Source organism: Scyliorhinus torazame, chromosome 3 (genome assembly GCF_047496885.1).
Source record: "Scyliorhinus torazame isolate Kashiwa2021f chromosome 3, sScyTor2.1, whole genome shotgun sequence".
NCBI lineage: Eukaryota > Metazoa > Chordata > Chondrichthyes > Carcharhiniformes > Scyliorhinidae > Scyliorhinus > Scyliorhinus torazame.
Genome location: NC_092709.1, coordinates 17,585,440 through 17,646,387, shown reverse-complemented (window position 1 = coordinate 17,646,387; position 60,948 = coordinate 17,585,440). Strand labels below are relative to the sequence as shown.

The following is a 60,948-nucleotide window of genomic DNA, read 5'->3' as shown; positions in this document are numbered from 1 at the left end:
CAGAGTGTTCACCCTGTAGTCATGTGACTGAAACTAACTTTCAGGGACTGGATTATACAACCTGAACAAAGCAAATCTATGTGTGCGAGGGAAACATTGAAGCCACAGAAAATAACTGAAACAGCTGAATCATCATAACTGAAAGGCATCTAATGCAGTCAAACTACTGCTCTTATTCCAGCTTCCAAGTCTAGTTGAGATTACAAGAGGCATTGCAGTTTCCCGAGAATCCTTTGTTTCCAAATTACCTTCACTCCAATTTAAGTATCAACTCAACCAAAAAGACACCAGGCTTGAATCGATATAAAGACTGAGTTACAGATTCAGTTTTGATCATTGCAGCTTTAACTTCATCTATTTCTAACCTTTGCGTGTGTGAGAGTGTGAGAGAGACAAATGATTGAGATGCTGCGTTCAAACATTCAGGGCAAGAGTGTGAGAATAAATATCCTGCTCCCAGTTCACATACAGTTCACAGTCTTGTGTCATCTGTAAATTTTGAAATTGTGCCCTGTATACCAGAGGTCATGAATATTTGTCATGACGAGCAGGTGTTAGGTCACCATACCCAGGGAATTGCACTGTAAACATTCTTCTCATCCAAGAACCACTGTAGCCATGCAAAATGCCCACCTGCAAAGGACCATGGGAATTGTGGTCAATTTGGGACACAGACAGGTACATAGCCTCTGTGTATTGCGCAAAGAAACCAGACTTGGCTGAAACTTGTATCCATTAAGAGTCAATCACCATTTCCCCCAGGACAATAGAGTTTGAATCAAGGAGTTACAACAGTAGCAGACTAACCGGTGCCACCCCCTTATTTGGAAAGGCCTAAGTGCCTGGGACAATGAGAGCTGGGACCCGCCCAGCTATCGCGGTATCCGCCCCCTAATTGGCTGAGATCGATGAGGGTGATCGAAAACCCTATCGATCCATTGGACCTGGAGTAAGGACCGTCCAAAAGGGTGCAAAAGAGATGAAGGATAAAAAGCCCTGCGCACTAGAGATCTGTCTCTTTTGGGACCGGCCTGTGTGCGACCAATTGCAGCAGGACAACCAAGTTCAAGGGCCTGCGACCATTCCTGAAGGACGACCCAGCTGAGATGAACCCAACAACTTCCAAACCGACCACGTGGACTTGGATAAAGGCCTTATCTCGCACAGTGCCGGTCACTCGAAGTTAAATAAAGGTCATCTTAGTCGTTAGGTGTAGTTTAGTACGGAGCCGCATGTGTTATTGCATAGAGATACAAGTCTTGTGTTATTAATAAACTGTGTTTTTGAGCTAACATATTGGTTGTGTAGTCATTTGGTCGATATGAGAAACAGCTTGTGGTTCACCCCAAAGTAAAGAAGGCAACACCAACCTGTCACTGTTTCTGGTTACTCGGCCCCTGTATCCATGCTGCTCCTGTCCCTCCTATTCCATGACCTCTAACTTTGCTTACAAGTCTGATATGCGGCACTTTGTCAAATGCCTTTTGTAATTCTATGTGCACCTCTTCAACCGCATTACCCTCATCCACCTTATTACCATATTACCACAGAGAGGAGGCAGCATCAGGAACATTTTTCGCACATCTAGCCTGTCCAGTCCTATCAGGATTTTATATGTGTGTATGGGATCCCTTCTCATTCTTCTAAACTCCAGTGAGTTCAAGCCCAGTCAATCCAGTCTTTCTTCGTATGTCAGTCCTGTCATCCCGGGAATTAGTCTGGTGAACCTTCGCTGGCCACCCTCAATAGCAAGAATGTCCTTTCTCAAACTAGGAGACCAAAACTGCACACAGTACTCAAGGTGTGGCCTCACCAAGGCCCTGTATAACTGCAACAAGACATCTTACTCCTATACTCAAATCCTCTCGCTATGAAGGCCAGCGTGCCATTAGCTTTCCTCACCGCCTGCTGTACCTGCACGCCAACCTTCAGCGACTGTTCCACCATCACACCCAGGTCTCTTTGCACTTCCCCTTTTCCGAAACTGCCACCATTCAGATAATAACCTGCCTTCCTCTTTTTGTCACCAAAGTGGATAATCTCACATTTACCCACATTATATTGCATTTGCCAAGTATTTGCCCAATCAGCCAGCCTGTGCAAGTCACCCTGCAGCCTCTTTGCATCCTCCTCACAGCACACACTGCCACCCAGCTTAGTGTCATCTGCAAATTTGGAGATATTGCGTGCAATTCCTTCATCCAAATCATTAATGTATATTGTGAACAGCTGGGGTCCCAGCGCTGAATCCTGTGGTACCCCACTAGTCACTGCCTACCACTCTGAAAATGACCCATTTATTCGCACTCTCTGCTGCCTGTCTGCCATCCAGTCTCTATCCATGTCAATACATTACCCCCAATACCATGAGCTTTAATTTTGCTCACTAATCACTTGTGTGGGACCTTGTCAAAAGCCTTTTGATAGTCCAGGTACACAACATCCACTGATTCACCCTTGTCCACTCTACTGGTCACACCCTCAAAAAATTCCAGAGGATTTGTCAAGCATAATTTCCCTTTTGTGAATCCACGCTGAGTTGGACTGATCCTGTCCTCACTTTCCAAATGCTTAGTTATTTCATCTTTAATAATCGACTCCAGCATTTTCCGCACCATCGATGTCAGACTAACCAGTCTATCATTCCCTGTTTTCTCTCTCCCTCCTTTTTTAAAAAGTGAGGTTATATTAGCTACCCTCCAATCCATTGGAACTCTTCCAGAGTCTATTATTTTTTCTGAGTTACAAAGCCAGGGCTCAGAGTGTGGTCAGGGGCGAACCCCTAATCCAGCTCCTTGCCTGATCCAAAAACCAATTCAAATTCAAATTGAATCCAATTCATGGTCCCCACAAAAGAGACAGACCAGATCTGAGCCAAAAGGCTACTACACTTGATCAAAGTCTATTAAGTGCTGGAAAATTATCATCAATGTGTCCACTATTTCTCGGGCCACTTCCTCAAATACTCTGGGATGCAGAGCACCAGGCTCTGGGGACTTAACGGGTTTTAATCCCCCCCCCCCCAACTTTACTTAAAATTCCGGCCTTATGGCTTACAGGATAAGTTGAGAGCTCAGCTTTTGCTTAGTGGCACTGAAATGTTTTTATCTCATTCTTGTACAAGGTGAGCTATCACTAGATTCAGAATGGAAATACACTGTAATCCACAAAGGACCAACGCAGAGCACAGTCCGATTGATTCCTCCAGTGTCAATGGCCCATGAGGTGCCTCGCTCCGATATTCAGTCCACAGCTTTATAGTCCCCGCGGATATTCTTCCCGAGTCGGAACGCCTGTGACGTGCATGTAGTTTGTTTAGATTTGTGCTGTTTTGCAGATTCAGGGGATTTCTGCATCCTCTGGATTGGATTTCACAAGGAGGATGCTGAGTGACATCGAACAGTGACGGGATTAATACAGCGTTCACCTTGGCCCCTGCTCCGGGTTTCCCAATAGAATTCCCAGCTCGCTAACAGCTATCGTTCAGCAACAAATAATGAACATGGTTCGTCCAGTTTAAAAACAAACAAACCATTAATTCCCTCTTTGTTCAACTAAATGTAAATGGATGAGTTATAGGCAACATGCAGGAAGATCTTCCTTTCCACGATGCTGTACTGCTGGGAGAGGGAAGTCGAACAGCAACGCGTTTCCGATTGCTGTAGGTTTGTGTCTGCAAATGAGATTTGATATTCTTTTTTAAAAATAAATTTAGATCACCCAATAATTTTTTCCAATTAAAGGGCAATTTAGCGTGGCCAATCCACCTACTCTGCACATTTTTGGGTTGTGGGGGCGAAACCCACGCAGACACGGGGAGAATGTGCAAACTCCACACAGACAGTGACCCAGAACCGGGATCGGACCTGGGACCTCAGCATTGTGAGACAGCTGTGCTAACCACTAGGCCACCGTATTGCCCACATGGATTTGATATTCTTGACAGCAGTGAGAATAATGCCCTGCCATCGACTGTCAGACTGCAGGTTGTTTGTAGGTTTACATCTCAGAGGTGGGCGTGGGGTGGGGGGGCAGTGGACGGGGTGGGAGGGGGCAGTTGGAGAAGGTCAAGGCATATATGCCTTCAGATAAGAAAAAAACCAAGAGGTAGTTGATTTATGTATCAGATTTTTACAAATGTTATGTTTGTGCCATCTTTGCTCTATTTTCATCCTCAGGACCCTCAGCCTCCCAGGGCTGTGCACTGTCTACTACTGGACTTCGCTGAAAGGCGTGTAGTGACATAAAAGGCAGACAAACAGCTCTGCATTTTCTTTCTCATTATGTGTTGCCATCTGACCTGTGTCAGTCCGCCCCCCTCCCCCCACACTGTGACCGCATAGTCAGTGCTGGTGATGTTTTGAGTCTGCAGTCCTCACAGATATGGCACTGTGCACTGACGCTGTTTCACACCGTCCCGCCACAAGGCCAAAGCTTTCTCAATTTAATACATCTACATTCAATGGCATACTTAAGGGCATTAATAAAGAAATGCCATAAGATTTGTGACAAATTGCTTGCTGACATTAACCATTTACTTTAATTTAAGTGTTCGAATAGCCTACTCTTGCTCCTGTAATTAATTGTTCCGATCTCAATCTGAGACACATAGTTCATGAGTGAGGCTGAAGTGCACAATCCTGAGAGTTTGGAAAGGGAGAGAAGGGATAGGCCTGGAGTTTGGTCACCGAATTAGTGAGGGGCAAAGTCACCGAGAATTTTCACTGAAGAGGCAAATTTTACCTTTGAGACTTTTGGGTACTGGATGTAAATTTTGGTCTGTGAGGACTGGGGTGATGGGCTGGTGTAACCCTGAGGATAGGGTACAAATGGCCAAGGTTTGGGTCAGTCGAAGATTATGGAGGCTACAGGATGGGAGGCTGGTCAGGGGAGCATTGGCATAATCAAGTCTGGAGGGGAGATTATGTGAGTGAGGGTTTCATTGGCGATGGGCTGAGCTGGGGCGGAGGGAATCTTTGTGGGAGAGAAGATAAGGGGTTGGAAGCACAGCTTGGTTGGTTCTTAGCAAGATACTGAGATTGTGAACAATCTAATTTAGACTGACTCAATGGCCAGGGAAGGGGAATAGATTTACAAAATTATGATTGTTGGGGAAATTCACAAGATAATATGTCTTTAGGGGAGCTAAATATAAAGTAATCTTAATAACTGTCTGACCTATATCAGAAATCTAGTAACAACATAAATTGATATCAATCTTGGGTGATGTTGCTCTTTGCATTGGGAAGAAATGCCACGATTGTTAAACATTCATAAACAGCAATCCCCTGCGTGGAAGATTCAATGTCACACGGTCTGCACACTTTTAAGGATGTGTGAACATAGGTTTCAACTTGTTTTCATTCCCATCAACGTAGGAAAAGAAGAAAGAAAAGCATTAATTTAAATAGCACCTCCCATCTACAAGTTTGCTGACGACACGATCATTGTGGGTTGGATCTCGAGTAACGACGAGTCAGAATACAGAAGGGAGATAGAGAACCTAGTGGAGTGGTGCAGCGACAACAATCTCTCCCTCAATTCCAGCAGCACTATAGAGCTGATCATTGAGTTCAGGAAGCAAAGTACTATACACACCCCTGTCTGCATGAACAGAGCCGAGGTGGAGATGGTTAACAGCTTCAAATTCCTAGGAGTGCACATCACCAATGTCGACGTTACCAGCAAGAAAGCACAACAGCGCCTATACTTGCTCAGGAAACTAAGGAAATACGGCATGTCCACATTAACCTTACCAACTTTTACAGATGCACCATAGAAAGCATCCTTTCTGGCTGCATCACAGCCTCGTATAGCAACTGTATGGCCCAAGACCGCAAGAAACTTCAGAGAGTCGTGAACACAGCCCAGACTATCACACGAACCTGCTCATACAAGACCACAGTGACTCGGACCACCCTCTGCACTCTTTCTTACTGTGCATAGTGTTTATCCGATGGCATCTCCCACTTGAGGAAAATTCTTCCTAAGGTTGCTGGCAGGAGAAATCAACCTGAACATTATCCTTGCATTCCGACTGCGTCATCCATTTGCAGTGCAAACAGCATTAGTGTCAAACAGCGGGCAGTGCCTTTTAAGATAATTTACTGCTCAAAATTGTATTTGCTGTCAGCAAACTGATGGTGATTGAAGTATGCTGTGTGACAGGATGCCGTAGTCGAAGCACTCACCTTTTCAATATTAAGTCCTGCTGCATGATTTCCAGGAAAAGTCTCCTTTCACCTGCTGAAGTTCGTAAGATCAGTTGCGGGGTGGGGGGGGGGATTAGATGCAATGATCAGTATCATTGGTTGAGGCAATCTTGAGTCGGTGTTTGTACAAGATGCAAAGGGAAGAAGCTAATCATAGAATTTACAGTGCAAAAGGGGACCATTCAGCCCATCGAGTCAGCACCGGACCTTGAAAAGAGCACCCTACTTAATACCACACCTCCAGCCTCCACCCTATCCTCATAATCCAATAACCCCACCAACCTTTTGGACACTAAAGGCAATTTAGCATAGCCAATCCACCTTACCTGCACATCTTTGGACTGTGGGAGGAAACCGGGGCACCGGAAGGGAACCCATGCAGACACGGGGAGAACGTGCAGATTCCACACAGACAGTCATACGAGCTTGGAATTAAACCCAGGACCCTGGGGCTGTGAGGCAGCAGTGCTAACCACTGTGCCAAAGTGCCGCCCCGGAATGCTTTCCTTTATATCTCGGGGATTGAACACAAGACGTCATACCTCAAATACCCAGAGCCCGAGTTAGACCACACTTAGAGGAATGTGAGCAGTGCTGGATAAGGAAGGATATACATTGATTCATCAGCAAGCTACGTGGGCACCTCATGTTAAATTACACAAAGTGGGGTTTTATTTTCTGCAATTTAGCAGATTAAGGGGTGATTTGATCAAAGTTTTAAAGATATTAAGGGGAACAATAGGTAGGTCGCGAGCACCTATTTCTGTGACTAGGGGAGTCCAACACCAGGAGCAAAGTCTAAACATTAGAGCTGGACCTTTCAAGTGTGAAAAAGGAATCACTTCTTCACACAACGGATGGAGGTAGAAGTTTGGAACTCTTCTACAAAGAACAATTGACGCTAATAATACTGAGATTGATAGATTTTTGTTATCCTAAGGTGTTACAGGATTAGGGTCGGGGGTCAGTAGCAGAGGTGGCCACATGCAGTTAGGTCACAGATCAGCTATGGTCTCGTTGAATGGTGGGACAGGCTCAAAGGCGGAATGACCTCCTGTGTTCCCATATTCCTATGAACCCAACACTTATGAGGGCTTGCAAAAATGTTTTGTTTCCTTTAATAAAGAAGCTAAAAAAAAAGGGACATTAATTTCCAACAACGACATGGGCAGCACGGTAGCATTGTGGATAGCACAATTGCTTCACAGCTCCAGGGTCCCAGGTTCGATTCCGGCTTGGGTCACTGTCTGTGCGGAGTCTGCACATCATCCCCGTGTGTGCGTGGGTTTCCTCCGGGTGCTCCGGTTTCCTCCCACAGTCCAAAGATGTGCAGGTTAGGTGGACTGGCCATGATAAATTGCCCTTAGTGTCCAAAATTGCCCTTAGTGTTGGATGGGGTTACTGGGTTATGGGGTTATGGGGATAGGGTGGAGGTGTTGACCTTGGATAGGTTGCTCTTTCCAAGAGCCGGTGCAGACTCGTTGGGCCGAATGGCCTCTCTGCACTGTAAATTCTATGATCTATGACAGCAACAACTCGCATTTATATACCATCTTGACAAAGTACCCACAGCAGTGTAATCAGGCAAAAATCAATACCTAGTCAAAGTGGTGGACACTAGGACGGGTGACCAGGAATTAACTCAAAGGAGTCAATATTGAATAGCGTTTTGAAGGAAATGGATGAGGCAGAGAGGTTTAGGGAGGACATTTCAGAGCATTGAGCCTAGGCAGGCGAGGAGCTGAGACCTTGAAAGGCTCTGTTAGAACACAAGGTCTGTTAGTTCACACAATTGAGGGCTGTTGGTATCAGATCCCAAACACCTCTTTCCCATTCACAATGCCCATCAAAGTCAAAACTGACACCGCGGTTCTTGCAATGGATTCTCGTGACCAAGCACGGAATCAATCGAATAACAATTGGGCGTGTTCTCCAAAGAGTGTGTCATCTCCTCCCCCAGATTACCACCCAGGCAGTGAAGATAAAAATCTATCCCACTCGACTTTCATTTTTTTCTCTCTCTGCCTGACAGCTCTGTTTGAAAACATTTTTCTTGGGGGGATGGAGGAGAAAGAAAATACTCACCTGCTCTTCAGTTCTCCCTGCGGGATAGAGTGTCTGTCATACATCTGCCTTGGAAATTACAGTTACAGTGTTGTTTGAAGCTAGAATTACAACGTTACTGTGTGAAGTTTGTAAAGGACTGACCTTGCTTTGAAACCAGATGTTAGCACACCGATCCATCACACGAGAGTTGCTGAAGAACCTCTGGATTTTTGCGGCTGCCCTGATATTAAATCCTTGTCAGATTTCATTATATTGGTGATAACAAATTGTGTCACCTGAAAGTCTCTCAAAGGGAATGACAGCGGTGATATAAATTGCCTCATTTCAACTCACTCAGTATTGATCATATCTGCAGCTAGTACTGATCTGTGTAGCAGAAACACAAAGGGTGGAATCTTCTTCTGCTAGTTTGTTTTCAGGAGCCGGTATCATGTCTGGGTCCCCACCTTGCTTAGGTCTGCAGTGCACACTCCAGCATGGTCTTCCAGGAGGCAGGCTTATAGTCGGCTGTGTCCACGTCCTACTTTCAATTGAGGATGGGAGGTGGATTGTTAAGATTTTGTCTGACCTGTTCTCTCGATGTGCAGTGTCTTCAGAGAAGGAAGCCCGCTTGGGTCATTGTCTGTGCGGAGTCTGTATGTTCTCCCCGTGGGTTTCTTCCGCGTGCTCTGGTTTCCTCCCACAAGTCCTGAAAGATGTGCTTGTTTGGTGAATTGGACATTTTGAATTCTCCCTCTGTGTACCCGTGTCATCTCCGGAATGTGGCACCTGGGAGATTTTCACAGTAACTTCATTGCAATGTTAATGTAAGCCCAATTGTGACAATAATAAAGATGATAATATTATAACATTGCTAGAGAAGATAGCAGCACATTTGTTAATGATAGTACTTTAGATGGGAGCAATAACATGCAAAACAACAATCACACTCTCAAGAAAGTTGCCCTATGTCTCTGTCCCTTTGTCAGCTGTGGAGCACTCTTGCCCCTGAGTCAGAAGTTTGTGGGATCAAATCCCACTTCATGACTTGAGCATTGAATTCATGATTGAAACTTCAGTGCTGCACTGAGGAAGCGCTGCATTCTTGGAGGTGCAATTTTTCAGATAAGACATTAAAGCTGAGGTCCTCATTGCCTTCATAGGTGGACTTAAAGATCCCATGACACTATTTTGAAGAAGAACAGGGGGCTTACCCTGGTCCTCCGCACAATATATGTCACTGAATCAATGAGCAGGATTTACTGACCACGCCACCCTGTGTTTTCCGGCAGGGGAGGCATCGGGCCAGTGGGATCGACCGGTCCCACCGTTGTCAACAGGATTTCCCATTGACAGCACCCCTCACCGCCAGGAAACCCGTGTGCCAGCGTGGGATCGGAAGTTCCCACCGGCATGAACAGCTGGTAAATCCTGCTCAACATCGCAAAAACAGATTATCTGGTGACCATTGCATTGCTTTTAGTGAGAGCTTGCTGTATATAAATTGGCTGCCCCAAATCCCCCATTACAATGGCAACTGCACTTCAAAAGAATGTTGTTGGTCATAAAGCACTTTGGGACACCCTGAGGTCTTGGAAGGTGTTATATAAATGGAGGTCTTTCTTTTATTCTTCTGTGCGAAAGACTCTGATGGAATTCTACATCCTTTATTAACCTTGACATGGAATCTGAGAATTCTGCCGAAAGGACAATAGGTAGGAAACAAATAAAGAGTTATGTGAAGGGAATGACAATGTTTTTTTTAAAATTCACTTATGGGATCTGGGCGTTGTTGGTTAGGCCAGCAATTATTGCCCATCCCTAGTTCTCCTTCAGAAGGTGGTGGTGAGCTGCCTTCTTGAACCGCTGCAGTCCCTGAGGTGTAGGTACACCCCCAGTGCTGTTAGGGAGGGAGTTCCAGGATTTTGACAGTGAAGTAACGGCAATATATTTTCATATATCAGGGAATGTACGGATATGGGTTTAAAAGATTAGAAGAGATGTGAAGAGCTAGGAATATAATAATAATAATGATCTCTATTATTGTCACAAGTAGGCTTACATTAACACTGCAATGATGTTACTGTGACAATTCCCTGGTCGTCGCACTCCGGGGCCTGTTCAGGTACACAGAGGGAGAATTCAGAATGTCCAATTCACCGAACAAGCACGTCTTTCGGGATGTGTGGGAGGAAACCGGAGCACCCGCAGAAAACCTATGCAGAGACGGGGAGAAGTGGCCCAAGCGGGAATCGAACCTGGGACCTGGTGCTGTGAAGCAACACTTCTAACCACTGTGCTACCGTGCTGCCCTATTCTATTATCCAGGATACTAGTTGCTGAAGGCTCAGTCACCAATTGTGCCTGAGGGGTATAGAGCAGGAGAAATTAGGCCATGGAGGAGTTGATAAACCAGAACAAGAATGTCATATTGAATTACACAGAATCCACAGCTCTGCAGCAAGCCATTTGACCCACTGGTCTATATCAGTATTCATATTCTACACATGACTCCTCCGACTTTATTTCTCTCTTGAAACAGGTTTCCACTCCCATCAATCAAGCGATTTATCAAAACTTCAGTGAAGAATAGAAGGTCAAGTAAAAATGGTGGGGTCCTCTTCGAAGTATGTGCGCAGAGTTATTTATAATTTGTTGTTGGAATGTGGACATGGTTTGCAAGGTTGCAATTCATGGTGCATCCTTACCTTAGCTGCCCTGAGAAGGTCTTTTTGAGCCACTCGTGGATCTCACTCCCACAACCCAAAGACGTGCAGGTAGATGGTTTGGCCACGTTAAATTGCCCTTTAATTGGAAAAAAGAATTGGGTACTCTAAGTTTAAAAACAATCGAAACAAATATTCAGACTGGTGGCCTGAAGCTTGATCAAAACGTGGGTTGTAAGCAGTGTCTTAAAGGAGGAGAAAATCCAGGCAAACTGGCGGAGAGATTTAGGAAGGGAATTCGAGAGCTTATGGTCTAGGTGATAAACATTGGAAAAGCAGAAGAGTTGACGGAGCACAGGGATGACATAAAATGTTAGAGCTGAAGGAGGTTACTGGGATAGGGAGGGGGCAGGGTGGCTATGGTGGGATTTGGAAACAAACATGAGGATTTTAAAATGCTCAAACTGCAACGATGAACCTGAAATAACCTTGTTCACAAAACCTGCCAATGGCTGCACCCTGCTATGGTATTGATGACAGCTTCCTACAAGTCACAAAAGTGCATGGTAACAGTAGTTTTGGGGTGATATTTGACAGTCAATTAAGTTGGTGATGGTTGCTTCAGCGGGCAAGGATCACACTGTCAGAAGAGATTGGCTTCAATGAAGGTGGCTAAAAGTACTCACAATTTTTTTGTGCTAATGTAAAGTGTGAGCCGTCAAATTCTGAACAATGTTATAATGAAGTTGCCATTTATATTTTCAGTGGAGACTGTCAGCTGTAGTAGTAGCCCATGCCAGAATGGTGGTACATGCATAAACCAAAGAAAGGGCTTTGTTTGTGCCTGTCGTCCCCCATTTGGTGGTCCCAGCTGTGACATAAAGCTACTGGATGAAAATACCTTGAAGACAGGTAAGGTTCTTTGATTTCCCATTTATACAATACTCACACAGAGCATTGGCAAGGCGTTTTCCAGCTGAATTTTTTTTATTCGTTCATGGAGCATGGGTGTTTCAGACTGGGCATTTATTGCCCATCCTTTATTGTCAAGGGGCAGTCAAGAGTCAATCACATTGTGTGTGGATCGGGAGTCACATGTCGGACCAGGGAAGGATGGCAGATTTCCTCCCCTAAAGGACATTAGTGAATCAGGTGGGTTTTAATGACAATGGTTTCATAGTCATAATTAGACTTTTAATCCCAGATTTTGATTGAAATATTGAAAACCATCTGCAGTGGTGGGATTTGAACCCTTTGCATTACTATGAGTCTCTGGATGACTGGTCCAGTGACAATACCACTACACCACCACCTCTCCTGGACCAAAATGAGCCACTTTCTTTCCTGTAGTGCAATGGGCTGCTGCACCATTAGAATAACTGAACACCCATCTCAACAAAGGTGTGGTTTCAAATAAGCCAACTATTCCTGTTCAAAGGCAGTGTGGCACAGTCAAAGATTTTAGCCTTTCAAACTGATTACATCACATTGTGAGGGGCCCAGCCAGGGTCTGATTCTGTTTGTAAAACATACGTTAAATTTTAGACAACATTAATGATGAAGTGTGGAGTGGGGCCCTTCATGGGGTCAACTTCATGTGTTCAGCTGAATGTGATCCAGTTTAAGGTATTTCATACGATGCATCTGACTAGGGCAAAGCTGAGTAAGTTCTTCCATGGAGTTGAGGATAGGTGTGAGTGCTGGTCTCTTCACCTGGCTAACCATACTCATACGCTCTAATCTTCCCCAAACTTATAGGTTTCTGGGCTTCATTCTTTAACACTGTGTCGGAGATACTTCATGTAGGTTTGGATCTGTGTCCGCTGGGGGCCAGATTTGTGGTGTTGGATTCGCCGGCGATGTAATCTGGGGTAAATGCAGATGACCTTGCCTTTGCCTCATTGATAGCCCGAAGTTGTATGTTGCTTGGGTGGAGGTCTCCAACTCTGCCCACTGCCTCTATCTGGCTGGGTGACTTAATGCCATCCCTGCATTTGGAGAAGGTCAAGTTCACCATCAGGTAGTCGGTGGAGAGGATCTACCTAAGACGGCCAACTGGTTTTCCGTTTTCAAAGAGTTAGTCACCATCAGTTGTTAGGGGGTTAAGGTTAATTTTAGCATTTAAGTTAATTAGGCATTGTGTGTTTTTCTCTTCTTTTGGTACTTTAATGTTTGATTGTGATGTTTTGCCTTGTTTTTCTCTCTTTTTGATTGGTTTGGTTTGTAATGACTATTATGAAACATGTTTCAATAAACATGTTTTAAAACATTTAGACAGTAGTTTTCCATTCTATTGGTTCAGCATTTTGTTCACATCCTGAAGCAAATGATTCCAGTTACAGATACAGCACCCCCAATCCAGCAGCCTCAGGATTCAGGGAGACATTCAAAGTGACCCTTTTTGTTAACACACAATGAAAATGAAATGAAAATCACTTATTGTCACAAGTAGGCTTCAAATGAAGTTACTGTGAAAAGCCCCAAGTCGCCACATTCCGGCGCCTGTTTGGGGAGCCTGGTATGGTAATTGAACCGTGCTGCTGGCCTGCCATGATCTGCTTTAAAAGCCAGCTCTTTAGCCCAGTGAACTAAACCAGCCCCTATTGGTTCACTCATGGAGTTGAGTATATCAGGTTTACACTTGCCTCTCATTCAATATTGATCTTCTTTTAAAAAAATGTATTTTATCAGAAACATGTATCAAAACAGGTTACAACACAAAACACCCCGGGAAGCATACGTCCCAGCAATCAAATATACAGTCTGTACACATTTTTTCCCCTTTTCACACAACCCCTCCCCCCGCGACGAACAGCTCCTGAAACACAGTCACTAAACATCCCCCACCTTTTCTCAAACCCCTCTGCAGAGCCCTTTTACTCATATTTTATCCTCTCCAACCGCAGGAAGTTGTGAAGGCCACCCAACCAAGCCAACTCCCCTTCCCATTTCTCCTTGATCTTCACCACCTGCTCACCCCCCCCCCCCCCCCCACCCCGCCTGCCCGCCCCCCCCCCTCTCCAGCCACTTGTATATGTCCTCAATTCTTCCCTCCCCTTCGACATCCAGAAGTCGTTCCAGCACGGTGTATCTGGCAATCTAGGGAACCCCTTCCAGACCTTTCGTGCAAAGTCCCTAACCTGTAGATACCTGAACTCACTCCCCCTCGGCAGCTCTACCCTCTCCCTTAGCTCCTCCAGACTGGTGAACCCTTCCTCCAAATACCGATCTCTCACCTTGGCCAGCCCCACTTCCCTCCGCCTCCTGTATACACTATTTGAATGTTGATCTTCAATTGGCGATTCGTGCCTGGCTTTTTATCTTTTGAGGATGTGTTGCCAATCAGAATCAGAGGGAGAAAGCAATGATAGGCTCCTCACACTCTAAGTTACAACAAACCCAGAGTGGGGTGTAACCTATACAGTGTAATTTCCAAATTGTCCAGTTAGTTAAATTGCACTACTCTAAGCTGGCTTTTTCCAAAAGGAATACCTATCTCCTCCCCCTTTGCAAAGAATCTTCTTCTTCATTTCTCTACCTGAAAGGAAGTCCTTGGTGTTTATTCGCCAAACCACGCAAATTGGCATGATCGTTTACAACGGATGGGGAAAAGGTCATGCCCCGAATCTCTCTCAGCCAGAAAGGGGCTTGGACCACAATTGGATAACCATGCTCGCCATCAAAACTAATTGGCTCCCCAGCTACAGAATCTCCTATCACTATTGCTTTTCCAAACCTCCTTCCCCACCCTGCCACCCACCGAAACCGTTGAACTGCCCCTAGTGCCGTTAACTTGGTTCTGGCTGTACTCCCCAGAGGGACCGTTTCCTCACCAGTCTTCAGACTAAAACCTTTCTATGTTTTTTAAAAATTGCTCCATTGCAAATATGTTTTGAACCAGAGTACGTGCACCAAAGATGACTCAGCATGCCAACATCACAATATTGCAATATAACCATCTGTCACCCAGACCCATTGAAAATTTGGGTGATATGGATCCTTATTGACTGTACTCAGTTAAACTGAAGTGATTATAAGCCCAGTTTTGCCCAGTGCCAAACTTCTAGGGTGAGACAAAGACATCTTAAGATGGTGAGACAAAATTGGTCAGGCCATTAGTTCTTAGTTGCTCATAGCAGTGGTCCATTTATTTCTTGACTGTCAGAGACCTTCCTGAAATCTCTTATATAAAAAACATGTATGTTTGCCCATAGTCTTTACAGTCATCAACACATCTTAAAGCGCTTTACTTCTGGAGTTCCGCCACTTTGATATAAGCAAACGTTGCAGCTAAATTACACACTGAAGTCCCACAAACAATAAATGAGACAAATGGCCAGTTTATCAGTTATTGACGTTATTGATTGAGGTATGAGTGGTTGTCAGGTTAATGGGAGAAATACCTGATTTTCAAACCATGTCATGGGATCTTTTATGTTTCTCTGAGTAGCACAGAGGGTTTTAATTTAACATGTCATTCAAAAGGAGGCACTTCCAACGATGTGGCAATCCGTCAATACACCATTAAAGTGTCAACTCAGATTATATGATCAAATCAAGGAGTCGCACTTAAAGACATAGAGGTCCACAGCACAGAAAAGACCCATCCCATCAGCACCAGTCAAAAACAACCACCCAACTATTCTGATCCCATTTTCCAGCACTTGACCCATAGGCTTGTACGCCTTGGGATCGCAAGTGCACACCAAAATACTGCATAAATGTTATGAAGGTCTCTGCCTCCATCACCCTTTCAGGCAGTCAGTTCCAGACTCACACCACCCTCTTGACCTCAGAATGTTCAGAGCTGCAAGCCAAAATCCTGTCAAGAGTCAAATCAAAGTTTTACCCTCTGTTCTTACGCTTCAAAACAAAGGGAGGCTTATTTGGGATAACTTGGCAGTAATGGTGAAACCTGCTTTGTGTTTTGCTTTTTTGAAATGACATCGCTTCAACATATGTCAAAAGAATCAAAGGAAATTATTTCACTTTAACTCAGTCATCAGTAGGATCACATTTGATGTGTTTCCTATTAGTTCCTCGCCCAAGTGAGATGATACATGAGATCTGAGCAGAGCAGGCCGTAGCTGGGCCAAGTAGGAATCAGGCCATGTTCCAAAGCTGAGGAGTGCATTTGGGTCCAGTGTAAAAAAAAAATCAAACCTGTACTCACTTGCCCCTTTAAAGTTGGAGTCGTAGGAAGGAGCGAAATGGCATTCTGCTTTACCAATGTGCCATTTTACACATGTAGCAAAGTTCCCCTCATAATGGTGAGTGGCTGAAGTCAAATGTAACTCGATATTTTCGCCTATTACTTGAAATCTAGATATTTTCTTTTCCCAATTGTTATGGGCCAGGGTTTAGAGAACTCCAAAGTGTATCATGGAGTTCACCTGACCCACAACTTTTAATAGATTGCGGTATGGGGAGAACACGGCCCACTCTACAGGTGTGGTACAGCAGAAATGGAAAAGTTTTGTTTTAAAGCAAAACAATGTTTATTCTATGAACTCAAGTTAACCTTTTTAAAACATACAGTGAACATCTTAGCAACCATTAATTCAAATACAACCACCAAAGAATACAACACTAAGTAATCCTTAAGCTGTCCTTTTAACATCCATAAGACTTAAAAAAGAATTTTAACAGAAGCACATCAGGTTAAAGTCACTACTGAGAGCAGTTATTAGTTTTTAATCACCAAAGGATCGATTTACAGTTTTTAGATTACAGAGAGAAAGACTAATACCCCTTCTGGCTGTGACTGCAGCTATCCAGCTCTGAAAACGAAACGAAAACACACCCTGCAGCAACAGCCTGAAACAAAAGTAAAAAGCTGTCCGACAGCCCAGTTCCACCCACACTCTGACATCACTGATCAACACCCATTTCTTAAAGGTACATTTCTTAAACGCCCATTTCTTAAAGGTACTCTCACATGACATAATTTGGTGGCAGGGAAACGCTGCTCGCCGTGATTTAATTCCCATTTCATCCTGGTTCCCCCGCCTTAAGTTTGGATTTAGATTTAGAGGACACAAGTTGCAGAAGTCGAAACTTAGATCGAGTGAAAAGCATAGAAACAGACACAGCCCAACTAATCCATGACCGTAATTAACCCGCACACAAGGTTGCTCCCACCTCTCTTCATCAGATTCCATTAGCGTACCCTTCTACTCCTTTCACCCTCATGTCTATCAAGTTTCCTCTTAAATGCATCCATTCTATTCATTGCAGCTATTCCATGTGATCACGAGCTCCACATTCTAACCTGAGTGAAGAGTTTCCTCCTAAATTCTCTATTGAGTTTACTGCTGACTATTATAGCCATGCAGGAGGCTTATTCTCAGCAGCAGTTTAATGTGACGATTACAATGGATAGAAAATGCATTCAGTACCTTAGAGAGAGTCTCCTTGCTGTTATCAAATCATTCATCAGATTTTCTTTTGAATTCTTTGTTAGATTTCTCGAAAGGATCTTACAGATACGCCCCGATGGTGACGTTCTTCGTAGCACACACTTACGAGATGAAAACCACTGGTCCAATCAAGTTTAACCATCTCTATGTCAATTATGGTGCTTCCTACGCACCCGGAAGTGGGAAGTTTTTGATTAAGTACCTCGGCGTGTACATTTTTGAATACACCATTGAGTCTTCCATCCCACACTTGTCTGGATATCTGGTGGTTGACGGAGTGGATAAGCTGGCCTTTCAGTCTGAAGATATGGACATTGGCGCCTCTGGCAGCAGAGTCGTGACAGGTGATGCAATGCTGGAACTAAACTATGGGCAGTACGTTTGGTTAAGATTGACATCAGGCTTAATTCCAGCAAAGTTTCCACCCATGACAACATTCGGTGGCTATCTATTGTATCGCACATAGGGGAAAGCAATAGCACAAATATATGAGATATAAACTCCTAGAAACCAATAAAGCAGACACTAGGGGTATCTTTTACTACCGAATTACTTAAATAAGACACTTAACATTGTTAGAGAAGAATTAAAATCTATTGGTAATATTGAATGTTCATTTTCTTTCCATTGCCATTTTCCTGAGCAAATATTGATGAAGTTAGACACTGCACAGCATTAATTAGCACTGAGGTATTTACGCATCCCAAACTTTAGAAGCGGTGGTGCCAACATGTTGTTTTATTTTCCTGTGCTGTACACTTAAATCAAATTTGACTCCTTAAAAAAAGTACTCAATGAAGTTGTGGAAGAGAAAGTTCTACTCAACACTGAAGTAGCTTTGTAAGACCTCCTATGAAGAGCAGTATCAAAATCCCTGAAGAATGTTGTGACCCTAGAATTCCAAAACCTGCAGCTGTGTCTGTTCTGTACATTGTTCCCAATCTTGGCACATTTCAACGGTTGAGATTTTATGGGTGAAATGAAATGAAATGAAAATTGCTTATTGTCACGAGTAGGCTTCAATGAAGTTACTGTGAAAAGCCCCTAGTCGCCACATTCCGGTGCCTGTTCGGGTTGCTGGTACGGGAATTGAACCGTGCTGCTGGCCTGCCTTGGTCTGCTTTAAAAGATTTAGCCCAGTGAGCTAAACCAGCCCCTGGTTCCCTTCCCACACCAAGAGGTGCACAAGATAGACTATCATCTGTTTCCATTGCAAGGTTTTTCCTGGACAGGTCGTTAGCTTACCACTAGAGACTTATAGCTTGGTTGGGGGGGGGGGGGGGGGGGGGAGGCACCATTCCGCATCAAGCATAACAGACCTGGAGTCTCTCTCATGTTTGGAAGGATTTGTAGGTTGACACTCAACTTCTTTGACCGCGTTATGAACACATCTTCCTTGGCCATCAGGTCCTGGGGTAGGACTCGAACCCTGAGTTTCTGGCTCAAAGACAGGGATACTACCCACTGCGCCTCCTAACCATCCACTTGCATAGAGATAGATCAGGTTCATTATGTGTCCCCAGTGAAATTTGCCAATTCTTTCTCAAAAACTCCTTGATTTCATGGCCTCATACCTACCGATCTTTGTAACTATCCTCTGGCTCTTCAAACTCACCCCAAAATCTTCCCAAAAATCTCTCATCATTTGACTCTGCCCTCTTTCCTTTGTTTTGCTATCGTCAGCCATGCATTTAGTCATCTAGCACCCCTCCAAGAAATTTCCCCCCTTCTTTCAGATCATCCTTTAGACCCAACCCTTCAGTCAACCCTCCCAGTATCTCCTTCTCTGGGCCAGTATCTGTGTTTTATCTTGGGACTGTTTTTCATACTATATAAATGCGAGTTTTTCTTGTGATGCTATAAATACGAACGTACGGAACGCTTCTTCGGCATGTGCAAGACTGGGACCGATACAGTTGAAGGTGGTGCACCGGGCGCACTTAACTAGTGCCAGGATGTGTCATTTGTTTGAGGGGATGGAAGATAAGTATGAGTGTTGAGGGAGGGGCCTGTCGAATCATGGGCATGTCCTGAGCTGGGGAGATTTTGGGTTCCCTTCTTCAGCATCATGTCGGCGATTCTACAGATAGAATTGGAGCCCAGTCCCCTGATGGCCATATTTGGGGTGTCAGACTTGCCGGAACTTCAGGCAGGTGCGGGAGCGGATGTCTTAGCCTTCGTCTCGCTGATCGCTCGCAGGCGGATGCTGTTGAAGTTGAGTTCAGCTTCTCCAACCAATGCCTCCGATAGCTAGGGGATCTTATGCAATTTTTGAACTTGAGAAAATTAAGTATACATTAAGGGGCGCAATTGAGGGGTTTTACAAAAGATGGCAGGTTCCATTCTGTTTTTTAAAGAGCTAGTCACCATCAGCTGTTGGGGGGGAGGGGTTTGCTGTTTTGTTCGAGGATGTGTTTTATTTTATTGCTCTGTATTCATTATAAAATGTTCAATAAAAATATATATATTTAAAATTAATACGAACATAGGAACTAGGAGCTGGAGTAGGCCATTCGGCCCCTCGAGCCTGCTCCACCATTCAATAAGACCATGGCTGATCTGCTTATGACTTCGACCCCACATTTCTGCCTAACGATAACCTTTCACCCCTTGTTAATCAAGAATCAAGTAATGGGAATAGTGATAATAGTAACGGGGCAGAATTTTACCCTCTACTGCCGGTGGGTTTCTAGTGGGAGGGAGGAGGGCGTTGTGGTGGGAGAGTGTAAAATTCCTCGGATGGGCTTGCTGCTGGGTTCCCGTCTACCCGACCTCCCCTCAATTTTTAAAATATAAATTTAGAGTACCCAATTCATTTTTTCCAATTAAGGGGCAATTTTAGTGTGGCCAATCCACCTGCCCTGCACATCTTCGTGTTGTGTTATGGGGGCGAATCCCACGCAGACACGGGGAGAATGTGCAAACTCCACACGGACAGTGACCCAGAGCCGGGATCGAACCTGGGGCCTCGACGCCGTGAGACTGCAGTTCTAACCACTGCCCCACCGTGCTTGCTGCCCTTCGACCTCCCCTCAATTGCATGCTGGGGTGGGTGAGGCCAAGGACGGCCCTCCTGACCTCGCCCCATTTGAGGCCGTTAAGTGGCTTACAGGCAGTTTCCCATCCAGCCTCAGTTCTCAGGCTGGCGGGAGAGCTCCTGGGAAGCTTTAAAACAAACCGGATTCCGGCCTTGGGTGAGAATTGGGGCGGAGGCAGGTGTCTCTATCAGCAGCCCTTTTTAACTTCAGGTGTCTCGCTCCCTGTAAAGTCTGGTCACTGCAGGTCCTCACTCGCCAAGGCCCCAGTCTTCTTCTATCCAGCCTCAGCTACCATCCCTGCCTTAAGACCCCAAAACCTGCCTGATTCTGGAATCCAAGGACTTAGGCTATGGGGTCACAACAGCAGGTGATGTCCATTTAAGAGTGAGAGATAATCTTTTAAACCAAAAATGCTGAGTACAACATATAATTTAGAGGCCTGCTAGGCCTAGTTTGTGTTGATTTTGCAAAGGCGAGGGGACACCTTGCGTACACACACAATCCAGGGTCGGGATTCTCCGACCCTCCCGCCGGGCCAGAGAATCCCCGGGGGGGGCGGCGTGAATCAGATCTTGGAAAATCAGTGACAAAAATGTTCCTTTCCCCAAGACCAACACTTTTCAAATTGATGAGCACAAAATATAGGCCATAAAGATTAAGAAGGAAAAACAAACGCAAAAGAAACCTTCCCTCAAGACGTTACCACTTTGAGAACTACTTTGGAAAATGTGGAGATGACATTGTGGATGCAAAATGTCATTCATTTATTCAGGAAACTACAGTGTCAGACTTGGAAAAGTGACAGAACTGGCTCTGCCCAAAGAAAATTTAAACTGGTTCTTGTCCTCTGCCTCCCGTCACCTGACATGTATAACCTTTGACAATCCACCAAAATCTGTCTCACTTTCCATTCCTCATTCAAAAAAGAGTTCTGTCCACCGCTTTATTCCTCAGTCAGCAACCCATTAAATCCGGTGCCGCACAGAGATCTGTCTTTATAGAACCATGGAATTACGACAGTGCAGGAAGAGGCCATTGGGCCCATCGAGTCTGCACCGACCCTCTGAAAGAGCACCCCACCTAGACCCACTCACCCACCCTATCCCCCGAACCCCACCTCACCTGCACATCCTTGGACACTGAGAGGCAATTTAGCGTGTTCAGTCCACCGAACCTGCACATCTTTGGAGTGCATGAGGAAACCGGAGCACCCAGAGGAAACCCACGCAGACACGGGGAGAATGTGCAAACACCACACAGCCAGTGGCCCAAGATCGGAATCGAACCCGGGTTCCTGACATTGTGAGGCAGCGGTGCTAACCACTGTGCCTCCTTTTTGCTACCAATATCTGAAGCAAATCACATTGAGCAATCTTAATTCGGGGGTCCCGGGTCCGTCGGATGAGAAGCATGGTTCAAACATGCTGACACCGAACGAATCTTATTGTATGGTTTTAATCCAAAATACTCTCACTGTCGTGCAAAACCAACAGTAACAACCACAAACAACAACAAGGCTGTCATTGTTGGTGCCAATTCAGTGGCAAATTAACTCCCCTTTGAAACTGGTATAAAATGATTTCCTTTGTTTGAGGTGAAATTCCTCAATTAATGACAAATGGGAGAACATTTCTTGCTGCAATCACTTAAATCAGAAAAATAGACAGTTCGAGTTCCCCTTCAGATCAAATCAATCTTTCGCTTTTCATTAAAGATTTCCGTAGAGTGGAAAATTCTCTCTCATTAGGTTTTGAAGGTTGTTTATTGTCCAGCTTGTTGCAACATGGACAACAGACAGCTCCTATAAGTGCAGTTTTCTGAACTGACTTACTTCGGAGAAAAATCAGACACCCATCCATTTTTTGATCCAAAGAGGAATTTGCATTTACAAAACCTCTGCCATGGCCTCAGGAAACCCCAAAAGCTCTTTACAGTAAATGAAGTACTTTTGAAGCGTAGTCGCAATTGTTATCATGGACTCAGAGAAAATTCATGACACCAAAGAAATTCATCACCAGCCCCTCTTCCGTGCTGGTAATGTAGGAAATGCAGCAGCCCATTTTTGCACACCTTCCCCAACCAAGCACAAAAGACCATAAGACACAGGAGCAGAATTAGCCCATTTGGCCCATCGAGTCTGCTCCACCATTCAATCATGGCTGATATGTTTCTCATCCCCATTCTCCTGCCTTCTCCCCATAACCCCTGATCACTTTATTAATCAATAACCCATCTATTACTGTCTTAAGACACTCAGTGATTTGGCCTCCACAGTCTTCTGCGGCTAAGAGTTCCACAGATTCACCACCCTCTGGCTAAAGAAATTCCTCCTCATCTCAGTTTTAAAGGATCGTCCCTTCAGTCTGAGGATGTGACCTCGGGTTCTGGTTTTTCCTACTAGTGGAAACAATGGCCTGATGCTGTGTTTTTGGAACGTTGATTGAGGATAATATGATGGTCAGGACTCCCCAGGTCTTCTTCAGTACAGCGCTGAGGGATGCCGCACATGTCTCAGATTATCACCCCATCTCAAAAATCAAGTTCAGACAGCGGGCATCAATGTAGCCCTGTGTGGTGTTCTTCATATTGCTGTGTTGATGATGCACACGTAGACCTCTAATGTCCCAATGTAACCTCTTACTGTTTCGTAAGCTCCTTATAAGAATGTAACTTTGAATGGCAAGTGAAAATGTTTGGCTAGTCAAATAGAAATTATGCAGCGTTCTCCCAATCCCTGCTTGTAATTATTCTTATTTACATTAGCGGCAGCTGCGCTGCAGGAAACTGATGAGCGAGTGAACTTAAAAAGCTATGGATATTTGAATATTTAATTTAATGTTGCTTGAAATAAATTTTGCATGCGTCAGTTCGGTACAGATTTCAACATAACAAAGCGTGCACGGTTAATAACTGATAATATTATGAAGATTGATATAGTTCCCTTTCTGTCCACGTGGAATGTTAAATACAGATTACATGAGATGATTATAATAACTTGAATAATAATCGGTCCTTTGGATCATTTTATTTTGCAATGCACATGAATGGATGCTGCGGTGCTGGGTTAATGTGGGACTGCTGCCTTGGTACAGTGGCGCTGTCGGGTGTAGGAATGATTCTCCATGAGGAGTTGAATTTCAGCTGTGCGTGGTGAGATGTTTCCTCATAAGGAATTGCTACATTAGCATTGTCTCTGCCCCCAGTTGCAGAACAGAAGAAAACTGGGTGTTGTATCATACAATCATATAATCCCTGCAGTGCAGAATAAAGAACAAAGAACAAAGAAAAGTACAGCACAGGAACAGGCCCTTCAGCCCTCCAAGACTGCGCCGACCATGCTGCCCGTCTAAACTAAAATCTTCTACACTTCCGGGGTCCGTATCCATCTATTCCCATCCTATTCATGTATTTGTCAAGATGCCCCTTAAACGTCACTATTGTCCCTGCTTCCAGCAGGTTCTCCGGCAGCGAGTTCCAGGCACCCGCTACCGTCTGTGTAAAAACCTTACCTCCTACATCTCCTCTAAACCTTGCCCCTCACACCTTAAACCTATGCCCCCTAGTAATTGACCCCCCTACCCTGTCTATGCCCCCTCTCATAATTTTGTATACCTCTATCAGGCCGCCTCTCAACTTCCATCGTTCCAGTGAGAACAAACAAAGTTTATTCAACCTCTCCTCATAGCTAATGCCCTCCTTACCAGGCAACATCCTGGTAAATCTCTTCTGTACCCTCTCTAAAGCCTCCACATCCTTCTGGTAGTGTGGCGACCAGAATTGAACACTCTACTCCAAGTGTGGCCTAACTAAGGTTCTATACAGCTGCAACATGACTTGCCAATTCTTATACTCAATGCCCCGGCCAATGAAGGCAAGCATGCCGTATGCCTTCTTGACTACCTTCTCCACCTGTGTTGCGACTTTCAGTGACCTGTGGACCTGTACACCTAGATCTCTCTGACTGTCAATACTCTTGAGGGTTCTACCATTCACTGTATATTCCTTACCTGTATTAGACCTTCCAAAATGCATTATCTCACATTTGTCCAGATTAAAGTCCATCTGCCATCTCTCCGCCCAAGTCTCCAAACAATCTAAATCCTGCTGTATCCTCTGACAGTCCTCATCGCTATCCGCAATTCCACCAACCTTTGTGTCATCCGCAAACTTACTAATCAGACCAGCTACATTTTCCTCCAAATCATTTATATATACTACGAACAGCAAAGGTCCCAGCACTGATCCCTGCGGAACACCACTAGTCACAGCCCTCCAATCAGAAAAGCACCCTTCCATTGCTACTCTCTGCATTCTATGACCGAGCCAGTTCTGTATCCATCTTGCCAGCTCATCTCTGATCCCGTGTGACTTCACCTTTTGTACCAGTCTGCCATGAGGGACCTTGTCAAAGGCCTTACTGAAGTCCATAAAGACAACATCCACTGCCGACCTGCATCAATCATCTTTGTGACCTCCTCAAAAAACTCTATCAAGTTAGTTCGACCCATCGAGCCTGTACCGAACCTCCGAAAGAGCACTGGACCCAGGTCCACTCCCCTGGCCATGAGGATAGTTTAGCTTTGGGGTATGAGGGAGCATGGGGTGACGAGAGGGGCATGGTGTGGCATTGGACATGAAAGGCACCATGAGATGGGAAGTGGGGCATTGATGGCATGTGGGACCATAGAGGAGGATGAGGGGAAATTGGGTGTCATGGTTTACCAAGAATGGAGCACGGGGCCTGAGGGTTGGAGGGCTAATTTTTGTTTTATTCATTTATTTTCATAAATTCACCAAAGTTCCAGTGTATTGAGGCAGGTCTTTTGCCCAGCCTACCTGCCCACCTGGCAGCTTCTGCTCTCGTTCTGGGGTGGTGGGCCTGACTTCTATGAAACCATAACCTCCCCCTGTGAAATTGAAGTCTGGCCTTCCAAGTCACTTTTTCACGAGTTGAGTTCGCTGGGATGGAAATGTCTTGGTTTTGCTCACCTGACCCAGGAGTACAAATCTGAGCTTTCTGTCATTACTTTTTAATTGGACATAATCGGACTATTGAAATGGTTTCTGCAAATTATGTGACTATTGAACATCAGACAGTCCTAATTCTCATGTGAATACTTAAATAAATATGAACATTTATAGCCATCCGGGGAATTCACACATCCCTTTGTTTAAGGATAGGTCAACACCAATGAACTAGAGAATTTCAGCTGACCTGATTCTCTGTTTAACCTGGGCAAAAGGGAACATCAAAATTCAATATGTTGACGATGGATATCAATGGACCCTATCAACCTTCCATTATTCTATGGAACAACGCCCCTCAGTCCACCAGCATGACCCCAGAATTCTTGTCGCTTGCCATTTCAACTCAGCACCTTTCTGCCATGGCCACATGCCAATCATTGGTCTGCTACAAAGTTGCAATGAACCCAATGACACCTGGAGAATCAGCTTCTGCTAAGCCATGTTACAGCCCTCATGATTCAACATTGGATGTGACCTTTCTCATTCATTTTGACCCCCTTTTTATTAAATAATTTTAGAGAAGCCAATTATTTTTCTTTTCCAATTAAGGGGCAATTTAGCATGGCCAATCCACCTAACCAGCACATCTTTGGGTTGTGGGGGTGAAACCCACGCAGTCATGGGGAGAATGTGTAAACTCCACACCGACAGTGTGCCAGGGCTGATATTCGAACCCAGGTCCTCAGAGCCGCAGTCCCAGTGCTAACCACTGCCCCACATGCCGCCCTTTGACCCCCCATTTTTAATCCAATTTAATCCGATTGTGATATATTTCCAAATCAGGATGGTAAGTGACCTGAAGGGGAACCTCCAGGTGGTGGTGTTCCCAGTTATCTGTTGCTCTAGTCCTGCGAGATGGTAGTGGTCATGGGTTTCGAAGTTGCTGCCTAAGGAAGCTTGGTGAATCCTGCAGTGCATCTTGTACATGATGCACATGGTTGCCACTGTTCATCAGTAGTGGAGGGATTGAATGTTTGTAGCAGGAGTAGCAATTAAATGGGCTGCTTTGTCCTGGATGGTGTTGTTGGAGCTGCACTCACCCAGACAAGTGGAGATTATTTCATTAGATTCCATCGTTAGGTTCTCTCTTGTTGGAGATGGTCATTGCCTGGCATTTGTGTGGCACGAATGTTACATGCCACTTGTCAGCCCAGCCAAGCCTGAATATTGTTCAGTCCTTGCTGCATTTGGAGATGGACTGCTTCACTATCTGTGGGATTGTGAATAGTGCGTAACATTGTGCAGTCATCAACTTATGATGGAAGGTAGGTCCTTGATGGACGAAATGTCACTGATGAAGCCGCTGAAGATGGCTGGGCCTAGGACACTTTCTTGAGGAACTCCTGCTTCCCTCGTTAAGTAAAAATAAAAATGATTGGTGGCCCTCATCAGCTGTTTCACTAGCTGATACTGAGCGGAGTGGATGCTCAGTATCAGAGAGAACAGGGTATGTTCTCTACCCTGGTATTGCTTAAAATGACACATGGGGTCCTATGAGTGTCATAGAATTCCAAATTTGCCCAGCCCACTGCCTGACTCCGGTCAGTGGTCCACCCACCCAGCGATAGGCCTGGTTACCACAGTGACAGTGGCAACAGGGGCAGTAAATCTTTCCCCACCATTTTCCTGTGTGGGTTGAAGGCTCTTGTCCTTTTTCACAGGGAGGTGGGCTCACATCCTCCCTCACGAATTGCAATCAAAACTCCTTCAGGGCGTTTCTCATTGAAGTAACACTGCAACAATGAAAATTAACTGCAGGTTTTCCAACGTTCTCTGGCTGAGCTGTCACATTATCTGCTCCTGCACTTTGGAAACTTTAACAACAGCAGGATGCAATGATAAATGCCTCACGTTTGTCTTTAACAACACAAAGTGTTGCACAAAGGCCATCTTTTGTAAGACACAATAGCTCAACACAATTATGAATTAAGAGACAAGTTGTCCTGTGTCTTCATCAATGTTTATTTAACGACATTTGAAAGTCAATACACCTGTCACTTTGATTAATACTTTTCTGTTGAGCTGTAAGTATGTTTAAATTGTAACTCGCATGCATCCGTGGCCCAAGATACTGAGACCAGTGAACCTTGACATCTGTTCACAAATAGAATCACAAAAGGAGGGGATTATAACGCCTATGCTTGTGTCACGACCAGCTCCACACTGGAACTGTATAGCTATTCTCCCCCCGCCATGTACATTAAAACACTTGACTTTAATTCTGCATCTAAGTCCAGTGTGCCAATGTGAAATTAACAGTGAGACCTGGGTGTGCACAGGCATAAATCTTTGAAGGTGCAGGAGAAATTGATAAGGCAGCTTAAAAAGGTCCTCGGTTTTACAGATAGAGACACGGGGCTCAACAGATATTATTATATATTATGTTAGTCTGCCCATGAGGGGCAGGGGGGTTGCAGGGGATAGGAGTGGTCAAAAAAAAAAGAACAGATTGCAAACCGCACAAAAGTCTCTTTCTCGAAGCTGCCCCATTGCTGTTTCCATAAGCCAATAATATAAATCTCCCTCACAAAATAGGATTTGGGGTTATTCAATAAGGTGGGTTAACATGAAAGTGGTTGTTCATTTATATTTATGGCTGTCAAAATGAACTATTACAGAACGTAAATTCTGTCTCTTCTGTCCATTTCAGCTTTTGTGCATTTTCCAATGCATTCATCAGATAAAATGTGACCAATATATTGAAGGAACGCTACCCGATAAGAGCACAAAGGATTGAGACTAAAATATATTTCAAATTCTGTATGTTATCAATTTATTTGCCTCAGTTGGGCAGTTCATCATCTGTTTACAGTATAGTGGATCTGCGTAATATATTATTCATTTGCGCTAGTAATTTATTGCACTGTGCAGTGTTTCAGTGTCGAAAAGCAAAAACACAGCCGAGGTTAACTTCTTACAAATTGGTTTCTGTCGCGTAGAGTGGGTTTTCATGTTGCACATCAGCATCCTCAACAATGGTGATGAAAATGAAGATAGATTCTGACATCAAATAAATTGTTTTTCTGAGAAGTTTTGTTTTCCTTTAATATGTTTATTCCAAATTTGAATATTTATGATAAAAATACTTCTTCGCATATGTCACAAGTTTACAGTCGTGTCAGATACATCAAACGCATGTCTCAGTTTCAAATATCATTCCAGAAGAGGCTGGATACCACACAGGTGTGAAACATGTCCCCGGTGAAAACCTTTCCCGACCAATTACCACCGTTATCGTAGAATCATAGATTACCTACAGTGCAGAAGGAGACCATTCGGCCCAAAGTCTCTGCTGTGGGCCTCGCTCCGATAGAGCACCCTACCTAGGCCCTATCCCCCGTGCCTAACCCCGTAACCCCACCTAACCGTTGGGCAATATTAGCATGGCCAGTCCACCTAACCTGCACATCTTTGGACTGTGGGAGGAAACCGGAGCACCCGGAGGAAACCCACGCAGACACGGGGAGAAGGTGCAAATTCCACAAGACAGTGACCCGAGGCCGGAATTAAACAATGGTCGCTGGCGCTGTGAGGCAGCAGTGCTAACCACTGTGCCACTGTGCTGCCCTAAAAATCTAAGTCCAACCCTTTCCAAATGATTTGTTGATTTTGATGTCGGCTCGTTAAAGGAAGAGGTAGATAATAACCAAACAGTTTCTGTTGGGTTTTCTTGCATCAATCTATGATCTTGCATCAATCTTGCATCAATGTTTTTTTAGTTTCAAAACCAGAAATATGTTTGTTAAAGAGGCTGTGACAAAGAGTCTCGGTGATGTTGTCTGTTAGCAATAATCCTTGGCCTGTGGAACTCCATCTTGAATTCAGCTGAGACTGATACCAATGTGCCACCCGTCTTCCTTCCAAGTAGACAGTTACCTTTTCAACACAAGTGGCGACTTGTCAGTGAAGACAAAGCTGGTAATAGCGTGGTGATTTCATCATCCACTGTGCATTAATAGCAATTAGTAGCTTGCCAATTGCCCTTAATGCCAGGTGCTGCAATTCATCACTGGTGCCTCCTCACTTGTATTGACGTCATTATTTGTTCCGGAAGATAGGGTATATGTGCGCAAGTCTTTGAAGATGGCAGGACAGGTTGAGAGGGTAGTTAACAAAGCGTAATTCATAAAGAGGAGCATAGAGTACAAAAGCAAGGCAATTATAACAAATGTTGGTTTGGCTTGAACTGGAGTATTGTTTCCAGTTCTGGGAATCACACGTTAGGAAGGATGTGAAGTGTCACGCTCAGTACAATCATGAGGATATTGGATATTACGGACTGTCAGGTCATACTTTGTGAAAGTGGCCACAAACTGCTCTCATGGCTGCAATTTAACATGTGACAATGGACATTTAAACTGGCATTCAATTCTGTGGCCAATATTTAGTTAAATATGCACCTGAATATGAGAACTTTGCAGCCACCTGTGAAGTTTGAACATCACCGCACATGGTGGCTCAGTGGTTAGCACTGTTGCCTCACGCCATCAAGGTCCCAGGTTCGATCCTGGCTCTGGGTCACTGTCCGTGTGGAGTTTGCACAGTCTCCCCGCGTTTGCGTGGGTTTCACCCCCACAAACCAAAGATGTGCAGGATAGGTGGATTGGCCACGCTAAATTGCCCCTTAATTGGAAAAAATGAATTTTGGTCATCTAAATTTATTTTTAAAATAAGAAAAAAAAAGTTTGAATATCTCATTGTGTAAGAATGAACCGGAGTTTGAGGAATATGACATCTCTAGTGTCTGGACCCGAGTGTCTTATTGAACAAAGGAAAGCATTTAAGCTCAGGTTGGGACAGAGTTAAGGGTAAGTGACCATTGTCAACTGCTATTGCATCGTGGTGGGCTGGACCCCAGAGTGTTCACCCTGTAGTCATGTGACTGAAACTAACTTTCAGGGACTGGATTATACAACCTGAACAAAGCAAATCTATGTGTGCGAGGGAAACATTGAAGCCACAGAAAATAACTGAAACAGCTGAATCATCATAACTGAAAGGCATCTAATGCAGTCAAACTACTGCTCTTATTCCAGCTTCCAAGTCTAGTTGAGATTACAAGAGGCATTGCAGTTTCCCGAGAATCCTTTGTTTCCAAATTACCTTCACTCCAATTTAAGTATCAACTCAACCAAAAAGACACCAGGCTTGAATCGATATAAAGACTGAGTTACAGATTCAGTTTTGATCATTGCAGCTTTAACTTCATCTATTTCTAACCTTTGCGTGTGTGAGAGTGTGAGAGAGACAAATGATTGAGATGCTGCGTTCAAACATTCAGGGCAAGAGTGTGAGAATAAATATCCTGCTCCCAGTTCACATACAGTTCACAGTCTTGTGTCATCTGTAAATTTTGAAATTGTGCCCTGTATACCAGAGGTCATGAATATTTGTCATGACGAGCAGGTGTTAGGTCACCATACCCAGGGAATTGCACTGTAAACATTCTTCTCATCCAAGAACCACTGTAGCCATGCAAAATGCCCACCTGCAAAGGACCATGGGAATTGTGGTCAATTTGGGACACAGACAGGTACATAGCCTCTGTGTATTGCGCAAAGAAACCAGACTTGGCTGAAACTTGTATCCATTAAGAGTCAATCACCATTTCCCCCAGGACAATAGAGTTTGAATCAAGGAGTTACAACAGTAGCAGACTAACCGGTGCCACCCCCTTATTTGGAAAGGCCTAAGTGCCTGGGACAATGAGAGCTGGGACCCGCCCAGCTATCGCGGTATCCGCCCCCTAATTGGCTGAGATCGATGAGGGTGATCGAAAACCCTATCGATCCATTGGACCTGGAGTAAGGACCGTCCAAAAGGGTGCAAAAGAGATGAAGGATAAAAAGCCCTGCGCACTAGAGATCTGTCTCTTTTGGGACCGGCCTGTGTGCGACCAATTGCAGCAGGACAACCAAGTTCAAGGGCCTGCGACCATTCCTGAAGGACGACCCAGCTGAGATGAACCCAACAACTTCCAAACCGACCACGTGGACTTGGATAAAGGCCTTATCTCGCACAGTGCCGGTCACTCGAAGTTAAATAAAGGTCATCTTAGTCGTTAGGTGTAGTTTAGTACGGAGCCGCATGTGTTATTGCATAGAGATACAAGTCTTGTGTTATTAATAAACTGTGTTTTTGAGCTAACATATTGGTTGTGTAGTCATTTGGTCGATATGAGAAACAGCTTGTGGTTCACCCCAAAGTAAAGAAGGCAACACCAACCTGTCACTGTTTCTGGTTACTCGGCCCCTGTATCCATGCTGCTCCTGTCCCTCCTATTCCATGACCTCTAACTTTGCTTACAAGTCTGATATGCGGCACTTTGTCAAATGCCTTTTGTAATTCTATGTGCACCTCTTCAACCGCATTACCCTCATCCACCTTATTACCATATTACCACAGAGAGGAGGCAGCATCAGGAACATTTTTCGCACATCTAGCCTGTCCAGTCCTATCAGGATTTTATATGTGTGTATGGGATCCCTTCTCATTCTTCTAAACTCCAGTGAGTTCAAGCCCAGTCAATCCAGTCTTTCTTCGTATGTCAGTCCTGTCATCCCGGGAATTAGTCTGGTGAACCTTCGCTGGCCACCCTCAATAGCAAGAATGTCCTTTCTCAAACTAGGAGACCAAAACTGCACACAGTACTCAAGGTGTGGCCTCACCAAGGCCCTGTATAACTGCAACAAGACATCTTACTCCTATACTCAAATCCTCTCGCTATGAAGGCCAGCGTGCCATTAGCTTTCCTCACCGCCTGCTGTACCTGCACGCCAACCTTCAGCGACTGTTCCACCATCACACCCAGGTCTCTTTGCACTTCCCCTTTTCCGAAACTGCCACCATTCAGATAATAACCTGCCTTCCTCTTTTTGTCACCAAAGTGGATAATCTCACATTTACCCACATTATATTGCATTTGCCAAGTATTTGCCCAATCAGCCAGCCTGTGCAAGTCACCCTGCAGCCTCTTTGCATCCTCCTCACAGCACACACTGCCACCCAGCTTAGTGTCATCTGCAAATTTGGAGATATTGCGTGCAATTCCTTCATCCAAATCATTAATGTATATTGTGAACAGCTGGGGTCCCAGCGCTGAATCCTGTGGTACCCCACTAGTCACTGCCTACCACTCTGAAAATGACCCATTTATTCGCACTCTCTGCTGCCTGTCTGCCATCCAGTCTCTATCCATGTCAATACATTACCCCCAATACCATGAGCTTTAATTTTGCTCACTAATCACTTGTGTGGGACCTTGTCAAAAGCCTTTTGATAGTCCAGGTACACAACATCCACTGATTCACCCTTGTCCACTCTACTGGTCACACCCTCAAAAAATTCCAGAGGATTTGTCAAGCATAATTTCCCTTTTGTGAATCCACGCTGAGTTGGACTGATCCTGTCCTCACTTTCCAAATGCTTAGTTATTTCATCTTTAATAATCGACTCCAGCATTTTCCGCACCATCGATGTCAGACTAACCAGTCTATCATTCCCTGTTTTCTCTCTCCCTCCTTTTTTAAAAAGTGAGGTTATATTAGCTACCCTCCAATCCATTGGAACTCTTCCAGAGTCTATTATTTTTTCTGAGTTACAAAGCCAGGGCTCAGAGTGTGGTCAGGGGCGAACCCCTAATCCAGCTCCTTGCCTGATCCAAAAACCAATTCAAATTCAAATTGAATCCAATTCATGGTCCCCACAAAAGAGACAGACCAGATCTGAGCCAAAAGGCTACTACACTTGATCAAAGTCTATTAAGTGCTGGAAAATTATCATCAATGTGTCCACTATTTCTCGGGCCACTTCCTCAAATACTCTGGGATGCAGAGCACCAGGCTCTGGGGACTTAACGGGTTTTAATCCCCCCCCCCCCAACTTTACTTAAAATTCCGGCCTTATGGCTTACAGGATAAGTTGAGAGCTCAGCTTTTGCTTAGTGGCACTGAAATGTTTTTATCTCATTCTTGTACAAGGTGAGCTATCACTAGATTCAGAATGGAAATACACTGTAATCCACAAAGGACCAACGCAGAGCACAGTCCGATTGATTCCTCCAGTGTCAATGGCCCATGAGGTGCCTCGCTCCGATATTCAGTCCACAGCTTTATAGTCCCCGCGGATATTCTTCCCGAGTCGGAACGCCTGTGACGTGCATGTAGTTTGTTTAGATTTGTGCTGTTTTGCAGATTCAGGGGATTTCTGCATCCTCTGGATTGGATTTCACAAGGAGGATGCTGAGTGACATCGAACAGTGACGGGATTAATACAGCGTTCACCTTGGCCCCTGCTCCGGGTTTCCCAATAGAATTCCCAGCTCGCTAACAGCTATCGTTCAGCAACAAATAATGAACATGGTTCGTCCAGTTTAAAAACAAACAAACCATTAATTCCCTCTTTGTTCAACTAAATGTAAATGGATGAGTTATAGGCAACATGCAGGAAGATCTTCCTTTCCACGATGCTGTACTGCTGGGAGAGGGAAGTCGAACAGCAACGCGTTTCCGATTGCTGTAGGTTTGTGTCTGCAAATGAGATTTGATATTCTTTTTTAAAAATAAATTTAGATCACCCAATAATTTTTTCCAATTAAAGGGCAATTTAGCGTGGCCAATCCACCTACTCTGCACATTTTTGGGTTGTGGGGGCGAAACCCACGCAGACACGGGGAGAATGTGCAAACTCCACACAGACAGTGACCCAGAACCGGGATCGGACCTGGGACCTCAGCATTGTGAGACAGCTGTGCTAACCACTAGGCCACCGTATTGCCCACATGGATTTGATATTCTTGACAGCAGTGAGAATAATGCCCTGCCATCGACTGTCAGACTGCAGGTTGTTTGTAGGTTTACATCTCAGAGGTGGGCGTGGGGTGGGGGGGCAGTGGACGGGGTGGGAGGGGGCAGTTGGAGAAGGTCAAGGCATATATGCCTTCAGATAAGAAAAAAACCAAGAGGTAGTTGATTTATGTATCAGATTTTTACAAATGTTATGTTTGTGCCATCTTTGCTCTATTTTCATCCTCAGGACCCTCAGCCTCCCAGGGCTGTGCACTGTCTACTACTGGACTTCGCTGAAAGGCGTGTAGTGACATAAAAGGCAGACAAACAGCTCTGCATTTTCTTTCTCATTATGTGTTGCCATCTGACCTGTGTCAGTCCGCCCCCCTCCCCCCACACTGTGACCGCATAGTCAGTGCTGGTGATGTTTTGAGTCTGCAGTCCTCACAGATATGGCACTGTGCACTGACGCTGTTTCACACCGTCCCGCCACAAGGCCAAAGCTTTCTCAATTTAATACATCTACATTCAATGGCATACTTAAGGGCATTAATAAAGAAATGCCATAAGATTTGTGACAAATTGCTTGCTGACATTAACCATTTACTTTAATTTAAGTGTTCGAATAGCCTACTCTTGCTCCTGTAATTAATTGTTCCGATCTCAATCTGAGACACATAGTTCATGAGTGAGGCTGAAGTGCACAATCCTGAGAGTTTGGAAAGGGAGAGAAGGGATAGGCCTGGAGTTTGGTCACCGAATTAGTGAGGGGCAAAGTCACCGAGAATTTTCACTGAAGAGGCAAATTTTACCTTTGAGACTTTTGGGTACTGGATGTAAATTTTGGTCTGTGAGGACTGGGGTGATGGGCTGGTGTAACCCTGAGGATAGGGTACAAATGGCCAAGGTTTGGGTCAGTCGAAGATTATGGAGGCTACAGGATGGGAGGCTGGTCAGGGGAGCATTGGCATAATCAAGTCTGGAGGGGAGATTATGTGAGTGAGGGTTTCATTGGCGATGGGCTGAGCTGGGGCGGAGGGAATCTTTGTGGGAGAGAAGATAAGGGGTTGGAAGCACAGCTTGGTTGGTTCTTAGCAAGATACTGAGATTGTGAACAATCTAATTTAGACTGACTCAATGGCCAGGGAAGGGGAATAGATTTACAAAATTATGATTGTTGGGGAAATTCACAAGATAATATGTCTTTAGGGGAGCTAAATATAAAGTAATCTTAATAACTGTCTGACCTATATCAGAAATCTAGTAACAACATAAATTGATATCAATCTTGGGTGATGTTGCTCTTTGCATTGGGAAGAAATGCCACGATTGTTAAACATTCATAAACAGCAATCCCCTGCGTGGAAGATTCAATGTCACACGGTCTGCACACTTTTAAGGATGTGTGAACATAGGTTTCAACTTGTTTTCATTCCCATCAACGTAGGAAAAGAAGAAAGAAAAGCATTAATTTAAATAGCACCTCCCATCTACAAGTTTGCTGACGACACGATCATTGTGGGTTGGATCTCGAGTAACGACGAGTCAGAATACAGAAGGGAGATAGAGAACCTAGTGGAGTGGTGCAGCGACAACAATCTCTCCCTCAATTCCAGCAGCACTATAGAGCTGATCATTGAGTTCAGGAAGCAAAGTACTATACACACCCCTGTCTGCATGAACAGAGCCGAGGTGGAGATGGTTAACAGCTTCAAATTCCTAGGAGTGCACATCACCAATGTCGACGTTACCAGCAAGAAAGCACAACAGCGCCTATACTTGCTCAGGAAACTAAGGAAATACGGCATGTCCACATTAACCTTACCAACTTTTACAGATGCACCATAGAAAGCATCCTTTCTGGCTGCATCACAGCCTCGTATAGCAACTGTATGGCCCAAGACCGCAAGAAACTTCAGAGAGTCGTGAACACAGCCCAGACTATCACACGAACCTGCTCCCATCCATTGACTCAATCTACACCTCCCGCTGCCTGGGGAAAGCGGGCAGCATAATCAAAGACCCCTCCCACCCAGCTTACTCACTCTTCCAACTTCTTCCATCGGGCAGGAGATACAAAAGTCTGAGAACACTCACAAACAGACTCAAAAACAGCTTCTTTCCCGCTGTTACGACTCCTAAACGACCCTCTTATGGACTGATCTGATTAATACGACACTCCTGTATGCTTCACCCGATGCCGGTGTTTATGTAGTTACATTGTGTACCTTGTGTTGCCCTTTTATGTTATTATTTTTATTTTATTTTATTTTCATGTACAAAATGATCTGTTTGAGCTGCTCGCAGAAAAATACATTTCACTCTACCTCTGTACACATGACAATAAACAAATTCAATACAATCCATGACTCAGTACACCTCAAAACACTTTTGATAAGCTAAATAAACACACCTGGAATACTGTGAACAGTTTTGGTCCCATTATCGAAGGAAAGATATACTGGCATTGGAGGCAGTCCAGAGAAGGTTCACTAGGTTGATCCCGGGTAGGGAGGGATTTTCTTATGAGGAGAGGTTGAGTAGGTTGGGCCTGTGCTCATTGGAGTTTAGTAGAATGAGATCTGACCTTATTGAGACATCTCGGGTTCTCAGGGGAGTTGACAGGTAGACGCTGAGCGATTGTTTCCCCTTGTGGGAGAGTCTAGAACCAGAGGGCGGAGTAAGGGGGTTGCCCATTCAAGACAGAGATGAGGAGGAATTTCTTCTCTCAGAGGGTAGTGAATCGGTGGAGTTCTTTACCGCAGAGAGCTGCAGAGGCTGGGCTGTTAAGTATGCTCAGGTCTGAGATAGACAGGTTTTTAATCAGTAAAGAAATCAAAGATTATGGGGATAAGGCGGGAAATGGAGTTTGTCATGATATTCAGATAAACATCATGGTGCAAACATACATACACACTGATGGACAGATCAACGGACCAATCAATACACACACAACATCACAGCCAATCACAGGCAAGAGCATACACACAATAAAACGGGGAACACGACACTTCCCGCTCATTCCAGCAGGAGACAGCTCAGGGCACAGAGCTCACAGCGTGCCACTCAGACATTCACCATGTGCTGAGTGCTTCTCCAAGATAGTGTTAGGGCTGGGTCCACAGGTTAGAGGGTAATGAACAAACCACAGTAACCAGTTTACAGATGTTGTTATTGTTAGTAATAAAACTGAGTTGTACCATCCGCAACCATGTTGGTTCGTCTGTGTAGCAGAGCACCCAACACGACAGAGTTCAGGATCATATCAGATCAGTCATGATCTCATTAAATGGCGGAGCAGCAGAATGGCCCACTTCTGCTTCTACCTCTTATGGTCTTCCTACCGTATTTGGTTGCAGAACCAGTGATGAGGGGTCATGAATGTAAATTGCCAGGAAGAGAGTGAGAAGAGAGGTTATGAGAAAAGGTTTTAGGCAGAATAGTTAGACTGAGGAATATTTTGCAACCGGGAGTGGGCGAAGCAGAGACCATTGTATCTTTTTTTTTTAACAAACAATTTTATTGAGGCATTTTAGGCACATAGTAAAAATGACATTGTACAGCACAAACAAAAAAGAAGTCAAGACACAAATGCCACATTAAATATAATGCAAGCCACGGCTCTGTCCCCCCCCCCCCTTTGACGCTTACTCCTCTGCGAAGAAGTCAATAAATGGCAGCCACCTTTGGGCGAACCCTAGTAGCGAACCTCGCAAGGCGAACTTGACTTTCTCATTGTATCTTTTTAACAGAAAATTGATCAATATTTGAAACAGATTTGAAACCGAAAGCAGATCAGCCATGATCTTATCGAATGACGGAGCAGGTTCAAAGGGCCAAATGGACTTTTCCTGCCCTTATGTTACTATGTCCTATGTAAACAGCTGCGTGAAGTGTAAGTGAGGGCAGAGGTATTCATTTTGGATTGCTCCAACAAAAAGCTAGCAGAGACACAATGGGTTGTTTTGCTTCCTTCTGCGCTGTAAACTTCTGAAAAACATAACATTCCATTTTTAGTATTTGTTTTGTTGTACAGGCACTATTGTAATGTTTGCAAACATTTCACAGAATCCTAACAGTGAACAAGGAGGTCAGTCATCTCATTGAGTCTGCACCGGCCCTTGGAAAGAGCACCCTACTTAAGCCCATGCCTCCACACTATTCCCATAACCCAGTAACCCACCTAACCCTTAGGACACTAGGGGGCAACTTAGCATGGCCAATCCACCTAACCTGCATATCTTTGGGCTGTGGGAGGAAATCAGAGCACATGAAGGAAACCCACGTAGACACTTATAGAAAGTGCAAACTCCACACAGTCACCCGAGGCCAGAATTGAACCCAGGTCCCTGGAGCTGTGAGGTGGCAGTGCTATCCACTGTGCCACTGTCCCGTCCCTTGATCAGAGAAGTGAAGCTGTATGAACAGGATTCAAAAAGTGGAGGATTAAATGTTCGCATTCATGTTGAGAGGGCCAGAATACAAAAGCAGTGATGTACTTCTGGGGCTGTATAAGGCTTTGGTCAGACCCCATTTGGAGTATTGTGAGCAATTTTGGGCCCTGTACCTAAGGAAGGATGTGCTGGCCTTGGAGAGGTTCGAGAGGAGGTTCACAAGAATGATCTCTGGAATGAAGAGCTTGTCGTATGAGGAACGGTTGAGGACTCTGGGTCTGTACTCGATGAGGGGGGATCTCATTGAAACTTACAGAATACTGAGAGGCCTTGATGGAGTGGACGTGGAGAGAATGTTTCCACGAGTCGGAGAAACTGGAACCGAAGGACACAGCCTCAGACTGAAGGAACGATCTTTTAAAACAGACATGAGGAGGAATTTCTTCAGCCAGAGGGTGGTGAATCTGTGGAACTCTTTGCCGCAGAAGGCTGTGGAGGCCAAATCACTGAGTGCTTTAAGACAGAGATATATAGGTTCTTGATTAATAAGGGGATCAAGGGTTAAGGGGAAAAGGCAGGAGTATGGGGATGAGAAACATATCAACCAAGATTGAATGATGGAGGAGAAACAATGGGCCGAATGGCCTAATTCTGCTCCTTTGTCTTATGGTCCAAATGCCAGCATAGACAACTTGGGGTCAAATGGCCTGTTCTTATGTTGTAGAGTCTGTATTATTTTCTACATAATAACTTTTTGCATTGTCTCTGTTTCCTGTTGTAGAATTCTCCTTATTTTTAGTCTCAGAGCTCATTATAACTTTCCGAGATTTGGGTGGACCGCAAGTGTCAGAAACCTGCTCATTGCCGACGGCAGTTTGCAGTCAACTCTTTCCCTCGCCTGTGCACAGTATAACACATGGCCTGGCAGTTTACTGGGCCATATTCCCATGGCACAGTCTTCAATTTAATAGCCTTCTGGTTTACTCTGGGCTATTGCTTACACCCTGCGTGCTCAGAATTCCAGCTAATTAAACTCAGGTCACCACTTAAGTATCCCTTTATATCCCAGTAGATCTTGCATAATGGCAAAACCGCAATACACTTTGAATATCCAATTAGGTGTCAAATGGGATTGGTGATGACTACTTAGGAATTACTGTCTAATCCTTGACAATTTTGCACAGTTTCCATGAAATTGTTAACAATTACACGGTTATGGCTAAGTAGTCATCACTGTATTACCTGTATTATCATAAGTGCCATCAAATCATAGTTCCCAGCTGTCCAGAACAGATTGTGTGGACCATGGTATGTGCCAAGCACCCTTTAGGAGCACAACTGGAGCACTCAAGCATCACTCAAGCCACTCGTTACAAATCACAGTCAAATAGGTACGTTTAATGATCTGTGCTACATATTTCCACTCTAGAAATATACAAGGAATGCCATTTATTGTGAAGTAATGGACGCAGCCTCAATAAATCTTGAAGAAGTTCAGCGTTTACATTTCTCGGGACTCTCCCCACTCCCGCTGCCAAAGACGTAGAGCTGCTGAGTGTGAGTGTTATTGGACATTCGGTTTCCAGTGCTTCCGCATAGTGGGACCTTTCATGGGGTTTTGCTGTGCAGAAATCTCCTGTTGGATTTTAAAAATATTACAACAATTTCATCAGCTGGAAAGCGCTTGCAGGCATGGTATGGCTATGAGCAAATGCTACATAAATGCCAGCCTTTCTTTCCTTGAAGTGGTCAAGGAAAATCAGTGGAGAGAAAATTGAAAACCACAGGTGGAAATTGCTTACGGCCCGTCCGCGGGCAAAATTTGGATGTTGAAGTTCCCAGCTCGGTGGCACAGCAGTTAGCACTGCTGCTGCACAGCTCCAGGGGTGTGGGGTCAATCCCAGCCTCGGGAAACTGTCAGTGTGGAGTGTGCACTTCCTTTTTAAAAAATAAATTTAGAGTATCCAATACATTTTTTCCAATTAAGGGGCAATTTATTGTGGCCAATCCGCCTAGCCTGCACATCTTTGAGTTGTGGAGACGAAACCCACGCAAACACGGGGAGAATGTGAAAACTCCACACGGGCAGGGCAGCACGGTGGCACAGTGGGTTAGCACTGCAGCCTCACGGCGCTGAGGTCCCAGGTTCGATCCGCCTCTGGGTCACTGTCTGTGTGGCGTTTGCACATTCTCCCTGTGTCTGCGTGGGTTTCGCCCCCACAACCCAAAGCTGTGCAGGGTAGGTGGATTGGCCACGCTAAATTGCCCCTTAATTGGAAAAAATTAATTGGGTGCTCCAAATTTAAAAACAAACTCCACACGGGCAGTGACCCAGAGCCGGGATCGAACTTGGGACCTTCGCACCGTGAGGCAGCAGTGATAACTACTGCGCCAGCGTGCTGCCCGAGTTTGTATTTCTTCCCCGTCTCTGAGTGGATTTCCTTTGGGTACATAGAACATAGAACATACTCCGGTTTCCTCCCACAATCCAAAGATGTGCAGGTTAGGTGGAATCGCCATGATAAATTGCCCCTCACTGTCCAAAAAGGTTAGGTGGGGTTACTGGGCTATGGGGATCGGGTGGAGGCGTGATCTTTCAAGGGCCGGTGTAGACTCGATGGGCCAAATGGCTTCCTTCTGCACTGTAAATTCTATGATTCTATGAATCAGTGTGGCTCAGGGATCAGTGCAATAACACAGAGAATCAGCATGGTGCAGCTTCCAGCGCCTTAACCTATGGCATCCACAGGAGACTTGCTTAAAGAAATGGACAACTTCTGCTGAAGTTTTGAACCTTTCTTTGAAGTATCTCAGTGTGTTGTGAGCTGGCTGATCCAATGAAGTTGTGCAAATTTGAATGTTAGTGAATTAAATATCACAACTTTTCAACGTAACATTAAGGTATCGACAACTAATTTTTGTTCAAATGATAGAAGGTATCCAGGGTAAGGGGGGGGGGGGGCGCGGGGAGAGTTCCTCTTTTTCTGACTAGGCTGTGTCTCTTTGAATCTCTGTTGTGTGCTTCCAACCTGTGTTTATTCTCTGTTTTCACTGTTGGACAGGACCTGACTCCATTACTTCTATTTGCCTTGTTTTTACTCTTGGTCCTATTTGGGCCTTTCTCCTCACACCACCACACCACCCCCAAATTCATCCTATTTCTGTTGCTCTGCAATGACACTTTCGGATGCTTTTCCCTGCCTCACGACCCACACCAAACATCAATACCCATATGCCTTCGCACTCTCTGGATTTGAACCCCCTTGCCTGAATGAATTCACACCTACATATTGTGCCTCTCTTGACATTATTTTATTGGACCATCAAGGCATCCTTCACTACAACCCTACACTTCTTGCCTTGTCCTTCCCGACAGCAGGCAGTATTTAATGGAGGTGATGGGGGCCTCGCCCGCTGGCTGGAGAGCCAGCAAGAACCCTACATCTCCTGCTTCGAGAAAGGCTCCTGCATTGAATACCGGCCAGGCACTTAATTGAGAATTGGCGGGCTTTCCCCAGAATCAAGTGTCCTGGACATGGAAGTCCCACCTGGTGGGAGCTGCCAGCTAATCAGAGGTTGGCATCTCAACTTAGCGGCAGCACCATGGGAAGGCAGTGATTGCCGCTGGTAACACACCCACCGGAGACCCAGGATCAGCATGGACCCAGGCACAGTGATGGTGGGAAGGATTCAACAGCAATGGCAGGAGTGTCTCTCGGTGGCCACACCCTCCCCAGGCACTGAGTGCTTTGGAATGAGGGACCCTTCCTTGGGTCCTGCAACCAAGTATACCAGGGTTTGCTTTTCAGGCTTCCTGCATGGTGAGTCATAGAGCCATAGAATCCCTACAGTGCAGATGGAGGCCTTTCGGCCCATCGAGTCTGCACCGACTCCCTGAAGGAGCACTCTACCTAGGCCGACTTCCCCGCTCTATCCCCATAACCCACTTAACCGATACATCTTTGGACACTAAGGGGCAATTTAGCATGGCCACTCCACCTAACCTGCACATCTTTGGATTGTGTGAGGAAACCGGAACACCCGACGGAAACTCATACTGACACAGGGAGAACAACGGGTGCTCTGCCTGAAAGCAATTTTTTTAGACTCAATCTTTTTCAACCTCTGATGCCTGAACAGCCATATCTGGACTGGAGGCATGTTTCCACCACAGAAACATCTGACACCATTCAGACATTAAAGTGTAACGGTTCCTCAAAGCGGACCTCCTCGCAGCCACTGTTTCATTCCCTGGAGAGAGCTCGACTGATTATCTTAAATTGGCCGTTTGCGTCGAGAGTGGTGCACTCAGGATTGTTCAGCAAGTGTTCCCAATCACAACTAACAGTAAATGTTTCTCTTCTTCCTTTCTCACAGTGTCACTAACTACCCCAGTCCCTTGCAGACCCCACAAGACATGCAAAGGCTCAAGCATACAGGCAGATGCCATGTGCTCCCTCACTAGGAACACCTGGGCAGGGAGAGTTGATTGACAAATTTTAATGATCCCACTGATATTTGCCTCTTGCTCGATTTGTCTTATCCCATATACAATCTTGCAGAGGTGTTTGGCATCCTAAAGCTGCAATGGCCGACTGTGTAAGGTTACTAATTATTCCGTTGCAGTGAGATTTTTCTCTGTTTCATATGGTTTCTCAGGCTTTCCTGTTCCATATGTTTAACAATGCCCCTCTGTTCTGAGTGTCGACATGCTGCTAGCGGACAGTGTCATCAAGGTCAAATGAAGTGAAGCAAAATCCTAACACACCTTTAAGGATCGATCACTCACCTGATGAAGGAGCTACACTCCGTAAGCTCATGATTCCAAATAGACCTGTTGGACTTTAACCTGGTGTTGTAAGACTTCTTACTGTACCTTTAAGGATTGGCAGTGGCAGCAACTTCACGAGCAGCTTGAAGCAGAGTTCTTTTAAAATCAGGGAATAAACTTTCTCTGACGCTTGATCCTCTTTTTATTCACACTTCCAAAACCTTCTTAATGAGATTGTAATTGGTGTTACGGGGAGAAAGACTATTTCATGAAGTCTGATAATTTAACGGAGAACCTAATTGCCTTTGCAGTCGGTGGCCGGTTCTGGTTAACACTGCTTAGGGGCATAGAATTAGCATTCCTTCTGCGATGAGACTGTCACACGGTGAGTTCCTACCTGCTTTGGAGACTTAGATGACCTCAAAGCACTGAAATGAAATGAAAATCGCTTATTGTCACAAGTAGGCTTCAAATGAAGTTACTGTGAAAAGCCCCTAGTCGCCACATTCCGGCGCCTGTTCAGGGTGGCTGGTACGGGAATTGAACCGTGCTGCTGGCCTGCCTTGGTCTGCTTTCAAAGCCAGCGATTTAGCCCTGTGCTAAACCAGCCCCTAGTACTATCAGTGATGTCTTTGCAAGATCCTCCTCATCTAGTGGCAGGAAAGGTGGTCCAACAGCAGTGCTCTCTCCCAAACCAACTTGCCCAGCATCGAGGTGCTGATCACTCAAAACCAACTCCTCTGGACAGGACATGTCATTCGCGTATTTAAGTCTTTAGTGGAAAGGCACATGGATGACCTACATGCATCGCCACCAATTGAAGCTTTTAAGTGAACAATTAATGCATTCATGAGCATAGGGCGGCACAGTGGTTAGCACTGCTGCCTCACAGCGCCAAGGACCTGGGTTCAATATTGGCCTTGGGTGACTGTCTGTGCGGAGTCTGCACGTTCTCCCCATGTCTGTGTGGGTTTCCACCGGGTGCTCCAGTTTTTTCCCACAGTCCAAAGATGTGCAGGTTAGGTAGATTAACCATGATCAATGCGCGGGGTGACGGGGATAGGGCGGGGTGTGGGGCTTATGTAGAGTGCTCTTTCAGAGGGTCATTGCAGACTTTATGGGCTGAATGGCCTCATTCTGCCCTGTCGGGATGCCATGGTTTCAACAGTGAAACCACAGAGGCCATTAAAACTTCAAGGGGAGTGAAATGCTTCTGCAAGAAACAAGCTGCAGCATGGCTCTATCTGTGATGTTAGGACAGGCAGGCTGCAGCTGTGCTTTGCCCTGTTATGTGGTGTTAAACATGAAAGAACGCAGACTGCAAAGTTTCACAGACACAAAGGGATACACATCCTGGAGCAGACCCTCCGACCTGGATCCCTCCAGCCCAGTCGAAACCCCCCAACCCTCAGTTCACTTGAAGAACCCCCCACAGCACCTGGTCAGTGCTGCTGTGCTGTAGTGCTCCCTGAAGGTATGTGGCGAGGGGTGCTCACCTCCTTGTCCCGTTCCCTCGGAGTGCATAGTGCCTCGTCCCCACTTTTAAGGTCCGTTCGTGATTGTGCCTGGGTGATTCCCACTGGGAGTGGGGGGAGAAGACCGGAAGCTGTTGCATCTGCCTTTATTTTCGCCAATAGGGGCTGGTTTAGCACAGGGCTAAATAGCTGGCTTTTAAAGCAGGCCAGCAGCGCGGGTTCAATTCCCGCACCAGCCGCCTCGAACAGGCGCCGGAATGTGGTGACTAGGGGCTTTTCACAGTAACTTCATTGAAAGCCTACTTGTGACAATAAGCAATTTTCATTTTTTTTTTTCAATGAGATTAAAATTAATGCAAATTAGCGGTGATCAATATCTTGATCATGGCAGCTGGAGCGGGCCAGGAGAATCGGAAATTGTGTTGTGCGCGGTGCAAATCCAGTTTCAGGGCTCTCCTGCAATTTTCCTGACAGTCGGATCTTTGAACCAGCGCAACGCGACCGGAGAATTGCCCCCCCCACACCTTGGACAGTTCAGCACTTCCTCAGTGCTGCACTGGAGTTTCAGCATAGATTTTTGTGCTCAGGTCTCTGAAGTGGGACTCTGGAATGTACACTGTTGTGATCTTGTTTCGCTTCTCTTCTCATTATGGTTATACCCTTTGATTAATTATGTCACCTTTGAAAGAAAGGATAGCACTGGGGCAAGCCAGTTTTTCCTTCTAATAATAATAATAATCTTTATTGTCACAAGTTGGCTTACATTAACACGGCAATGAAGTTACATTCCGGAGCCTGTTCGGGTACATAGAGGGAGAATTCAGAATGTCCAATTCACCTAACAGCACGTCTTTCGGGACTTGTGGGAGGAAACCGGAGCACCCGGAGGAAACCCACGCAGACACGGGGAGAACGTGCAGACTTTGCACGGACAGTGACCCAAGCCGGGAATCGAACCTGGGACGCTGGAGCTGTGAAGCAACAGTGCTAACCACTGTGCTACCGTGCCGTCCATAGCTTAACTGGAGGGAACGGATTAAAATGAATTATAAAGCAGTGTCAAAAGGCAGAGGAGTAACCACAAGATTTTGAAGTCTGTGCCACTAGATTTATCTAATGCATTCAAAGCTGTTGTGACATGAAAGAGGTACATGCGGGGCAGCCTCAGGCCATAAAGTAAGATTGGATAATGTCAGTTCTGAAGAAGGATTGACTCCAATGTATTACATGCCAGGAGCAGATGATCTGGGGGTAAACACAATGGCACGACATTGACAATGGAATTCTTTTGATAATATTTGCACTCGTTTGTTTGATCCCTGCCATTAAAAGTGCTGGTGAGTTCCAGACAGCCCGTCCCTGATTTGATCACAGTTGGTGAAATCCTGTTATGGACACGACATGTTGATCAGGGTAACAGGATTTCTGCAATCTCCCGCAATTGTTTCCGTCAATTGTTTCGAACCGCTTTCAAACATCAAAATGTCTTTTCTAATCTACGAATAAAATCTTTAAGAGAGCATGGAGGATTCTGGGCTAAATAAATAGTGGCTTAGAGTCCAAAAGGCAGAGAATTGTGCTACATTTTTATAAAACACAAGTTCACCTCCAGCTGGAGTGTTGTGTTTCATTCTGGGCGCAACACGTTCAGTCGGTTGTAAAGACTTCGGAGGGTGCTGAAGATATTCACCAGTGTCGCCCCGGTGATGAGGGACTACTGTTATTGGATAGACTGCGGACACTGACGTTGTCCCCCTTAGAGAAGAGAAGGGAAGATTTTCTGGAGTGTTCAAAGTCATGAATCATAGAATCAGAGAATTTACAGTGCAGAAGGAGGCCATTCGGCCCATCGAGTCTGCATTGGCCCTTTTTTTTTTGAAAAAGCACCGCATCTCCACCCTATCCCTGTAACCCAACCTAACCTTTTGGACACTAAGGGGCAACTTAGAATGGCCAATCCACCTAACCTGCATATCTTTGTGGGAGGAAACCGGAGCACCCGAAGGAAACCCACGCAGACACAAGGGGAAAGTGCAAACTCCACACAGACAGTCGCCCCAGGCCGAAATTGAACCTGGGAACCTCTAGCTGTGAGGCAGCAGTGCTAATCACTGTGCCACTGTGCCACGCCTGAAGTGTGGAGATAGTGTAAATAAAGAAAGGTTATTGCCAGTGGCTGAAGATTCAGTAATCAGTTGGCACAGATATACGGTGATTGGCAAAAGAACCAGAGCTGGCCCAAGGAAATTCGTCTTTACGTGAAATGAGGTTAGGATGTGGAATACATTTCCTAATGGTGTGGCGGATAGAGATTCAATAATAACTTTCAAAAGGGAATGCGATAAAGACTAGCGAAATAATGCAGGATGTAGAGTAAAGGGTTAACATCAGAAACATACATAATGCAGATGTTATAATGATGTCAGATCACATGACTGAGAAGTAATAAACAGAGAAACGGTTTTCAGAAATTATTGACTCAAGCAGCATTCTGTGGGAGAATAGACAATCCCCCAAACCCCATCTAGGCCCCAAGCTCATAATGAAACATGATGGCAGTGTGTAAAAAAAATCAGCGACACTTAAAAGGAAGATACAGAGCTGGCTAGGAAAGAGATCCTCGATGGAAGGACAAAAGGAAAAAACTGTCATCAAGACATTGGAACGTCATGGGGGCCGAGACCCAGACCCAGAGACCAGATAGCACTGTGCAGAAGCCCAAACCAGCAGCAGCACAGAAGCAAGAGCAACTCTGGGTCTCAGCAGAAGCGTTGAGTCCTCTCCCAGAACCATTGCAGAATGCAGGAAGCTAACAACAGACCCAGAACCAGGACAATTGGAGGAAAGGGTTCACAAGGTACAAAACGACTTCAGGGGTGCATAAAAAGGATCAAAAAGACAGCACATTACTTTATGCAGTAAGATCGATTGCTGATGACACGATTGCAAGGCTGGGGGTTGATGAGACTTCAGCTTCTCATGAAGAGTTCCTGTAAACTTTCCTGCACCTTTTTCCCCACAGCTACTAGACTCCTCAACAACTCTCCCTCAGACTGATCTGTAAGAACACTATTCACAACACCCTATGCTGCTCTCCAATCACTATTTGTGGATGTACCATTTGTCAATGTACTCTGTTGATTATTCTTTTGTCTACTATGTACGTACTGTGTACGTTCCCTCGGCTGCAGAAAAATACTTTTCACTGCACTTCGGTACATGTGACAATAAATCCAATCAATCAATCAATCAATCAACCCTTATTTCAGCATCTGTCAGAATTTAATAATTGAGAGGGATAATTGGAACTTAAAAAAAACAAAGACCAGAATCGTAATCGGCGATCGGGTGGAGAATCCATTTTTACGACGGAATCAGGGGAGGGCCCTGTTTTACGCAGGTTTTGCATGCTCCGCCCCCTACAAAACAGCGTCATCGCGGCTTCCACCACACGCCGTTGGGACGGCTTCAGGAAGTCACCTGAAGGCCCATCCCCAATGCTCCGCCCCCGATGGGCCGTGTTGACGTGTGATCCTAGCCATGCGGGAACCCGGCAAGGCGGTTGCGGACTATGCCACAGTCGGGCGGGAGCCATGCTGCTGGCCGGGGTGGCTTTGGCGAGTGCTGGGGGGACTGGTGGGGGGTGGCCAGGGGGCAGCGAGGGGGTATCCAGGGGGGCACAATCTGGCAGGTTGGGTCCACGCATGGCCGGCACCATATTGTACGGCGCTACCGCTGCAGGTCTTCACCGTGCACATGCACGGCCACGGACCCGGCAATTCTCCACGTGTTTATTTTGTGGAGGTTGAGCGTTTTACATGGCGCAGTTGCTAGCCCCTCACGGATCCTCCGCACCTGGCCTCAGGATCGGAGCATCTGGCCCTTCATCTCCGGAATCAACCTCATGAACCTCCTCTGAATTGCCTCCAATGCCACGCCACTACATGGTTCCTCAAATAATATTTTTTTTGTAACCGTGCCCCCCACCCCAAACCCCCCCCCACCCCCACCCACCATTGCTAAAACTATTCCAAGTGATTCTATTCCCTTTGTTTAATGGGATTGCACAATGTTGGAGAATCTGGTGCAGGGGTCATCACTATCATTTTCTTCAGGACAACAAGCAATGGGAATGAAACGCCATAGTTACTAACGCCCAAAGAATGAACTTTGAAAATGATTGACGGGACTACGAATTTCCTGCTGATTGAAATAGGTGGCAGGAAAGTCAGGAGCACTGAATATGTCTGGAAAGTCAACAAGGTTAGGAACAGGTCTGCAGAACTCCATACTGACTCCCAACTGCACTTAGTTTGTATGATTTGCTGTTCTGCAAATGATCCCCAAATTACAAAAACTGCACTAGTATGTCGACTGGCAAAATTATAACAGGGCATTTAGTTAAACAGCTGACTGTTAATTAACTTCATTCCTGGAACATTCGCAATTGATATTGAACAGTTGTATAAAGCTCTGTCTCAGGTGGGCTGAAATGATCCCAAGGCACTATTAACAGAAGAGTAGAGGAATTTTCTCCGTCTGCTGCCCGGTATTTATCCTTCAACCGACATTGCTGAAAGAGATTATCTGTTTGCTAATCCCATCGCTATTTCCCCAGCAGCAGTGACTACACTTCAAAGACATGCTCCATTGTTCCACATGGAAGGGCCGGCTAGTCAGGGAATCGAGCGAGGGTTATGATAAGGTGCTCATTATCTTACTGGACTAGTAATCCATTCACCTGAGGAAGGAGCAGTGGTCCGAAAGCTAGTGATTTGAAACAAACCTATTGGACTTTAATCTGGTGTTGTAAGACTTCTTACTGTGCTCACCCCAGTCCAACGCTGGCATCTCCACATCATAGTAATCAAGAGGCCTGGGTTAATGATCCGGAGACACGGGCCAGCAATTTTCCAGTCCTTTGGCAATGGCGGTGAGGTGGGAAGGCTGACAAAATAGTACGGGAAGGCATCGGAGGGGAAGGGGGGGGGGGGGGGTTTCAGGCTATTTTGGCAAAGGTGGGAGAGTTGGCAAATCAGCCACCCACCAGGAGCACAACTGAGCCACTTAAGGGCATAATTAAGGGTCATTTCCAGCATCTTCGGGCATTTTACCGTGTTGGCCAAGGGGGAGACAGTTGTGTGACTTCTGGCTGCTCCGATTTTGGTGGGGGGAGGGGGTGTGGAGGTGGAGGGGGGAGTGGGAGGGGGGGTGTTATATGCTCTCCATTTTGGGCATTCCATAGTCCATTCTGTGGCCCACTGGCAGCAAGGGTCACCCCCAAAACAGCACACTGCCTGCCCTCAGAATCGGCAATGCCACCCCCCCCCCCCCCACCCCCATCGATTCCCATGGCCTACTTGCCTGACCCCAGCTACCACCAACCCTGATTACCCCACTTCTTGGGCACCTTGGCCATTGTGATGTCCTCCGCTCTCAGCTACAACCCCAACATTGGCCATCGCCGCCAGTGGCGCTGCCAAGGTTGCTGAGGTACCAGTGATCTGATTGGGCTGACAGGTAATGGGGGTGGGCGGCTGTGCATAATTGAGAAGGCAGCCCTATCAATGACCATTTCATTGGCTATGCCGAGAACATGCGTCCCGTTCCGTCCCACTTTTGATTCTGGTGGTGGCCTTCCATGTAAAATCCTGGCCATGAGTTCAAATCCCACCACAGCAGTTGGGAGATTTAGCTTCAATTCAGTAAACAAAACCTGGAAAAAAATATTAGTGTCAGAAATAGTGATATGAAAGTATTGCACAAACTTATCTGGTTCACTAATATCCTTTAGGGAAGGAAATCTACCATCCTTACCTGGTCTGGCCTACATCTACTCCAAGTCCATAGTGTGGTTTATTGTGAAATGCCTTCTGAAATGGGCCAGCAAGTCACTCATAGAATCATTACAGTGCAGAAGTAGACCATTCGGCCTAGCGAGGCAGCACCGACCCTCTGAAAGAGCTCCCTACATAGACCCACCCCGCCACCCTATCCCCGTAACCCAGTAACCCCAGCTAACCTTTTGGACATGAAGGGGCAATTTTGCCATGGCCAATCCACCTAACCTGCACATCTTTGGACTGTGGGAGGAAACTGGAGCACCCGGAGGAAACCCACGCTGACACGGGGAGAACATGCAAATCTCAGTCTCCCGAGGTTGGAATCGAACCCGGGTCCCTGGCACTGTGAGGCAGCACCATGCCGCCCATACACCCTATGCCGAGCCGCCCTAATTGGTAGCGCATCGTCACCCTTCCAAAGGCAATTGGGGATGGGCAAATAAACTCTCATGTTACCAGCAATGCACACATCCCGTGAATGATATTTTAAAAAAAACATTGGGGTAGAATATATTTTAAATATTTTATTTATCTCAAAGCAATGCAGAGGTGACTAGTTTCTCACTGTGCTGGAACTTTCTTTACAGTGTCTTATACAATACTTTAAAATGTCTACAACCGAACATGCGTCTAGCTCAGCTTCCAGCAACTTCTGTGAGTCTGCTTACTTTTCTCTGAGTCTACTCGCAGGCTTCATCCATCAAGCACAGTGAGCAGAGATCGGTTGCCAGACTCACGTAATCAAACGCAGAACTATTGAACCACAGGCTGAGCCAGGGATGGAAAGCATGAGGGAGAAATCAGAATGAATCATTTATTCACACCTCCCTGAAGCTGACTACATGGCAACAGTGGTAGAGGTCTATTGTGCAGGTCTGAACGGTCGCTTCATGAGGTTGCAGTGCAGCAGAATAGAGGCAGAATAGATTGTCTCTCAAAAAAAACTGCTTCAGAGGCTTTACACTCCAACCAACCAAGAGTTCTTGGCCTACCTCAGCATACATGTTTGGCTTGAGCGAGCTATCACGTTGCACTTCCATGCCTACATTTCCTCTCCTGCATACCCAGGGCCATGGCTGGTATAAAGAGAGATGAAGCTGCTGATCTTCAGGATGACACCAAATCTGACCCATCCAGCAATCAGCTCACAAATGTCAAATGACAGAAGATGTATTAGAGAGACAGCGCGGCCGGTCAGTGGCCACGGCCTTGGACATGGCAGAATCAGTCCCAGGGGCGCTTTATGTTCGTCACAAAGAGCTACACAACCACTGTAGCTGAATTCTAGAGAATTAGCTACTCACCAACAGCCACCGAATTTGCTTGTCTCCATGGAGAATCACCTTGAGGCAACATAGGATTATGATGCAGAACAGGCAAAATACAGACTCACGAAGAGGAAGAACCAGTTTAAAAAATAACACAGCACACCCCTGCACTAAGTTCAGCTATTTTGGAGAATGATCAGCTGTTCGCCGTCACTTCATGGTTAGCACTCTGAATCAGAAAGCTGTGGGTTCAAATTCCATTCCAGTCACTCGAGCAGAGCGTTTCGGCTGGTACGTCAGTTCGGCACTGAGGGAATGTTGCACTGTTGGAGGTTTCGGGCACGATTTCATGGAGAAATTTCGAAGTGTCATTTTGGGCAGTGGGGTGTTTCTCGATATTTAATGGCACTTCGTGCCGGAAATGAACCCCCACGCACTTCTCTCTCGGTATCTGATTCGGCAGGCTCTCGCCTCAGCGTCTCGCCGCAAATAAGAGGGAGCTGCTTTTAAACGCTCCTTCATCACACTCCAGTCAGCACACAAACATGGCAGCACGCAGACCTGCTCCTCACTTTGGGGATTCCGACCTGGACAGCGTTCTCAACGCCATCGAAGAGGGACGGGGCAGCCTGTTCCATGAGGAACAGGGTCAGCAATGCCGCCTGGAAGGCAGTGGCAGCAGACTGTCAGTGCGGGTAGCATGACATGTCAGAAGAAGGCCAACAATCTCCTCCGAAATGGAAGGGTAAGTCACCACCTCTCTCCTGGCATCAGTTCCGTCTGCCGCCCCTAAAATTCCCAACCCCCCAACTCCCCACAAATCACTGGCCGACACATCACACCCTCCCCACATCCGATCTTCGTGCTTGTTCCCCAGCACCCCCTGGCACCCACCAGCGCAACTCCTTCATGTCCAGGTGCAGTGGCCACACATGCCATCTGCTATACACCCCTCTGAGCCATCTCTTTGTCCCCGCAGGAGAAGATAGCCCATAATAAGCGGGAAAGGGGTGAAGTACCAGACATCCGAGTCCTCACTCCCTATGAAGAACGGGCCCTGGAAATCACAGGGTTGTCCGAAGAGAGAGCAGTCACCGACAGCCAGTTTGAACTCTATCGCAGAGTTGAGAATCCACTGCCCCTTCACCTTCACCCAAAAGACCTGTCTCAAATGAGTTGTTCGTGTCAGACAAAATGATCCTTCCCTTCTCCCTTTTGCAGGATCTCCATCTGATGGGGCTGGGCCATCCGGAGCCATCCCGCAACCCCCCCCACCCACCACCACTACCCAAGAGACCACCTTGAAAAAGAGCTCCAAGGAGACATAGGAACATAGAAGCAGGAGGAGGCCATTCAGCCGTTCGAGCCTGCTCCGCCTCTCATTATGATCATGGCTGATCATCAAGTTTAATACCCTGTCCCCGCCTTCCCCCCATATCCCTTGATCCCTTTCGGCCTAAAGCTGTAACTAATTCCTTCTTGAAATTACATGACATTTTGGCCTAAACTACATTCAGTGGCACTGAATTCCACATATTCACCACTCTGGGTGAAGACATATCTCCTCACCTCTGTCCTAAAAGGTTTACTCCCTATCCTGAAACTATGACCCCTAGTTCTGGACTCCCCCACCATCGGGAGCATTCTTTCTGAATCTACCCTGTCTAATCCTGTTAGAATTTTGTACGTTTCTTTGAGATCCCCTCTCACTCTTCTAAACTCCATTGCGGCATCACAGCTATCACCCCCACCTTCCACCAAGGGCAGAGGCACACACCTTGGTAGGCAAAAGTAGTGGACAGGTTTCTGGGGCACAATCTGGGGAGCACCACATTGTTGCTGATGCACGTCAGGTGGAGGCAGGAAGATCCACGGGAAGCAGCAGTCGGAGATCTGCTGGATCCCAAGACTCAGCTGGGTCCCAGCAAGCTGCCGAGACTCTGAACCAGGTTATCCCAGAGCTCACGCAGATGCTAGACATGGCCGTGAGATTCAGGAGGGGATGTCAGTGACTGGAGAAGCCCCAAAGGCTACGGGTGCAGGAGATGATGCTGCCAATGCATGGCACTGATGATAACACTGCTAGGGTGGTATCCGCAGTGGAAAGCCTGGGGCACAAGGCCAGCATCTTGAGATTTGGTGTCCAAGGCATGGCTCAGTCTGTTGCCTCAACATCAAGCCCAGTCGATGAGGGACGTTACCCAAATGCGCTCCAGAGCTTGGGCCACTCACTGAGGATCATTGTTGAGGGCGTTGACACCACAGTGCAGACAATGGGGAGCCACCATGACCGGCAGAGCCAGATGACAGCTCACTCCAGCTACCCCTCCATCCAATGGAGAGCCCCAGGGCCTTGCAGGCACCGTCAGAGAGGAGGAAGTGCTGGAGGCCAATCCGAGGCCTGCCAGCAAGGAGACAACGGCAGTCTCCACTTCTTCCGAAACCCCCCCCCACTCCTGACTCCGGCGCATTTCAAGGGCTACGGGCAGGGCAGGGTGGCATGGTGACGCCTGTGACACTGGTAAGTCAGCCAGGGGGCTCCGGCTCCAGGTCCTCCAGAGGGTGTCCACCAAGGACGTCAAAGGCCACAGGGCGCGAAATCAAGCAGGCTGCCGCCACCTCTGTTGTGTATCCTGGGGACACACCTAGACGTAGCAGGGGACCATGTAAGACGGTCCTGATACGTCATGTTAATCTTCACAGGGCCTGCCTGCACCTTCACCCCCTGTTGCCCTCTGCTCCGCCTAACCTCCGCCCCCGGGCTCAGTGGTGCAAGATCCAATGCCCCCGGCGCAGACCCCGACAGGAGTCAGACTTTGGCATAAACTGAGGAGCACCAGAGCTTTCCTCACGGCGAGCGATCATCGCCCTCCTGTCTTGTATATTGACCCCGCTGGTAGTGCTGACACAGGCCCATCACCCAGGAGTGATGTTACACAGGCCCTTACAGGGTGGAGCAGGGTAGTCGGGGGGAGCAGGGGAGGCAGGAGGTGCAAGGGACATGCTTTGAATATTCAGGGAACCCTTTCCTCTTCACAACGGGTGCTCCCTGATGCCCCGATGTGCACAAGTGACATGCGTGCCATCAATTACCACCTGGACCTGAGGCATCCCGGCCATGGCGGACAATCCTGCAGCTCGGGCTCTTTGTGGACTTGGTGCAGCTTCGATTTGATACAGTTTGCTGCCCGAGCATACAGGCCATCTGTAACCTCACCAATGCACTTGTAGGCTTCAGCTTGTGAAATGCTGTACAAGTCCCTGCTCGAGCCCTGAAATGAAGTGATGAGATAGGAGTGCAGGGCTGCGGGTGTCCTCCTCCTCTCTGGGGTGCCAAGTCTGCGAGGACATGGCATAGGTGAAGCGCCGTCTCTTTGTTGAGATGGAGTTTCCTGCGGCACATGCGGTTCACCATAACTCATAGAGTTAAGCATTTTCATAGAATTTACAGTGCAGAAGGAGGCCATTCAGCCCATCGAGTCTGCACCAGCCCTTGGAAAGAGCACCCCACTTAAGCCCACATACCACCCCATTCCCGTAACCCAGTAAGCCCACCTAACCATTTTAGACACTAAGGGCAATTTATCACGGCCAATCCACCTAACCTGCACATCTTTGGACTGTGGGAGGAAACCGGAGCACCCGGAGGAAACCCACGCACACACGGGGAGGATGTGCAGACTCCGCACAGACAGTGACCCAAGCCGGGAATCAAACCTGGGACCCTGGAGCTGTGAAGCAACTGTGCTAACCACTGTGCTACCGTGCCTTTGCTACAAGGAAATATCCCAATGCAATTCACAGGAAAACTATGAAACACAATCTAATGCTGAGCCACATGAGGAGATCGCAACTTAGATGACCTCAGGCTTGGTTCACGAGGGAGGAGTGTCGTAAAGGAGGAAAGCAACGTTGAGAGGCGGAGAGGCTTATGGAGCAAAGGGCTCAGGCAACCGAAGGCTCAGCCGCTAACGGTGAAGCAATTAAATCAGGGATGCTGAAGAAACCAGAATTAGATGAGCACAGATATCTCAGAGGGTTGTGGAGCTGGAGGAGATTACAGACATAGGGAGGGGTTAGGCAATGGAGTGGGATCTGAAAACAAGGGCGAAAATGTCAACATCAAGACATTGCTTGACTGGGAGCCTGGTCAGAAGGTTGGTAATGAAATTAGATTTGGGACAAGTTAAGACACGGGCAGCAGAGTATTTGAATAAGTTCAAGTTAATGGAGAATAAAGGGTGAGATTGTCCCTTCTGACAGCCGAGTCTTGATGATGTCGTAAAAACCGGAGAGTTTAACGACGGCCCCATCGGAGCGCTAAGTGTAGCAATCCTCTGCCCCTCAGGGGGCCGGCATGGCACTGGAGCGACTCACGCCGCTCCAGCTGCCGATACTGGTGTCAAACCTGTGGGGCAGAGGATCGCTACACTGAGCGTTCCGATGACGCTGTCGATAAACTCTCCGGTGTGCCGCAGGTCTGCGCATGCGCGCTGCAACCGGCGCGAACTCGCGCATGCGCGATAGCTTCCTTCTCCGCTCCACCCTCGACGCAACATGGCAGAGGGCTACAGGGGCCGGCACGGAGTAAAAGAGGTCCCCAGCAGGAGAGGCCGGCCCGCCGATAGGTAGGCCCCGATCGCGGGCCAGGCCATGGTGAAGGCCGCACCCCCGGGGTCAGACCCCCCTCTCCCCCCCACCAAGTCGCCCCCCCCCCCCGCAGGATGGACGCTGAGGTCCCGCCGGGTAAAACCACACGTGAACGCCGCCGGCGGGACTCGGGCTATCTTGGTGACCACTCGGCCCTTCCCTGACGGAGAATCGCCGGGTGGGGGGGGGGGGCATAGAGCGGCCCCCGACTGACGCCGTGCCGACCGCGTCGGTGCCAATGGCGCCGATTCTCCAGTCACCGGAGAATCGGTGGACCTGTGTCGGAGCGGCGATTCTCCGAACCAGCGCAGGCTGAGAGAATCTCGCCCAGAATCTGAGAGACTAGCCAGATAGACGATGGAATAGTCATGTCGAGAGGTAACAAAGACATGAATGAAAGCTAGGAGTTAATGTGCCTTTTAGGAGAGAACGAATGGTCCTGGAAGTGTTGGTGGGTGGGTGTTGGATAGGGTAGTCAGGGGGAGACGGAGTGGTGGTGTGGACGATGGGGAGGGGGGGGCAGCAGGTGATGCGCAGCAGGTGGAAGAGAGATGAATATTAAAGAAAATGGGAACACATTTGCAGCATCAATTTTCCAGCATTCAGTCCTTCTGTTTACAAACAGGATTATCTCGCAAACAATTAAACTGAGGGAGCCCACTGAGAAATCCATCACTCCGCAGTCTCATTAACTGTCACAATCATAACTGAAAGATCTAATTCACCAGATTTCCACCCAGCAGCGTCTAGCAGTTCCTTCTGAAAGCAGCAAACACCGCCCCATGACTTGCTCTGTTGTACTGTGGCGCTGTTATAATCACCCGACTTTCGTTGAAACAATAACGCTGGTGCTTCCTTTTTTTTAAAGCCCGCTTATTAAAATTTTACACAATAGCAAAACAACAATCAAACAACCAACAAAAACAAAAAGCAAGAGTACAACATCAAGAATTAAAAGCAAATCTAAAACGAAAACACACAATTAAACTCGAACACTGTAACTAAACCCGCCAACAGCTGCCGGTGTCTAGTTCCTTAAAAGGGGAAATAAAAGGTTGCCATCTCAGAGAGAACTTCCCCACTGACCCCTGAATAGTGTAGTTAATTTTCTCTAAATGTAGGAATGACATTAAAATCACCCAACCAGGCTGAAGCGCTGGGTGGAATGGGAGACCTCCAATTGAGCAAAATTCGCCTCCGGGCTATCAGTGAGGCAAAGGCGACAACGTCTGCGCCCCCCCCCCCCCCCTCAACCCCGGAGTGAAACGCTGATGAATTTGAGACCCCAAATATGGCTACCAATGGACATGGTTTTAAGTCCACCCGGAGAATCGCCGATCCCATGTTGACGAAGGAAACCCAGAAGCTGACAAGTTCGGGGCAGGGCCAATACATATGCATATGGTTAGCTGGGACAAGCGAACAGCGATCACACCTATCTTCTATGTTTGGGAAGAACCCGCTCATCCTCGCCTTGGTCAAGTGGGCCTGTAACACCTTGAACTGAATTCAGCTCAACCGGGCATGAAGATGTGGACTTGACTCTGCAAGGGTCTCTCCCTCTAAGCCACACGAGTAAGTGCAGGACCCAGCTCATTCTCCCATCTCACCCTCAACTCGCTTAGTGGGGCGGGATCCAATGAGTGAATATGGCCATTTATATCCGAAATAGACCCCTCGCCAGGCTGAGCCAATAATAATAATAATCTTTATTAGTGTCACAAGTAGGCTTACATTCAGACTGCAATGAAGTTACTGTGAAAAGCCCCGAGTCGCCACATTCCGGCGACTGTTCGGGTACACGGAGGGAGAATTCACAATGTCCAATTCACCTAACACCAAGCACATCTTTGGACTGTGGGAGGAAACCGGAGCACCCGGAGGAAACCCACGTAGATGCGGGGAGAACGTGCAGACTCCCCGCAGACAGTGACGTAAGCCGGACCTTGGCGCTGTGAAGCAACCGTGCTAACCACTGTGCTACCGTGCCACATTGAATCCTCTTCGGCAAGGAGCAAGGTGGAGCCACAGGAAAGGAAGGAAAACCTTACGGGAAAAGGCACGGACCTGAAAATAACGGAAGAGGCTTGAGTTGGGCTGCGGAAACCTGTCACCAACTCTCTGAAGCTAGCAAACCTCTCCTCTACAAATAGGTTCATAAAATGCTCAAATCCCCTGGCTTGCCAAGATTTAAATGATGGACCCAAACCAGAAGGTCGGAAGAGGTGATTGTTGCAAATAGGAGCCTCAGGATTGGTTGCTGGGGGTGGGGGGTGTGGGGGGAGGGTGGGGGGGGGGGGGAATAGCGTTTAAAAGATTACGTATATTGGCCAACAATTACCGACCCTTCACAAAGCTTGTTTGATCTGCTGAAATTGTACTTGGGAACCAAGGCTCCAACCGGAGCCTCACAACTTCAGCCAGCAGCTTAATGACCGTGTTTAGAAGTGAGATGGGACTGTACGCACCACACTCCATTGGGTCCTTGTCCTTCTGAAGGAGCAAGGAAACAGAGGCTTGAGTGAGGGTCGAAGGCAATGAACTCCAAGACAGGGAGTTATTGAATATATCCAATAACATGGGTGTGAGCTATTCTGGGAATGCCTTGCAAATCCCACAGGGAGACTCCCAATCAGAAAATATAACCTTATTTAGCTTATAGCACCACACTAATTACCATGGCCAACAGAAACGCTGAAAAGAAAAATGGAGTGATGAGTTGATGTAAAAGAAGATCGAATAGCAGAGAGTCCTGAAATTTAACGAAAGGCATAATGAGCACACCCAAACTCGGAACACGAAAATACATAAAATACGAAGTGGCCATCCACAGAGCCATAAAATAGGTTAAACAGCGTCCAACTTCAGTTTTCGAACAAGGGTGCCCGCATCTCCTGGCATGACAGAAAAGTGGTCAATTTTCCCCAACAGTCTTGAACGCGAGTTGGATAGACCATTCCGAACCGGACATCATTCTTATGCAAGATGGCTTTCACTGCATTAAACGCAGCTCTTCTTTTTGTTAGATCCACACTCATCGGTTGGTACAGTCTAATGGAGCAGCCTTCCCACTTGAGATCATAATGTTTCCTTGCCCATCGAAGAACCTGAAGAAAATTAGAAATTTCCATTTGTTTGAATGGAAAACAGCTCTCTGCATATCAACTGCACGTTCATGGAGTAGAACCACTTTTGGTTTGAGATGACCACCCCATCACGGACCGGTGCTTGTAGGGGGGCATGGGCTTCCCGTCAATCACCCCCTGCACCTCGGGCCATCCCGGCGATGCCGTTGATTACCGCTGCACTGGCAAACTGGTGGACTCGATCCATGCCGAAGGTAATGTATTGTGCTGACTGGGCATACAAGGCCTTAATTACAGCACCTGTGCAACGAGGTCTGTGAGATCCTGGACAGGTCCCCACTCGGCACCTGGACGGACACACTGGTGTAAAAGTTCAGGGCGACTGTCACATTGACGGCAACGGGGTGGGTGTCCTCTCCTAAACCCCCGTGGTGCCAGATGTGCCACCATCTGGCAGAGATGTCGCACGGTCCCCCTGCTCGGCTGGAGTCTTTGGTTGCATGATCGGTCCAACAGGTCCTCGAATGACAGGCTCTGTCAATATACATGAGGCGTGATGCAGCGCCTCCTCCTTGGCATGTTGGGTGGCCGGTTCACCACCATCAATGGCTGGGCCCTGTCCCTCTGGGCAGGATCTGGTTCTGCAGGGCCTTCTCCAAGCAGTTCCTGCAGGATTGCGCCAGGGTGTGAATGGGAGTTGATGGGGGCATCCATGCGGTGGTGTCGCCCTGCACACCCACAGTCCATGGTGGGTGGTAATTAGCATGTGCAGGAAGATGGCTGCCTTGCAGGCCAAGGCAATGGCGGACCGTGCTTGGACACCCCGGCCCCTGGGGGTCACCCCTGACCCTAGTCCCATCCCCTGGTCACCCCTCGCTGGCCCTGGCAGATGACCCCTCAGCCAGCGGCAGCACCGGCAGCCCACGGTTGGGCTTTTGGGAACAAGTCCTACCTCCTCCCTCCGCCTGTTTCCCGATTTTATATACCACAAGTGAACCTCGTCGCTGCTAATTCCTGGCAGAGGCGGAGCATCGGCGGAAGCACAGAAAATACTAGGGAGGGCCCGTTAATGATATGCCAGTGGTATTTACTGTACAAGTTGCATTCACGCCGCTGTCGATGGGTCCGAGCATGGACCTTCGGTTTGGCGCCCAGCACCGGCCGATGTATAATTCTCCGCCCAATTGTGTTACCTGATTCTGGTTTCAGCTGACGGAGAATCCTGCCCAAGGAGCTCACTTTCTTCTTTGCTCCCATCAGTGTTGC

General features: G+C 46.6%; 1 long non-coding RNA gene across 1 annotated transcript; it reads left to right on the top strand.

Annotated features, from left to right (window-relative positions):
• Positions 1–11,686: 11,686 nt before the first annotated feature.
• On the top strand, positions 11,687–28,439 carry LOC140408308 (uncharacterized). The gene is made up of 2 exons (XR_011940079.1): positions 11,687–11,836; positions 17,388–28,439. It is a non-coding gene; the product is annotated as an uncharacterized lncRNA (long non-coding RNA).
• The last annotated feature ends 32,509 nt before the right edge of the window (positions 28,440–60,948 follow it).